Here is a 72,089-nt window from a genome sequence, read left to right as displayed (position 1 = left end):
CCTTAAATCAGAGAGAAATGTCACACAAAATAGTTAATAAATAACATTTCCCACATGTGTACTTTATATCAGCACAATTTTGGAACCAATTTTTTTTTTTGTTAGGGAGCTATAAGGGTTAAAAGTTGACCAGTGATTTCTCATTTTTCCAACAAAATTTACAAAACCATTTTTTTAGGGACCACATCACATTTGAAGTCACTTTGAGGTGTCTTTATGACAGAAAATACCCAAAAGTGACACCATTCTAAAGACTGCACCCTTCAAGGTGCTCAAAACCACATTCAAGAAGTTTATTAACCCTTCAGGTGCTTCACAGGAATTTTTGGAATGAGGAAGAAAAAAATGAACATTTAACTTTTTTCACAAAAATATAACCAATTTTTTTTATTTTCGCAGGGGTAACAGGAAAAAATGGACCCCATAATTTGTTGTGCACTTTCCCCTGGGCACGCAGATACCCCATATGTGGGGAAAAAACACTGTTTGGGCGCACGGCAGGGTTCAGAAGGGAAGGAGCGCCATTTGACTTTTTGAATGTAAAATTTGCTTGAATAATTAGCTGATGCCATGTTGCATTTGGAGAGCCCCTGATTTGCCTAAACAGTGGAAACCCCCCACAAGTGACACCATTTTGGAAACTAGACCCCTCAGCGAACTTATCTAGATGTGTGGTGAGCACCTTGAACCCCCAGGTGCTTCACAGAAGTTTATAACATTGAGCCGTAAAAGTAAAATTTTCACATTTTTCCCACAAAGATGTTTTTCAGCCCCCACTTTTGCATTTTCATAAGGGTAACAGGAGAATTTGCACCATGCAGATTGTTGTCCAATTTCTCCTGAGTAAGCAGATACCCCATATGTGGGGGAAAACCACTGTTTGGGCGCACAGCAGGGTTCGGAAGGGAAGGAGCGCCATTTGACTTTTTGATTGTAAAATTTGCTTGAATAATTAGCGGACGCCATGTTGCGTTTGGGGAGCCCCTGCTGTACCTAAACAGTGGAAACCCCCAATAAGTGACACCAGTTTGGCAACTAGACCCCTCAGGGAACGTATCTAGATGTGTGGTGAGCACCCTGAACCCCCAAATCCTATACAGAAGTTTATAACATGGAGCCGTAAAAATAAAAAAAATCTAACTTTTTCCACAAAAATGATGTTTTAGCCCCAATTTTTTTATTTTCACAAGGGTAAGAGGAGAAAATGGACCCCAAAAACTTTTGTGCAATTTCTCCTGAGTACGCCAATACCCCATATGTGGGGAAAATACAGTGTTTGGGCGCACGGCAGAGTTCAGAAGGGAAGGAACACTGTGTGACTTTTTGAACGCAAAATTGTCTTGAATCGAGAGCGGACGCCATGTCGCATTTGGAGAGCCGCTGATGTGCCTAAATAGTGGAAATTCCCCCACAAGTGACCTCATTTTGGAAACTACACCCCTCAAGGATTTTATCAAGGGGTATAGTGAACATTTTGAATGCAGAGGTACGACACAGAATTTGATAACATTAGGTCATCATATTGAATAAGTTGTCATTAGTCTTGAGCACAAGTGCTCGCTACTTGAGTTTGCATCGGGTGCTCGGGTATGCACCATGTATCGCGTGTGCTCGAGTGACATGCTTGAGACCCCACCCGCATGTTTCACGGTTATTAGACACCAAAAAAAAACATGCGGCGATCGCTCGTGCATGGCCGGCAATCGCCGCAAGGTTTTTTTTGGCCGCGAAGCATATGGGGCGGAGACTAGAGCACTCGCGATACTCAATGCATACCCGATCACACGATGCAAACTCAAGTAGCTGGCACTTGCGCTCAACACTAGTTGCCATATCGTCATCTTTTTTTTTTTTTTTTTTTTACTTTTGAAAAAAATCCCAACCCTAACCCTAGCCCTAGCACAACCCTAACCCTAACCCAAGAGTTTATTTTTTATGCCGTTCCTTGTGATTAGACGACTTTATCCTTCAGGTCGGTGCGATTACAGCGATACCAGAATCATAACGGGTTTTTATGATTCACAGCTGTCACACACTAAAAGACGCATTTTTTAGTAAAATCTAGTTTTTGCATCGCCATATTTTGAGAGCTATAATTTTTCCATATTTTGACGGACAGAGTCATGTGATGGCTTGTTTTTTGCGGGACAGGTTGACGTTTTTATTGGTACCACTTTCAGGCACGTGACATTTTTTGATCGCTTTCTATTCCGATTTTTTGGAGGCAGAATAAACAAAAACCAACAATTCAGGAATTTTTTTTTTTTATTCTGTTCCGCGTGTGGTAAAATTGATAAGGCCGCTTTATTCTTCGGGTCAGTATGTTTACAGCGGTACCACATTTATATCGTTTTTCTATGTTTTGGCGCTTTTACATAATAAAAGCAATTTTATAGAAAAAATTATTTTTTTGCATCGCTTTATTCTGAAAGCTGTAACCTTTTTATTTTTTGGCTGATGGAGCTGTATGGCAGCTTGTTTTTTGCAGGATGAGATGACGTTTTCAGCGGTACCATTTTTATTTATATTCGTCTTTTTGATCGCATGTTATTCCATTTTTTGTTTGGCAGTATGATGATAAAGCATTGTTTTTTGCTTCGTTTTTTATTTTATTTTTTTACCGTGTTCACTAAAGGGGTTAACTAGTGGGACAATTTTATAGGTCAGGTCGTTCCAGAAGCGGCGATACCAAATATGTGCACTTTTATTGTTGTTTTTTTTTTTTTTTTTATAATAATAATATTTATTGATGGGTACATTATATTTTTATTTTTGCTGGATTATTTTTTTTATTTTTATTTTTTTTATATTTTTACAATTTTTTTTTTTCACTTTCTGACATTTTTTTTACTTTTTTACTTTGTCCCACTATGGGACTTTCACTTTTTTTTCTTCTGATCGCCTGTATAGCACAGGAATGGAGCACCATCCCTGTGCTATACAGGCTGTCACCGCTGCACAGGGAGAAGATCGTTTGGTCATGCACTGTGCATGACCAAACTATCTTACTGCTGTCTGGTGACCCGGATGTTGTCATGACGACATCGGGTCGTCATGGCAACATCCGCGAAGCCGCGGCAGACAGCGCTGGAGGCCGGAAGAGGAGGTGAGTATTGCGATCACCTCCCCTTGCCTCTGCAATGCTGCGATCGACTTCGATCGCAGCAATGCGGGGGTTAATGTGCCGGGAGTGGTGCGGGACCGCTCCCTGCACATAGTACCGGGTGTCAGTTGTGACAATCAGCTGACACCCGGCGGCAATCACGCCCGCACAGCCTGTGTGCGGGCGCGATCGCAATGACGTATTAATACGTATCAGGCTCTTAAACCCCAGGGCACAGATACATACTAATACGTCTTGGGCTTTAAAGGGGTTAAGTTCTGTTTTTCTATTGTATCAAATACTTATTTCATGCAATAAAATGCAAATTAATTATGCAAAAATCATAGAATGTGATTTTTCTGGATTTTTTTTAAGATTCTGTCTCTCAGAGTTGAAGTGTACCTACGATAAAAATGACAGACCTCTCCATTCTTTGTAGGTCAGAAAACTTGCAAAATCGGCAGTGTATCAAATACTTATTTTCCAAACCAAACTGTATATGTATAAGAACTTGCCTCTGTTGGTGTGATGTCACCCCCAGAAGAAGGCAGTACGCCAAAACGCACTTCGGGGCCTGGCACCATATCCGACTCGAGGTTATGACCTTTGTTATATAATGCTCTCTTGTCATCTGTTTGCTTAGTTCACCTGTTCCTGTTGGTTTAAATCATCTTGCATCTAACATATTTTTTTACATTTTATAAAGTAGTATATTTCCATCAGGATATATAAGATTTGCTATGTGTGGAACAGAGATGCAAACAACTTGATTTACGCTCTGTTACAAATCATATGTGGGATTGTGGCACCATCGTGTGGTCTCCCACTTTTTATATTTTTTTTAATGCATTATTTTTTGTAATGTTGTAATTAATAAACTTGCTTTATGTTTTTTTTACTATACATGGGTCTTGTGTACATTTTTTCATATTATTAAACATTGAGAGAACCAGATGAGAATCTAGTTGCATATGACAATAAAACATTGAGAGAAGTGGAATCTAGTCGGTGTGTAACCAGGGCCGGACTGGCCATCTGGCAATTCTGGCAAATGCCAGAAAGGCCTGTCTGGTCGTGGGCCACCTTGTCTGCTACATTGTTATGAGAATCTGTATCCTCAAGATGCCCATACAGTTAAAAGTTGTGACAAAGCACAAAGTCACTGGCTCCATCATTTACCCCAGCAGGCTGCGGGCGTCCACTCTGTTTGCGACCTGCCGGAGGCCAGCACCAAGCTTGGGATATCGGCGGTGCACTGACGTCACTGCATCGCACCGCCAGCATCCACTGTGAGAGTGAAGACACAGAAGCTGCAGAGGATGAGGTGTCTGGATTAGGTGAGTATAGGAATTTTTTTTATTTTTGGGGCGTTGTGGGGGACCATCACACTATATAGGGCACTGTGAGTTGGACCATCATAGTATTATTATTTTTTATTAGTATAGTGCCATTTATTCCATGGTGCTTTACATGTGAAAAGGGGTATACATAATAAAAAACAAGTACAATAATCTTAAACAATACAAGTGTAAGTACCAGGAGACTAGGTCACACATGGATATAGGAGACAGGTTGTGGATAACTTTGTATGCCATGGTTAGGGTTTTCAACTGGAGTCTCTGGGCAACGGTGAGCCAGTGTAGGTATTGACAGAGAGGAGAGGCCGGGGAACAGCGGAGGGACAGGTGGATTAGTCGGGCAGCAGAATTGAGGAGAGATTGGAGGGGTGCGAAAGTGGTAGAAGGGAGGCCATAGAGTAGTAGGTTGCAGTAGTCGAGACGGGAGATGAGGGCATGCACTAGTGTTTTTGCAAATTCTTGATTAAGGAATGTACGGATCCAGGAAATATTTTTAAGTTTGAGTCGGCAGGAAGTGGAAAGGGCTTGAATATGTGGTTTAAAGGAGAGGTCAGAGTCAATGGTTACCCCGAGGCAGCGAGCTTGCAGGACTGGGGAGAGTGGGCAGCCATTGACTTTGATGGATAGGTTTGTTGGGGGGGGGGGGAGATGATGAATTCAGTTTTATCCATGTTAAGTTTTAGAAATTGAGCAGAGAGAAAAGATGAAATAGCGGACAGAAATTGTGGGATTCTGGTTAGTAAGGATGTGATATCGGGTCCAGAGAAGTAGATCTGTGCGTCATAAGCACAGAGGAGATACTGAAAACCGTGGGACTCTGAGCAGTCCCAGGCCAATGATGGTACCCCCAACAGCCCCCCCATATAGTATGATGTTTCACCTCATAGCCTCCTATATAGTATGATGCTACCATCATACTATATAGGAGGCTATGAGGTGAAACATCATACTATATGGGGGGGCTGTTGGGGGATATATATAAGGGGCTGTGGGATGGACCACCATACTATATAGTGTACTGTTGGGGGGACCATCATACTACATAGGGGGCTCTTGGGAGGACCATCATACTATATGGTGGACTGTGAGGTGGACCGTCATAAAATATAGGGGGCTATGAGGTGACCAATCATACTATATGGGGGAGCTGTTGGGGGTACCATCATACTATACAGTATAGGGGCTATGAGGTGTTCCATCATAATATATAAGGAGCTGTGAGGTGTACCATCATACTATATGGGGAGGGTGTTGAGGGGACCATCATACTACTTAGGGGGCTGTTGGAGGGACCATCATACTACAGTATATGGGAGACTGTGAGGTGGACCCTCATGCTATATAGGGGGCTGTGATATGGACCATCATACCATATAGGGGGCTATGAGGTGAAACATACTATATGGGGGTTGTTGGGAGTACTATCATGCCATATAGAGGCTGTGAGGTGTACCATCATATTATATGGGGTGGGGTGTTGAAGGAAATATCGTACTATATAGGGGGCTGTGATGTGGACCATCATACTATAAAAGAGACTGTGGGGGAACCGTCATACAGTATTGGGGCTATGGGGGATCTTCAGAGTGTATGGGGGATCTATCATACTGTGTGGGGAGGCTGTGGGGTGACCATCTTACTGTGTAGTGTGATTGTGGTGGACATTATACTTTGTGGTGTGACTGGTGGATAATATACTGCGTGGGGGTCTATGGGGAACATTGTACTATGTTGGGTGCTGTGGTGACCATCATATTGTATGGGGGTTATTGGGTCCTAATACTATACAGGGGGCTCTGGTGGACATCACACTTGATATAGGGGCCTGTGGTAGACATTTTACTGTGCGGGGGTCTGTGGTGACAATCTTACTGTGTGGGGTGCTGTGGGGCATCCTACTTTCTGTAAGGTTTGTGGGGCAATCATACTTTGTGAGGGCATAATACTCCACGGGGGTCATGAAAGGGGTATCATAGTGAGTGAGACCACTTAGGGGCTCCAGTAGGGGCAAAATAATGGTCTTAAGTGCTGCAATACATTTCCTTCTCTGTTTCTTAAAATGTTGCTCTTCTTTGACTGTGACGTGATAGGACTTTTTCTATGGGGCACCTGTTAATTCTATGTATGCCCCTGCTCAGGAGCATTATTACAATGAAGGGGCACTGAGGGTCATTATTATAGGGAGGCACAAATGGGGGATTATCATTTTAGGGGAAGCAAGGAGTCATTATTATTATTAATATAAGAAAGCACAGGGGATATTTTTATTATTATAAGAGGTCAAGGGGGAGCATGATTGAAGGAGGCACAGGCGAATTATTATAAGGTATCACAAGTTGTGGTTTGTGTAGAGGTGGTAGAATGTAAGGAGGATCCTGGAAAATCAGTAAAGTGAAGATGTCTGTATGTTACATTTTGCAGGGACAAGTTATGGACGGATGAAAAGGTCACGGTGGTCTGGACTGAATGCAAAGCAAAAGGGAAAATGACAACAATCAGCGAGAACATCACTGATGAGAACCTGCACAATACATACATATATGGTCTGCAGAGCACTGGTGTAAAACTGATGTTACTATTATATGGTCACTGTGTGGTGGTAATATCAGTCTAAGTACAGTATTTTTGGTTAAACTAGTTGTCCAAGCTTGAAGTTAAAGTCTGCAGTGACTCTATGTGCTTGTGCCTGTGAGGATTCTCCGGTGCTGGCTGTGGGAGTTGGTGATCATGTGCAGTGTCGTAACTTGAACAGCATGGGGCCTAATGCAAAAGCTCTAATAGGGCCACCAATTATTGCAGGTCTTTAACAGCATTGGTCTTTTCATATAAGCCAAAGGGACTTTTGGGGCCCCCTAGGCTCCAGGGCCCGGGTGCGATTGCAACCCTTGCATCTACTAGTGTTACGTCCCTGATCATGTGACCGCAAGTATGCGATTTGCATACTTCCATTTTTGCATACTTGCGGTCACATGATGGCCGTTCCCTGCCGGCACCAGAGAATCCTCACAATGTGCGCTACGAGGATTCAGAAGTCTGAAAGTACATAGACTTTCACCTCAACCCCTTTAACAATCAGTATGGTGGTATTATCAATATTGTATATGCTGGTAATATTTGGTTATGGTTTGTTGGTATTTGTCTGCAATATTGCAATATTATTATTTTGATATTATGATTATTGAAAAGGGAATCTGTCACCACTTTGGAGTTATCAGACCTCTACTATGGCCATACAGGGTATAGAAAAGTAAATCTATACATACCTGTATTGCCCATAGTAGAGGTTTGATTGCAGAGAAAAGCGCTTTAACAATTCTATTTTGTACAGGCTTGGCGTCGGGAAGAAATCCCCGCATATGTGCTTATTATTCCCCCAAATCCCGCCTATATGCTTAATTATCATATCCCCCCACCCCTGTGTCGCAGAGTGCATCTTCTTACAGTCACCACTGTACTTACGAGAGCTTCAATCAGCAAGATATCTTGAGTAAACAGGATTTACTTCATACTGGTTAAACATGAGATACAATTCAGTGTCACACAGTCCATGTGCTGCTGACATAACACATTCAGGAAAAGAAAGAAAAACACTGGAAGTAAAAACAACCAACAATTGAGAGCTTTCCTCCCCCACATTACAGCAAGCATATAACTATACACACTATCGCCATCTACTGTCTGGTTAGTATAAAGTCCTCCTTTCACTTATAATAAGTCCTAATCTGTTGCATATGCCAACACCCTTTCTCAACAGTAAGGACTTATTCAATCAAACCCAACTTTTTTATTAGTCTCTGGTGTTTATCAGCATTCAACGCCTTCGTGAAGATGTCTGCTGTCATTTCTTCAGTAGGACAATACTCTAACTTCAAGACTCCTTGTTCCTGATGATCTCTCAAGAAATGATATTTCACATCAATATGCTTGGTTCTTGGATTGACTCTTTCCATCTGAGCAAGAACAAGACATCCTTGATTGTCCTCTTTCAGTTTTGTTGGTTCCAACTGTGGTTGTCCTAATTCTGTCAACAGTTGTCTTAACCACAGTACTTCTTGACTCGCATGTGCTGCGGCAACATATTCTGCTTCTGTTGAAGACAGTGTCACAATTGACTGTTTCTTACTTGTCCAACTTATTGGTCCACCTGAGAGAAAAAAAATATGTCCACTGGTAGATCTTCTGTCAGTTGGATCTCCAGCCCAATCTGCATCAACATATCCTGTTAAAATGCAATTATCACTTGTGGGTAATTTCAGCTTAACATTGCTAGTTCCTTTCAAATAACGCATTACTCTCTTCACGGCATTCCAATCAGCTTTATTTTGATACCTTTCTACTCAGGATTCCTACTGCTGCTGCGATGTCTGGTCTTGTAACGGTCGCTAGATACAGTAGTTTTCCTATTACTGTTCTGTATTCTTCATTATTTGGTAGCATATTTTTTTCACCGTTCATCTCTTTGAGCTAATTAGTTTCCATTGGAGACTTTACTGCTTTTGCATCCTTTAATCCAAATTTTTCTGTTATGTCTTGAATCATGTGATTTTGATTCAGTAGGAAACTTCCGTCTTCTTCTCTTTCTACCTGTATTTCTAGGTACTGTTTTACATTTCCCAAGTCTTTGATTTTGAAATGTTGCTTCAGGATTTTTAGAATGTTTACTTTATCCCTTTCTTGTTTAAAACAAATCAAAATGTCATCTACATATATGAGTACATAAATCCATCTATTAATCAGCCTTTTTGTGTACAAGCATGGATCAGCTTTGCTTCTTTGAAATTTTTCATTTGTAAGTACTTCCGTGATTTTGTCATTCCACGCTTTAGCTGCTTGCTTTAAACCATATATGCTTTTCTGTAGTTTGCAAACTTTGTTTGGATTTCTTTCATCTTTAAATCCTGGAGGTTGTTCCATGTAAATGTCTTCTGTTAAATCTCCATTCAAAAAAGCTGTCTTTACATCCAGATGTCTCAGTTCCATCTGTTTCATTGCTGCAACTGTAAGTAAAGTTCTTATTGTAGTGTGTTTGACAACTGGAGCAAATGTCTCATCATAGTCTTCTCCATATTTTTGAGAATACCCTTTAGCTACGAGTCTTGCTCGGTATCTTTCAGCTGTGCCATCTGTTTGGTATTTTACTTTAAAAATCCATTTACATCCTATGGCTTTTCTTTCTTCTGGTAAATCTGTTAGTGTCCATGTATTTGAATCATGCATGGATTTAATTTCTGTTTCTGTTGCTTCTATCCATTTATTAGCTTCTTCTTCAGGAAGTTTAGATATGTCTTCCCAAGAGGTAGGCTTATAGATTTTTCTTATGATTGTCTTGTATGAGAGACGTTTTGGTGGTTTTCCTTTGTTCTCTCTCATTGAACGTCTTGGTTCTGTGTCTGTTTGTAGTTGTGATTCTTCACTTTCAGTATTTTGTTCTTCATTAATTTCTACTTCTTTCTCATCAGATATTTCTTCAGTTATGTCACTATTGTTTTTCTCATTTTTTGTTTCAACTGAAATCATAATGTCTTCATTTAAATCTTCAATGAATGTCACACTGTTACTCACCGTAACTCTGTCTGTTTTGGGATCTAGGATTCTATATCCTTTGCAATTTTCACTATATCCTACGAATATTCCTTCCATGGATCTGTTTTGAAGTTTGGAACGTTTTTCTGTTGGAATGAATATAAAAACTTTACATCCAAAAACTTTTAAATGATTGACACTTGGTTTCATACCTTGCCACAGTTCCTATGGAGTTTTCGTCAGTTTTCTGGAAAAAAGTCGGTTCTGTAGATATGTAGCTGTCATTGCTGCCTCACCCCAATATTTCTCTGGTAGTTTGGAATCCGTCAGCATACATCTTATCATTTCTGTTAGAGTTCTGTTTTTCCTTTCTGCTACTCCATTTTGTTCAGGTGTGTATGGAACAGTTTTCTGGTGTTCTTTTCCATTTTGTCTTAAGTAGTCTTCTATTCTGTGACCTGTAAATTCACCTCCATTATCACTTCTGATGACAACTGGCTTCCTTTGAAATTTGTTACTTGATCTTGTTACATAGTCTACAAGTTTATCAAAAACTTCACTTTTGTTTTTAATTAAGTATGTGACTGTGTATCTTGAGTAGTCGTCTATAAAAGTCAACATGTATCTATTGCCTCCTGATGTAGTCACTTTCATGGGTCCACATATGTCAGTATGCACCAAATCAAGTGGTCTTTCGCTTTTCATCTCACTTTCTTTTGGAATAGATATCCTTGTGGCTTTGGATTTTATACATCATTCACATCTTACGGTAATTGAGCAATCTGATATCTCTAAATCTTTTGTCAATTCTTTTCTCTGTAGTTCCCTTATACTGTCAGAGTGTCTATGTCCTATACGTCTATGCCACATGTGAATACAGTTTTTGTGATCATGTGTACATACCTTCATCTGTTCCTTTGGTGTGTCAAAATGATATAATTGTTCATCTGCCTTGACTTTGGTTATCACTTTGTTTCCTGCAATAATTGCACACTCATTGTCTTTGAATTTTACTGTAAGTCCTTTTGCTGTTAAACGTTTCACAGATAATAATCCGCCTTCCAATTTTGGAACATACAACACATCCTGTACAAGTATCTTTGAATCTTGTCCGAACTTGTTTGAACAATTTAGCATACCTTGTCCGATACCTTCTGTGGTTATTTTGCTTCCATCTGCAAGATAAATGGCTTCTTTCTTATCTAAATCAAGATCAGTAAAGAAATTCTTGTCACTTGTCATATGACTCGTTGCTCCTGAATCAATAAACCAACCAAGTGATGATTTCTAGTCTGTTACTTTAAATGTGCCATTCCAATTATTCTCACATGAATCGGAAATTGTGTTTTTTACTTTCTGTGTATGCTTTTTATGTTGTAATTTTTGTTGTTCTGCTTTCCATATGGTACAGTCTTTCTTTAAATGACCTTTTTTCTTACATCTGAAGCATTCTCTTGTCTCTTTTTTATAGGGTTTTTTAAATTCTGTAGCTTTAAGAGCGTTTTCACTGTCCTTTTCAGTAGAAGAATCATTTCTTTGTTCTTTTCTTCTCTGATATTCATCTATTAGTCTTGTTTTCACAAAATCTAATGTAATGTCATTTTCTGGTCTCGTCTCAAGGGCATTTATCAATGCTGTATACGAATCTGGTAAACTGCACAATAATATAGCTGCTACATGACTTTCTTTAATGTCTTCACCAATAGATCTTAGCTGTGATATCACTTCCATCATTGAGAATATGTGCTTCCGTATGTTGTCATTTGAACTCAATCTCATACTGTAAAGCTTTCTTAGTAAAAATAACTTGTGATTCAAGCTAGGTCTTTCATACAGTTTTCTTAATTCTTCCCACATTCCTTTAGCTGTTTCTTCATTTCTTATATGTATTAATTGAGCATCATCCACTAATAAGCTAATGGTGGCTCTCGCTTGTCTATTCTTCTTATCCCATGTCTGATTATCTTGATCTGGTCTTTCTGTAACAATTACTTCCCATAAATCATCCTTAGATAACAACATCTCTACTTTGAATTTCCATAACTGATAATTTTCACTGTTCAGTTTAGCTACTGTGAATTTCAGTTTTGTGTTACTCATCATCTTTATATAGTCTTACTTGTTTAGAGAGTTGTACTGAAGATATTCTCCTGGTTTTTCTTGTTGATAGTTCCTGTATGTCCTGCCTGTGTTGAATTCTCTGTAATTATATCCAGCTCCTGGGATCATGAATTCCTCTGTCACTCTGTATCTGGATTTATTTCCTTCTGTTTACAGAGCTTATCTGTGTGCTCCGTTATCTGGGGTTATAAACCAGGATCCTCTTGTAGTGCGGGCCTGTAGTGTCGGGCTTTAGTGTCTGGGTTCCAGCCTGGGCCCATAACCTGTCGCAGAGTGCATCATCTTACAGTCACCACTGTACTTACGAGAGCTTCAATCAGCAAGATATCTTGAGTAAACAGTATTTACTTCATACTGGTTAAACATGAGATACAATTCAGTGTCACACAGTCCATGTGCTGCTGACATAACACATTCAGGAAAAGAAAGAAAAACACTGGAAGTAAAAACAACCAACAATCGAGAGCTTTCCTACCCCACATTACAGCAAGCATATAACTATACACACTATCGCCATCTACTGTCTGGTTAGTATAAAGTCCTCCTTTCACTTATAATAAGTCCTAATCTGTTGCATATGCCAACACCCTGCACATCACAGGGCCCTATAACAGGCCCTGTGACATGCACTGTGCTCCCTGACTTCTCGGGCATGCACAAAGTGCCCCTCACATAGTGTGCACTTTGCTTCATCCCGGCCCCGTCTCTCTGTGCGCTGCGCTGCAGGTTTCTATTGCGCAGGCGCTGGGGAGTCACTGTCAATTCCTGGCACCTGCGCAGTAGAACCCTGCAGCGCAGTGCACAGGCAGGGGATTTCTTGACGTTCCCCGAACGCCAAGCCTGTACAAAATAGAATTGATTAAAGCACTTTTCTCTGCAATCAAACCTCTACTATGGGCCATACAGGTATGTATAGATTTACTTTTCTATACCCTGTATGCCCATAGTAGAGGTCTGATAACTCCAAAGTGGTGACAGATTCCCTTTAATCTTATATAGAAATATTCTTGGTATTATTAGAAATATTGATCTTGTAGTAAATCTTGATTTCCTCCAAGCAGGATAATATTAGTAATATATTCCCATCTGGTGCACAGGGGCGGGGACAGCATGAGCCTGTGTGAGTTCAAATGCCAGGGCTGAATTTCAGTCCCAGTCCGGCCCTGTGTGTGACAATAAAACATTGAGAGAAGCGGATGAGAATCTAGTCGGTGTGTGACAATAGAACATTGAAAGAAGTGGATGAGGATCTAGTTGGTATGTTACAATAGAACATTGAGAGAAGAGGATGAGAATCTAGTTGGCACTTCACTTGACAATAGAACATTGAGAGAAGCGGATGAGAATCTAGTAGGCACACGACTGCAGGAAGGAATTGCAAATTGCATACTAACGGTTCTCATTCCATTGGCCATGACATTGGTCTGTGTACGCTGAAATGGGAGAGAGATTACTGCCTTCCACCTGACAGCGTCTTCGGTTCTTCTTTTGATTAGTCGGCTTGAGGCAATGTCATTGTTGCAGTGTGACAAAAATGTGACATTGCACCAGGCTAGCTAATCAAATGAAGAGCCACACGCTCCGTCAGATAAGAAGTGGTACACCATCTTTCATACCAGTGGCTACAGATCACTGCCATGTCTAATGGACTGGGACAAGTGAGTAAATTAGATTTTTGAGTTTTATAATAATTTATTATACTGTGCAATTCAGTATCTTTCCAGCAGGAAAACTGTAGTAGTGAACTTAGAAAGACTATTTTCTGCATAGGAAATCATACACACTATACTTTACATGATTTCTATGTACTTTTCTTAATTGATGTACCATTTTAAGTATTATATTTTATGTATTATTTATATTTAATAGAGTATATATAGTAAAGAAGGGGAAAGGGGCAAAACGTATTTTTAAGTACCACAGCCTTGGAGCTCTCACAGCATCAAGCTGTGCAGCTTCAAGGGAGTCCCTCCGCCTCATCTGTGACGCGCTGGAAACAGCGCGCACATGATGACGTGGCATCGAGTGCCAGGATGTCAGTACTGAAGTGGAGCTGCACCTGCAGGGGGCCTTGCAGGGAATCCTATGAGATGTAAGTATGAAAAACTTTTTTTTTTTAATAGAATTAATTAATGAACTGGGAGTGTGGGGTGGGCAGAGCATATGATGAACTGGGAGTGAGGGGTGAGGCGAGCACATGATGAACTGGGAGTGTGGGGTGGGAAGAGCATATAATGAACTGAGATTGTGGGGTGGGGAGAGTCAGAGCCGCCATCAGGGCATTACTGCCCTTACTGCTGTATGGGGCCCGGTGAACAGCAGTAAAGAGCCAGGGGCCTGGTCCGGGGCACCCCTCTTGTGTTTCTACTCACCGGACCCAGGGGTATCGCGTGCTGGTGTGCCGCCGCAGCCGCCGCCAGTGGCGTACATCTCGGTCTTGGAGCTCTCACAGCCAAACGATCGTGCAGCTTCAAGGGAGTCTCTCCGCCTCATCTGTGACACACTGGAAACGACGCATACGCAATGACTTCATTGCCGGCATCGAGCGCCAAGATATTAGTCCAGAAGTGTAGCTGCACCTGCAGGGGATCCTATGAGAGGTAAGCATGAAAAAAATGTTTTTTAAATAGAATTAATTAAATGGTCTTCGGGCGTGAGGAGAGTACATGATGAACTGGGAGTGTGGGGTGGGAAGAGCATATGATGACCTGGGATTGGGGGGTGGGGAGAGCACATGATTACCTGGGGGTGGGGAGAGCATATGATGAACTGTGGGTGGGGAGGGCATATGATGAACTGGGAGAGCATATGATGAATTGGGAGTTTGGCGAGCACATGATGAACTGGGAGTGGGCGGTGAGGAGAGCATATGATGAACTGGGAGTGGGCGGTGAGGAGAGCATATGATGAACTGGGAGTGGGAGGTGAGAAGAGCATATGATGAACTGGGAGCGGGGGTGGGGAGAGCTCATGATGAACTGGGAGTGGGGAGAGCAAATAATGAACTGAGGATGGGGAGAGCAAATAGCGAATGGGGGGTGGGAAGAGCAAATGAATTGGGAGTGGGGGATGGGGAGAGCAAATAATGAATTGAGGGTGGGGAGAGCACATGATAATGAATTGAGGGTGGGGACAACAAATAATGATGAATTGGGGGTGGGGAGAGCAAATTATGATGAAGTGGGGGTGAGAGAGAGGACATGACAAAATGAATTGGGGCGGAGGGGGGCATGTAAATATAATGAATCGGGAGAGTGGGGGGCGTTGAGGATGACGGAGTGTGACTGGTAATGAATTGGATGAAAGAGTACAGGTTCTAATTAATTTACATATTATGTGGTGAAAGTGGCTATATACAGTTAGTGGGGAAATGTATATTTTGAATGGTGGATAACATAATAAGTAATTATATATCAATGGTGCGTGCACATCTGTATTCAGCTGCGTAGTGCAGAAGTTGGGGAATGTGCTCTAGATAACTGTGTGTTATTTTATGCAGAGACGAGTCCTGGTTGGAAGAAGTGATGGCGGTTTGCGCTGGATAAAGGAGAAAAGCGAAGATGAAGGACTTCAACTAGAGACGTCACTGATGAGTCAGTGTGTTATCTGTACACTGACACTATATAATATATACAGAGCTCCTGTGTATAATGTCACTGGTGATCCCTGTTGTGATGAATGGCAGCAGAGAAATCCCGCAGAATCCCACTGCTGCCACCACTTGCGACGAATCCACACCTTGCCACCCACCTGATGTCACAATTACGTCAGATGGATCACGTGATACGGATCTGCCCTTTCACCAATGTGACGTTCCACACCCCCTCGGGGATGCGTAAGGTCAGATTGGTACACTTCTACACAGACACCCCCTGTCCACATGGGTATAGGAAGGCACCGGGAGTAAGAAGAGGTGGCCCACTCAGTCACTGACATGGCACCACACTCGCTCACACCCCCGACAGGCTGAGAAGTCCCTTCACTAGCCCCAGTGAAGCAGAACCTTGTTGGCCTGGTAGAGCTGCCACCAGTTTCAATTAGATATAAGTCCCCGGTCTGTTAATGGGGATTATATCGGGCCAGAAACCCGCCCCGGTAGCATGAGGATTAAGCTGAATAACGGATGTGTGGGTTCGTGGATCAAGATAAAAGAGCAGCCCAAGGGTAAATTATATATTTAATCGCCTTAAGGGCACACTAGACACTACACTATATATGTAAGGGTTATACATACATAATGGTCAGAGATGCAAACACAATAGTAGTGGTACAAAAGATATAAAGCAGTTATTAAGAGTCAATTACCAGTCAGATGAAAGGCCTGGCTTGCAGGGGGCTGCCACATGGGAGGCTTGTGGGGCCATCTCTCTTTGTTGCAGGACTTCTCCCACATGATGTATCCTCGTGACCTCCCAGGGAAAAAGACAATGGAGCCAAGGCTGCTGGGCTCATAACCCCTCCTGCCTCCTGGCTGATCCTAAATCTCCACCCCTGGCCTCTCTCAGCTAAAAACCCCAAAAACTAAAATGGGCTATACTTCCTTAATGGATGGTCCTAGGGAGCTGGTTCTGGGGTCATCAGATCCAGCCGGGCCCCTGCTGCACGTGGATACCAAGCACAGGGGCCTTAGGGGCTCCCTCAAGGCTGTGCTGTGTATCTCCCTTTCCCTACACACTGGACTGTGCTGAAAGCCAGGGTGACATTCATCCGGTTGGTGTGTTTCCAAAAATCTATTTGGTGTATCACTGGGATGTATCGTATTCCCATAACTCAGTGTTGAATTATAATTGTCTGATACAAAGAACGTGTGTGATGAAAGCCGGCCGGTGGGTGCAGCTCTCTGGCGCCCCCTTACCTCTCAGGTCAGTCAAGGTACTGCACCTAGAGAAAGTAGTGCCAGGAAGCTGCAACCAGCGCAGGGAACACGGTAGTGTGTTATCCCTTCAACGTCACTAAACCGTAACGTCACTACACAGCACAACTCGCTAGCGCCCTCTTAGCCTCAGGTCAGTCAAGGAACTGCACCTAGGATAAGCGGTCGCCAGGGAGACTGTCCTGTAACCTACTGGGTATCGGGGCCCTCTGTAGTGAGGGCGGTATATATATCTTCCTTGGCTTCCAGAGCACGTACAAACGTCTACCGCGGAGGCTTGTGTGCGCAATGGCTCCGGGACGCCGTGATATTTTTTTTTATTGGCCCATCCCACGCAACATGCGTGTACTATTCATGTTTCTATATCTTATGCCTCCATGCTTGTGACAGACAAAGAAACTAGTCCTATGGGACAAATGGTCAGGTACAGATAGACGAAGCACCCCCCCCCTGCTGGCTGTGTTTCCTCTCGAAGTCTTTGAAGCTCCTAGCATTCAAGTGTTAAGTAGGCCTCTTATCTTACAGGAGCCTGGATGGGGGGAAACTATCTAGTTGACGTTTTAACAGAAGGTCCCAAGGGTGGGGGCTGCTGAAGTGTGGCCATCCCTGGATATGATTTATCATTACCAAGATGGCGGCTACAGGTTCATCACACCTCCCCCTATACGAGGGCGCGAGGGGGTAGCACATTCCTGTGTTCCCCCGTGCGTCCTTCTGCACCCTCCCCTTGCCGGGATAACCCGTCAGCGTTACCGTGGTCACGGCCTCTTCTGTGGCGAATGGAGAAGTGGTACTGCTGGAGAGCGAGGCTCCAGCGTAGCAACCTGCCATTCGACCCAGAGACCGTGTGTAACCAGCTGAGGGGGTTGTGGTCCGTCTCCACGGTGAAATGGCTCCCGTACAAGTAGGGCTGCAGACGCTGCAGGGCCCATACAATTGCCAGGCATTCTTTTTCCACCGTGGAGTAAGCCACCTCCCGGGGCAGTAGCTTCCTGCTCAGGTACAAGACAGGATGTTCCTGGCCTGTCGTGTTGACCTGACTTAGCACAGCACCGAGGCCAAAGTCACTGGCGTCGGTCTGTACCACAAACGGCCGGTCGAAGTCGGCAGCTTGCAGTACAGGGGAGCTACTTAGGGCGGCCTTGAGTGCCCCGAAAGCTGTCTCGCAGGCGACTGTCCAGTCGACTGCGACGGGCAGCTTCTTCTTGGTGAGGTCCGTCAGGGGCTTGGCCAGGGTGCTATAGTGTGGGACGAACCTCCTATAGTACCCGGCGGTCCCCAAGAAGGACATCACCTGCTTTTTGGTCCTAGGAGTGGGCCAGGATGCGATGGCATCCACTTTCCCCGGTTCTGGCTTCAGAACCCCCCCGCCTACCCGGTGACCCAGGTAGAGGACCTCACTCATGCCCAGCTGGCACTTTTCCGGCTTGATGGTCAAGCCTGCCCGGTGGATCCGACCGAGCACCTGCCGCAGGTGCTCTAGGTGATCCTCCCAAGTGGGACTGAAGACTGCAATATCGTCCAAGTACGCAGCCGCGTACCCTTCAAGTCCCTCAAGCAGCGTATTGACCATCCGCTGAAAAGTGGCAGGGGCATTCTTCATGCCGAATGGCATCACTGTGGACTCGTACAGTCCAAAAGGGGTGATAAAGGCAGAGCGTTCCCTTGCCGCGGGGGTCAGAGGAATCTGCCAGTACCCCCGGCTCAGATCCATGATGGTCAGGTACTTAGCCCCGGCCATCCGATCGAGCAGGTCATCGATGCGTGGTATGGGGAACGCATCGGTGGCCGTTACAGCGTTGAGCCCCCGGTAGTCCACGCAGAACCGTGTAGTTCGGTCCTTCTTTGGTACGAGGACTACAGGCGAGGCCCACGCGCTGCTGGATGCCTGGATCACCCCCAGCTTCAGCATCTCGTCTATCTCTTGGCGCATGTTTCCCTGCACCTCGAAAGAGACCCGATATGCTGAACGCCGGATCGGCGGGTGATCGCCAGTGTCCACGTCGTGGACAGCCATCTCAGTCCTTCCGGGCAGGCTGCTGAACAGCCCCCGGAAGGGGTGCAGGGTGGTCCCCAGCTGGGACCGTTGGTCCTCCGTGAGCTGGTGGCCAACCCCCACATCCTCGATGGACCCACCCGCCTTGGCTTGGGTGAGCAGATCCAGGAGGGTTTCTACCTCTCCTTCCTCGGGAAGGTTGCACACTGGGTGGGCAGTCGCTTCCCGCTCATGATGAGCCTTCATCATGTTCACGTGGAAGGCCTTCCTCCTTCCACGGGCGTGATCCAGGGTGACCAGATAGGTGACGGCATTGAGTTTCTGGTGCACGAAGTAGGGACCTTCCCAGGCTGCCTGAAGCTTGTTCTGTGGTACGGGGACCAGTACCCACACCTTTTGACCCACCTGGTAGGTCCTCTCACAAGCATTCTGGTCGTACCACCGCTTCTGGTCGGCCTGGGCCTGGGCCATATTGTCCTGCACCAGCTTTGCCAAGGCCATCATCCTGTCCCGGTGGCGCACGACATACTCGATGACCGACACCTCGGGGGTGGCCAAATCCCCTTCCCATGCTTCCTTCACCAGAGCCAGGGGGCCCCGTACCCGTCGCCCGTACAGGAGCTCAAAGGGGGAGAACCCCGTTGAGGCCTGCGGAACCTCCCGGTAAGCAAATAGGAGGTGTGGGAGGTAACGCTCCCAGTCTCTCCCGTGGGAGTCGACCAACATCTTAAGCATCTGCTTTAAGGTGCCATTGAACCGCTCACACAGGCCATTAGTCTGTGGGTGATACGGGCTGGCCACCAGATGTTGCACCTGCATTTGCTTACAGAGGGACTCCATCAGCCGCGACATGAACTGGGTCCCTCGGTCGGTGAGCATTTCTTGGGGGAAACCCACTCTGGAGAAGATCTCCAGTAAGGCGGTAGCCACCTTGTCGGCCCGAATGGACGACAAAGCTACCGCTTCCGGGTACCGGGTGGCATAGTCCACTACCGTGAGTATGAAGCATTTCCCGGAGTGGCTGGGAGTGGACAGAGGTCCAATAAGATCCACAGCGACCCTCGAGAAAGGCTCTTCGATGATTGGCAGAGTTACCAGTGGGGCTTTGGGGCGCGGCCCCGCCTTCCCCACCCTCTGACAGGTGTCACACGAACGGCAGTAGGCACCCACCGCGGCTCCCATCCCAGGCCAGTAGAAATGCTGAGCTATCCTGGCCTTGGTTTTAGCGATCCCTAGGTGTCCGGCCATCGGAATCTCGTGTGCGATCCGCAACAATTCCGCCCTGAACGGATAGGGTACCACTAACTGTCGGTCCCTGGGCCACGCCTCCGGTGAACCCTGCTGGACCGTTACCCGGTACAGCCGTCCCTGGTCCCAGACCACACGCTCGCAGTCTGACTCCATGGGAGGCTGTGCCGCCTGTTCCTTGAGAGCTTTCAGGCTGTCGTCTGCTTCCAACGCAGCCTGAAATTCCTGACTTGATGTGGCCAGAATCGACGAAACTGCCACATCCTCCGTCAGCCCCTCCGGGCATGTCACCTGGCCGCTGTCTGACCCGGCAGACACTTGGTCAGAAGTGGGGAAGCCGTCGGACCTCTGCAAGGCTCCTTGGGCTCCGGCGCTCCCACTCCTGGTGACAGCGGCTATGACCGCTGTGACCGTGGGTAGTGCCCGCTTCCCCTCTGTTTCTGACCAAGCCGCCCGATCAGGCAGGCTTCCTAGGCCTTTGGACATCTCGGATGTGGGGAACTCCTGCCCTGGGGTCTTACCTGGCGGCTCCTCTCTTGGGACACCCCCACCCCCCATGGCCTGTTCCTCCCCCTGCAGTGGGCCTATACTCAGCAGCCTGGATACCCCTGGGAGCCCTACACTGCCGGTAGCTGCCCCCCTCTCCATCCCTGAGCTTCCCTCTACAGAATCCTGCCCGCCCCCTCCCTCACCGGAGGACAAGAGGTCACGGCACGCCGGCTGAGCACCTCTGCGGGCATCCCCACACTCCCCACCTGCTTTCACTAACCCTGTTTGTGTTGTGTCTGTGCAGGTGTTACCCTCAGGTTTCACTCCCTCCTCCTCAGCAGGACACACACTACATACAACATGGTTGGCATTAGCAGCAGACAAATCAATACACTCTTGGGGGGCCGAACTTGGGGGTTCAGAGGGTACATACTGCGATACTAGACGCCCCAAGTCGGTCCCTAATAAAACATTTGCGGGAATATTTGGCGTTACTCCCACCTCCCGCATCCCCCTTCCGGCACCCCAGTCCAAATACACCATGGCAACGGGAAGTGCCGGCTCCACGCCTCCAACCCCGGAGACGGAAAGAGTCTTTCCTGGTACCAAGTCCTGGGGGGACACCACCTCAGGCCGTACCAGTGTTCGTTCAGCGCCCGTGTCCCGCAGTCCCATGACCGCAGAACGGCCTATGGTGACGGGTTGGATGTTGTCCAGGGACCTACCACCACCCCCTCCCACACACAAAACATTGGGCGCTCTCTGGGACTGGGATGGGGTCTTTTGGCGCTGGGGACACTCAGCCCTAAAGTGTCCTGGTTTGTTGCATAGATGACAACGTCTTACGTCTGGTCCTTGCCTGGAGAGGGCAACAGGGGGATACACCCCTTGTGTTCTAGGGGCCGGGGAAACGGGGGCATGACTGGGCTTACCCCCTCTCCAGGTGCTGCTGGCAGACTTCTTCAGCTCAGGCGCCCTGTTATTGGCATACTCGTCTGCCAGGGCGGCTGTAGCAGAAGCCCCTGTTGGTTTTCGGTCACGGAGGAACTGTCGGAGGTCCTCTGGGCAGTTCCACAAGAACTGCTCCGTGACGAACAGTTCCTGGACCTCCTGGCGGGTAGTAAGCGCTAGACCCGAGGTCCAGTGCTCTGCGGCTCTCAACAGCGCCCGCATATGATCGGTCCAGGTGTCCTTGGGGCCACGCAGCAGGCTCCGGAACTTCTGGCGGTACGACTCGGGAGTGAGGTTGTACTGCCGGATCAGGGCCCGCTTGATGCAGTCGTAGTTCTGTACCTCCCCGGCAGGTAAGTCCCCCAAGGCATCCAGGGACTTACCCCTCAAACGGGGGGTCAGGTATCTGGCCCACTGATCCCGGGCCAGATGGTGCTGAAGACAGGTCCGTTCAAATGCCACCAGAAAGGAGTCCAGGTCCCCATCCTTCTCCAGTAGAGGGAAGTCCTCAGCTCGGACTTTGGACGACTTGGTCTCCTGATGGGTTGGTTGCTCTAGCGGAAGCCCCCGCTGGGCCAGGTCCAGTTGGTGCTGGCGCTCCGCAGCTCGCTCTGCACGCTCCGCAACCTCCCGGCGCTCTGCAGCTTCACGCTCCGCAGCCTCCCGGCGCTCTGCAGCTTCACGCTCCGCAGCCTCCCGGCGCTCTGCAGCTTCACGCTCCGCAGCCCGCTCCGCAGCCCGCTCCGCAGCCCGCTCTGCACGCTCCTCCTCCGCTGCCTTCTCTGATGCTGCCAGGAGGGTTTTGTAGACGGCATCGCCATGAGACTGGAGACTTGCCATAGCCGCTTGTAAAAGGGCTTGTGATCTGGACAGGCTGGGCTGGGTAGGTGGTGGGCAGCCCACTGCGGGACCGGATACTGGGGACTGGCTCCCTGAGGTGCCCGGGCTGGACTCCTCCTCGCCATGAGTAACAATGTCCTCCCCTCCTGCCACACGGACCGTAGCATTAGCCTCCTGCAGGGTCTTGCTCCTGGTGCCGTCTGCCATCTTGGTAACCGACACCGCTGCAACCCTGAGTTTGCACACACCTTGTTATACTTTTAGCCTGACCGTCTAACGTTGGGCTGACCTTAAGACTCCAGCAGTGGAAGTTACCACTGGCAGTCTTTAGTGCCTGGGAGTAGGGGTCCCACAACACTATTATTCTGCAATCCCACCGCTCTGCCACCAATGTGATGAAAGCCGGCCGGTGGGTGCAGCTCTCTGGCGCCCCCTTACCTCTCAGGTCAGTCAAGGTACTGCACCTAGAGAAAGTAGTGCCAGGAAGCTGCAACCAGCGCAGGGAACACGGTAGTGTGTTATCCCTTCAACGTCACTAAACCGTAACGTCACTACACAGCACAACTCGCTAGCGCCCTCTTAGCCTCAGGTCAGTCAAGGAACTGCACCTAGGATAAGCGGTCGCCAGGGAGACTGTCCTGTAACCTACTGGGTATCGGGGCCCTCTGTAGTGAGGGCGGTATATATATCTTCCTTGGCTTCCAGAGCACGTACAAACGTCTACCGCGGAGGCTTGTGTGCGCAATGGCTCCGGGACGCCGTGATATTTTTTTTTATTGGCCCATCCCACGCAACATGCGTGTACTATTCATGTTTCTATATCTTATGCCTCCATGCTTGTGACAGACAAAGAAACTAGTCCTATGGGACAAATGGTCAGGTACAGATAGACGAAGCACCCCCCCCCTGCTGGCTGTGTTTCCTCTCGAAGTCTTTGAAGCTCCTAGCATTCAAGTGTTAAGTAGGCCTCTTATCTTACAGGAGCCTGGATGGGGGGAAACTATCTAGTTGACGTTTTAACAGAAGGTCCCAAGGGTGGGGGCTGCTGAAGTGTGGCCATCCCTGGATATGATTTATCATTACCAAGATGGCGGCTACAGGTTCATCACAACGTGCCGCATGGCTTGGAAGCCACAGGGGGCCTTCCTGTGGCAGCTCAAATATGCTGGTGGGGGGTTTTGTCACTCACTGTGTCTCTCAGCCCCCTCCCTTCTTGCTGCTGAAGTGTCCAGTTACAGCTGACACTGTAGACCTTTATAATTCCCCGCGTAACAGGGCACAATGATTGACATGGGATTATATCTTGAATATTCTTCACACCTGTATTACCTGTACACTGACACTATATACAAAGCTCCTGTGTATAATGTCACCGGTGATCCCAGTATTACCTGTACACCGACACTATACACTGTATACTATGTACAGAGCTGCTGTGTATAATGGCACTTATGTAATATTAGTATTGTGTTTTATTATTAATGATCCATATATCCGTATTGTAGTATTCGGTCACTGTGTAGTGGCAATATGTGGTTTGGTCATGGTGTGGAGGTATTTGTTCCTTGTATGTGGTATTAATCGGTCACTATTAGGTGGTAATATGTACTCCAGTCATAGTGTGGCAGTATTTGTTCCTTGTATTTAGTATTATTCGGTCACTATGTGGTGGTAATATGTGGTCTAGTCATGGTGTGGCGGTAATTGTTCCTTGTTTGTGATATTATTCAGTCACTATGCAGTGGTAATATGTGGTCTGGTTATAGTGTGGTGGTATTTGTCCCTGTATGTGGTATTATTTTGTCACTATGTTGTGGTAATATGTAGTCCAGCCATGGTGTGGCGGTATTTGTTCCTTGTATGTGGTATTATTCAGTCACTATGTGGTGGTAATATGTGGTCCGGTTATGGTGTGGCGGTATTTGTCCCTGTATGTGGTAATATTTGGTCACTATGTGGTGGTAATATGTGGTCCGGCCATGGTGTGACGGTATTTGTCCCTTGTATGTGATGATATTGGTCATTTTAAAAAAATTATGTGACACATTCCCTTAAAGAAAAATAAATAAAAATATACCTAAAAAGAGTACTGGATATTTTAAGAAATGTTTAATAGGTTAGACTAGAGTAGGGCCCTACCAGAAGAGCCTACCTTGTCGTGGTGGTGGCTTAAATATCTACTGGCCAAAACAAAAGCTAATGGCTGTGTATTTGATATTGTGCTCGATGGGAACCGTTATTGTGTGATTGGTGAGGATGTGGTGCAGAAGTGGAGTTTTTCCAAGAGTGGGACTGTGGAAGCTTCGAGGGGTAGAGGCAGAGCTATGGTGGAGCCTGAGCGGAGTCTCAAGAGGGCCCGAAATTTTTGCCAGTGTGGGGCCCTGAAATTCCTGTTGGCAGCCCTGATATTTCAGACATCATAATATTCACCGTCGTTTCCACAGACTCTTTCACGTCTGTCACATGCTCGTTGTTAACCTGCTCTCACCAGTGGCCCGACATGCCAGATCTGGTGTTTATTTGACAAGTGAGGCTACATAGTGCTAGGCTTTAAGCAGGCGTTCCACTCCAGGACATCAAGCCCTTTTAACATGCTCATGGAGCCTGGTTTCTGACAGCTTTGGTCAGAAACGTGTTCACCAGTAGCTCACTGATGGTTATTCTGTAGAGCTCTGGCAATGCTCCTCCTGTTGCTCCACACAAATGAGCAGATACCAGACTGGCTGCTTGGTTGATGCCAATCAATCACCCTGACCAGCCATCCCCTGAAAACCATTCCCTATTTTGGGTTGAGCTCTCTAGTGCACCCTAAGTCTCTGCCGTTGCTCCCGTCTGCAGCCAACACCCAAACTTAGCAGCTCTGCCAAAGTCGAAAACAGGAGCCCTGAGCTCACTGATTGACTGCAGAGCTGTTGTGACGACAGCTCTGCACACAATAACATACACCAGGAGTAGTGGTGGAGACACAGCGCTCACACCAAGGAGGCCGCGTAAAGCATAGTTTATTTTTTTAAACAAATTGCACATGGGAGGATGGAGGTTCTGAAATAGGAAAATCCCATTAATTTTTTTCAGCAGTGTATATTCCTTGTATACTTACTTTCCTCACTGTACATAACAAGGTCGGACACAGACAGAAGAGAAGAACTGTATAGGGGCACTTAGTGTGCCAATAGATGGAGGTAGCCCAAAAGCTATTGGGTTACAAAGGTTGCTTCGCCTCTAGTACATAATGTACTCTTGCTACACTGTCCCCACAGTGAAGTATATACAGTATCTACAGTGAGCACAGAATGCATAGAATTTTCAGAAAAATGTGGATTTTTGACTACCCATACCCCCTTTTAGCACAGACCCAATCTGTACATGAGCACAAAATTTTATTTAAAAAAAAAAACTTCAAATATTGAAAACTCTGGATTAAATTTAAATCATTTTAAAATCTTAAAGGGATTTTTATTTAGTTTGGTGTAATTAAGAAGCATTTGCGTACTGCAGCCAAAGTACAAACTAAAGTAGTGGCTGCCATGTTGCTGTAGCCTTGCAGCTGACTCAATTGACCACTAGAGGGAGCAATATACACACACTTCCTCGTGTGTTGCAGAAAAGCTGAACTGTCAGGTAACCAGTATGGTTACCAGGGGGTCTCCGGGTTATCGTGGGGTGTTAAACACAAAATCTGTCATTTTATTGAAGCTCTAGGAGGGACAGCAATCCAACCCAGTTATAGCCCCTCTCAACTGAGCGTGCCAAAGATCACATGACACCTCCCAGAATCCTCTGCACCAACTGTTACTTCCGTGTTCTAATCTCACATCTACTGGAGCAAAGGACTGAGCTGAATGATAACAAAAGGTACAGAAACCTGTAGTATAGTGTATAGTGATATGTAATAACTTGTACTGTAGTGTATAGTGATATGTAATAACCTGTAGTATAGTGTATAGTGATATGTAATAGCCTGTACTGTAGTGTATAGTGATATGTAATAACCTGTAGTATAGTGTATAGTGATATGTAATAACCTGTACTGTAGTGTATAGTGATATGTAATAACCTGTAGTATAGTGTATAGTGATATGTAATAGCCTGTACTGTAGTGTATAGTGATATGTAATAACCTGTAGTATAGTAATATGTAATAACCTGTAGTATAGTGTATAGTGATATGTAATAACCTGTACTGTAGTGTATAGTGATATGTAATAAGTTGTACTGTAGTGTATACTGATATGTAATAACCTGTAGTATAGTGTATAGTGATATGTAATAACCTGTACTGTAGTGTATAGTGATATGTAATAACCTGTACTGTAGTGTATAGTGATATGTAATAACCTGTAGTATAGTGTATAGTGATATGTAATAACCTGTACTGTAGTGTATAGTGATATGTAATAACCTGTAGTATAGTGTATAGTGATATGTAATAGCCTGTACTGTAGTGTATAGTGATATGTAATAACCTGTAGTATAGTAATATGTAATAACCTGTAGTATAGTGTATAGTGATATGTAATAACCTGTACTGTAGTGTATAGTGATATGTAATAAGTTGTACTGTAGTGTATACTGATATGTAATAACCTGTAGTATAGTGTATAGTGATATGTAATAACCTGTACTGTAGTGTATAGTGATATGTAATAGCCTGTACTGTAGTGTATAGTGATATGTAATAACCTGTAATATAGTGTATAGTGATATGTAATAACCTGTAATATAGTGTATAGTGATATGTAATAACCTGTAATGTAGTGTATAGTGATATGTAATAACCTGTACTGTAGTGTATAGTGATATGTAATAACCTGTAGTATAGTAATATGTAATAACCTGTAGTATAGTGTATAGTGATATGTAATAACTTATACTGTAGTGTATAGTGATATGTAATAACCTGTAGTATAGTGTATAGTGATATGTAATAACCTGTACTGTAGTGTATAGTGATATGTAATAACCTGTAGTATAGTAATATGTAATAACCTGTAGTATAGTGTATAGTGATATGTAATAACTTGTACTGTAGTGTATAGTGATATGTAATAACCTGTACTGTATTGTATAGTGATATGTAATAACCTGTACTGTATTGTATAGTGATATGTAATAACTTGTACTGTAGTGTATAGTGATATGTAATAACCTGTAGTATAGTGTCTAGTGATATGTAATAACCTGTACTGTAGTGTATAGTGATATGTAATAACCTGTAGTATAGTGTATAGTGATATGTAATAACCTGTACTGTAGTGTATAGTGATATGTAATAACCTGTAGTATAGTGTATAGTGATATGTAATAGCCTGTACTGTAGTGTATAGTGATATGTAATAACCTGTAGTATAGTGTATAGTGATATGTAATAGCCTGTACTGTAGTGTATAGTGATATGTAATAACCTGTAGTATAGTGTATAGTGATATGTAATAACCTGTACTGTAGTGTATATTGATATGTAATAACCTGTAGTATAGTGTATAGTGATATGTAATAGCCTGTACTGTAGTGTATAGTGATATGTAATAACCTGTAGTATAGTGTATAGTAATATGTAATAGCCTGTACTGTAGTGTATAGTGATATGTAATAACCTGTACTGTAGTGTATAGTGATATGTAATAACCTGTACTGTAGTGTATAGTGATATGTAATAGCCTGTACTGTAGTGTATAGTGATATGTAATAACCTGTAATATAGTGATATGTAATAACCTGTAATGTAGTGTATAGTGATATGTAATAACCTGTACTGTAGTGTATAGTGATATGTAATAACCTGTAGTATAGTAATATGTAATAACCTGTAGTATAGTGTATAGTGATATGTAATAACTTATACTGTAGTGTATAGTGATATGTAATAACCTGTAGTATAGTGTATAGTGATATGTAATAACCTGTACTGTAGTGTATAGTGATATGTAATAACCTGTAGTATAGTAATATGTAATAACCTGTAGTATAGTGTATAGTGATATGTAATAACTTGTACTGTAGTGTATAGTGATATGTAATAACCTGTACTGTATTGTATAGTGATATGTAATAACCTGTACTGTATTGTATAGTGATATGTAATAACTTGTACTGTAGTGTATAGTGATATGTAATAACCTGTAGTATAGTGTATAGTGATATGTAATAACCTGTACTGTAGTGTATAGTGATATGTAATAGCCTGTACTGTAGTGTATAGTGATATGTAACAACCTGTACTGTATTGTATAGTGATATGTAATAACCTGTACTGTAGTGTATAGTGATATGTAATAACCTGTAATATAGTGTCTAGTGATATGTAATAACCTGTACTGTAGTGTATAGTGATATGTAATAACCTGTAGTATAGTGTATAGTGATATGTAATAACCTGTAGTATAGTGTATAGTGATATGTAATAGCCTGTACTGTAGTGTATAGTGATATGTAATAACCTGTAGTATAGTGTATAGTGATATGTAATAGCCTGTACTGTAGTGTATAGTGATATGTAATAACCTGTAGTATAGTGTATAGTGATATGTAATAACCTGTACTGTAGTGTATATTGATATGTAATAACCTGTAGTATAGTGTATAGTGATATGTAATAGCCTGTACTGTAGTGTATAGTGATATGTAATAACCTGTAGTATAGTGTATAGTAATATGTAATAGCCTGTACTGTAGTGTATAGTGATATGTAATAACCTGTACTGTATGTAATATGTAATAACCTGTAGTATAGTGTATAGTGATATGTAATAAACCTGTACTGTAGTGTATATTAATATGTAATAGCCTTGTACTGTAGTGTATAGTGATATGTATTAACCTGTAGGTGATAGGTGGTAGCCTTGTCACTGTAGTGTATAGTGATATGAATAACCTGTGTATGTAATATGTAATAACTGTAGTATAGTGTATAGTGATAGTGTATAGTGATATGTAATAGCCTGTACTGTAGTGTATAGTGATATGTAATAACCTGTAGTATAGTAATATGTAATAACCTGTAGTATAGTAATATGTAATAACCTGTAGTATAGTGTATAGTGATATGTAATAGCCTGTACTGTAGTGTATAGTGATATGTAATAGCCTGTACTGTAGTGTATAGTGATATGTAATAACCTGTAGTATAGTGATATGTAATAACCTGTACTGTAGTGTATAGTGATATGTAATAACCTGTACTGTAGTGTATAGTGATATGTAATAACCTGTAGTATAGTGTATAGTGATATGTAATAGCCTGTACTGTAGTGTATAGTGATATGTAATAACTTGTACTGTAGTGTATAGTGATATGTAATAACCTGTAGTATAGTGTATAGTGATATGTAATAGCCTGTACTGTAGTGTATAGTGATATGTAATAACCTGTACTGTAGTGTATAGTGATATGTAATAGCCTGTACTGTAGTGTATAGTGATATGTAATAACCTGTACTGTAGTGTATAGTGATATGTAATAGCCTGTACTGTAGTGTATAGTGATATGTAATAACCTGTAGTATAGTAATATGTAATAACCTGTAGTATAGTGTATAGTGATATGTAATAACCTGTACTGTAGTGTATAGTAATATGTAATAAGTTGTACTGTAGTGTATACTGATATGCAATAACCTGTAGTATAGTGTATAGTGATATGTAATAACCTGTACTGTAGTGTATAGTGATATGTAATAACCTGTACTGTAGTGTATAGTGATATGTAATAGCCTGTACTGTAGTGTATAGTGATATGTAATAACCTGTAATATAGTGTATAGTGATATGTAATAACCTGTAATGTAGTGTATAGTGATATGTAATAACCTGTACTGTAGTGTATAGTGATATGTAATAACCTGTAGTATAGTAATATGTAATAACCTGTAGTATAGTGTATAGTGATATGTAATAACTTATACTGTAGTGTATAGTGATATGTAATAACCTGTAGTATAGTGTATAGTGATATGTAATAACCTGTACTGTAGTGTATAGTGATATGTAATAACCTGTAGTATAGTAATATGTAATAACCTGTAGTATAGTGTATAGTGATATGTAATAACTTGTACTGTAGTGTATAGTGATATGTAATAACCTGTACTGTATTGTATAGTGATATGTAATAACCTGTACTGTATTGTATAGTGATATGTAATAACTTGTACTGTAGTGTATAGTGATATGTAATAACCTGTAGTATAGTAATATGTAATAACCTGTAGTATAGTGTATAGTGATATGTAATAGCCTGTACTGTAGTGTATAGTGATATGTAATAGCCTGTACTGTAGTGTATAGTGATATGTAATAACCTGTAGTATAGTGATATGTAATAACCTGTAGTATAGTGTATAGTGATATGTAATAGCCTGTACTGTAGTGTATAGTGATATGTAATAGCCTGTACTGTAGTGTATAGTGATATGTAATAACCTGTAGTATAGTGATATGTAATAACCTGTACTGTAGTGTATAGTGATATGTAATAACCTGTACTGTAGTGTATAGTGATATGTAATAACCTGTAGTATAGTAATATGTAATAACCTGTAGTATAGTGTATAGTGATATGTAATAGCCTGTACTGTAGTGTATAGTGATATGTAATAACCTGTAGTATAGTGTATAGTGATATGTAATAGCCTGTACTGTAGTGTATAGTGATATGTAATAACCTGTAGTATAGTGTATAGTGATATGTAATAACCTGTACTGTAGTGTATATTGATATGTAATAACCTGTAGTATAGTGTATAGTGATATGTAATAGCCTGTACTGTAGTGTATAGTGATATGTAATAACCTGTAGTATAGTGTATAGTAATATGTAATAGCCTGTACTGTAGTGTATAGTGATATGTAATAACCTGTACTGTAGTGTATAGTGATATGTAATAACCTGTAGTATAGTGTATAGTGATATGTAATAACCTGTACTGTAGTGTATATTAATATGTAATAGCCTGTACTGTAGTGTATAGTGATATGTAATAACTTGTACTGTAGTGTATAGTGATATGTAATAACCTGTAGTATAGTAATATGTAATAACCTGTAGTATAGTGTATAGTGATATGTAATAACCTGTACTGTAGTGTATAGTGATATGTAATAACCTGTAGTATAGTAATATGTAATAACCTGTAGTATAGTAATATGTAATAACCTGTAGTATAGTGTATAGTGATATGTAATAGCCTGTACTGTAGTGTATAGTGATATGTAATAGCCTGTACTGTAGTGTATAGTGATATGTAATAACCTGTAGTATAGTGATATGTAATAACCTGTACTGTAGTGTATAGTGATATGTAATAACCTGTACTGTAGTGTATAGTGATATGTAATAACCTGTAGTATAGTAATATGTAATAACCTGTAGTATAGTGTATAGTGATATGTAATAACCTGTACTGTAGTGTATAGTGATATGTAATAGCCTGTACTGTAGTGTATAGTGATATGTAATAACCTGTAGTATAGTAATATGTAATAACCTGTAGTATAGTGTATAGTGATATGTAATAGCCTGTACTGTAGTGTATAGTGATATGTAATAACTTGTACTGTAGTGTATACTGATATGTAATAACCTGTAGTATAGTGATATGTAATAACCTGTACTGTAGTGTATAGTGATATGTAATAACCTGTACTGTAGTGTATAGTGATATGTAATAGCCTGTACTGTAGTGTATAGTGATATGTAATAACCTGTAATATAGTGTATAGTGATATGTAATAACCTGTAATGTAGTGTATAGTGATGTAATAACCTGTACTGTAGTGTATAGTGATATGTAATAACCTGTAGTATAGTAATATGTAATAACCTGTAGTATAGTGTATAGTGATATGTAATAACTTGTACTGTAGTGTATAGTGATATGTAATAGCCTGTACTGTAGTGTATAGTGATATGTAATAACTTGTACTGTAGTGTATACTGATATGTAATAACCTGTAGTATAGTGATATGTAATAACCTGTACTGTAGTGTATAGTGATATGTAATAACCTGTAATGTAGTGTATAGTGATATGTAATAACCTGTACTGTAGTGTATAGTGATATGTAATAACCTGTAGTATAGTAATATGTAATAGCCTGTAGTATAGTGTATAGTGATATGTAATAACTTGTACTGTAGTGTATAGTGATATGTAATAACCTGTAGTATAGTGTATAGTGATATGTAATAACCTGTACTGTAGTGTATAGTGATATGTAATAACCTGTAGTATAGTGTATAGTGATATGTAATAACTTGTACTGTAGTGTATAGTGATATGTAATAACCTGTAGTATAGTGTATAGTGATATGTAATAACCTGTACTGTATTGTATAGTGATATGTAATAACCTGTACTGTATTGTATAGTGATATGTAATAACTTGTACTGTAGTGTATAGTGATATGTAATAACCTGTAGTATAGTGTATAGTGATATGTAATAACCTGTACTGTAGTGTATAGTGATATGTAATAGCCTGTACTGTAGTGTATAGTGATATGTAATAACCTGTACTGTATTGTATAGTGATATGTAATAACCTGTACTGTAGTGTATAGTGATATGTAATAACCTGTAGTATAGTGTATAGTGATATGTAATAGCCTGTACTGTAGTGTATAGTGATATGTAATAACCTGTAGTATAGTGTATAGTGATATGTAATAGCCTGTACTGTAGTGTATAGTGATATGTAATAGCCTGTACTGTAGTGTATAGTGATATGTAATAACCTGTAGTATAGTGTATAGTGATATGTAATAACCTGTACTGTAGGGTATAGTGATATACAATAACCTGTAGTATAGTGTATAGTGATATGTAATAGCCTGTACTGTAGTGTATAGTGATATGTAATAACCTGTAGTATAGTGTATAGTAATATGTAATAGCCTGTACTGTAGTGTATAGTGATATGTAATAACCTGTACTGTAGTGTATAGTGATATGTAATAACCTGTAGTATAGTGTATAGTAATATGTAATAACCTGTACTGTAGTGTATAGTGATATGTAATAACCTGTAGTATAGTGTATAGTGATATGTAATAACCTGTACTGTAGTGTATATTAATATGTAATAGCCTGTACTGTAGTGTATAGTGATATGTAATAACCTGTACTGTAGTGTATACTGATTTGTAATAACCTGTAGTATAGTGTATAGTGATATGTAATAACCTGTACTGTAGTATATAGTGATATGTAATAACCTGTAGTATAGTGTATAGTGATATGTAATAACCTGTACTGTAGTGTATAGTGATATGTAATAACCTGTAGTATAGTGTATAGTGATATGTAATAACCTGTAATATAGTGTATATTAATATGTAATAGCCTGTACTGTAGTGTATAGTGATATGTAATAACCTGTACTGTAGTGTATAGTGATATGTAATAACCTGTAGTATAGTGTATAGTGATATGTAATAACCTGTACTGTATTGTATAGTGATATGTAATAACCTGTAATATAGTGTCTAGTGATATGTAATAACCTGTACTGTATTGTATAGTGATATGTAATAACCTGTACTGTAGTGTATAGTGATATGTAATAACCTGTAGTATAGTGTATAGTGATATGTAATAACCTGTACTGTATTGTATAGTGATATGTAATAACCTGTACTGTAGTGTATAGTGATATGTAATAACCTGTAGTATAGTGTATAGTGATATGTAATAACCTGTACTGTAGTATATAGTGATATGTAATAACCTGTAGTATAGTGTATAGTGATATGTAATAACCTGTACTGTAGTGTATAGTGATATGTAATAACCTGTAGTATAGTGTATAGTGATATGTAATAACCTGTACTGTAGTGTATAGTGATATGTAATAACCTGTAGTATAGTGTATAGTGATATGTAATAACCTGTAATATAGTGTATATTAATATGTAATAGCCTGTACTGTAGTGTATAGTGATATGTAATAACCTGTACTGTAGTGTATAGTGATATGTAATAACTTGTACTGTAGTGTATAGTGATATGTAATAACCTGTAATATAGTGTATAGTGATATGTAATAACCTGTAATGTAGTGTATAGTGATATGTAATAACTTGTAATATAGTGTATATTAATATGTAATAACCTGTAGTACAGTAATATGGATAACCTGTAATATAGTGTATAGTAATATGTAATAGCCTGTAATATAGTGTATACTGCTGTGTAATATAGTGTATACAGCTGTGTAATGTACACTGCTGTGTAGTAACCTGTAATGTAGTGTATAGTGATATGTAATAACATGTAATATAGTGTATAGTGATATGTAATAACCTTTAATATAGTGTATAGTAATATGTAATAGCCTGTAATATAGTGTATACTGCTGTGTAATATAGTGTATACAGCTGTGTAATATAGTGTATAATGTACACTGCTGTGTAGTAACCTGTAATGTAGTGTATTGTGATATGTAATAACCTGTAATGTAGTGTATTGTAATGTGTAATAACCTGTAATATAGTGTATAGTGATATGTAATAACCTGTAATGTAGTGTATTGTAATATGTAATAACCTGTAGTATAGTGTATAGTGATATGTAATAACTTGTACTGTAGTGTATAGTGATATGTAATAACCTGTAGTATAGTGATATGTAATAACCTGTAATGTAGTGTATAGTGATATGTAATAACTTGTACTGTAGTGTATAGTGATATGTAATAACCTGTAGTATAGTGATATGTAATAACCTGTAGTATAGTGTATAGTGATATGTAATAACTTGTACTGTAGTGTATAGTAATATGTAATAACCTGTAGTATAGTGATATGTAATAACCTGTAGTATAGTAATATGTAATAACCTGTAATGTAGTGTACACTGCTGTGTAAAAACCTGTAATATAGTGTATACTGCTGTGTAATATAGTGTATAATATACACTACTGTGTAATAACCTGTAGTATAGTGTATAGTAATATGTAATAACCTGTATGGTAGTGTATAGTAATATGTAATAACCTGTAATATAGTGTATAATGTACACTGCTGTGTAATAACCTGTAGTATAGTGTATAGTAATATGTAATAACCTGTAGTAAAGTAATATATAATATAGTGTATACTGCTGTGTAATATAGTGTATAATGTACACTGCTGTGTAATAACCTGTAGTATAGTGTATAGTAATATGTAATAGCCTGTAGTAAAGTAATATATAATATAGTGTATACTGCTGTGTAATATAGTGTATAATGTACACTGCTGTGTAATAACCTGTAGTATAGTAATATGTAATAACCTGTACTGTAGTGTATAGTGATATGTAATAACCTGTAATATAGTGTACAGTCTACACTGCTGTGTAATAACCTATAAATCAGTGTATAATGTAGACTGCTACGTAATAACCTAAATAATGACCTATAATACACTCCGCTATGTATTAACCTGTAAGTAATGTGCTGTAAACTATATGCTTCTGTGCAATATTCCCTACTATGGTATCCAGTACAGTATATGCCACTGTGTAATAATAACCCATATTACAAAAAGGGAGAACATTGAGTTAGAGCTATCAATAAAAATAGCTTTATTTAATTCGTTAAAAGTTATATTGCACAGTACATAACATAAATACTTAGAAGAGAAATGACAGCATATCAGTGCAGAAACCCCGTATACGGGCTAGGAGAAATACTCCAAATACACAAGATCAACCTGAAACGTGTGTGTGATTATTTATATATATATTCTCAATGTGGAGGAAAAAGGACAGTCATATGTAATCCAAATCGATCACAGCTACATCACTGGACTCTATGAGAGGGTATACAGTTATATGAAAAAGTTTGGGCACCCCTATTAATCTTAAGCTTAATGTTTTATAAAAATTGGTGTTTTTGCAACAGCTATTTCAGTTTGATATATGTAATAACTGTTGGACACAGTAATGTTTCTGCCTTGAAATGAGGTTTATTGTACTAACAGAAAATGTGCAATCTGCATTCAAACAAAATTTGACAGGTGCATAAGTATGGGCACCCTTATCATTTTCTTGCTTTAAATACTCCTACCTACTTTTGACTGACTTACTAAAGCACTTTTTTGGGTTTTGTAACCTCATTGAGCTTTGAACTTCATAGCCAGGTGTATGCAATCATGAGAAAAGCTACTTAAAGTGGCCACTTGCAAGTTGTTTGAATCTCCTCTGAAGAGTGGCATCATGGGCTCCTCAAAACAACTGTCAAAGGATCTGAAAACAAAGATTATTCAACATAGTTGTTCAGGGGAAGGATACTAAAAGCTGTCTCAGAGATTTAACCTGTCAGTTTCCACTGTGAGGAACATAGTAAGGAAATGGAAGAACACAGGGACAGTTCTTGTTAAGGCCAGAAGTGGCAGGCCAAGAAAAACATCAGAAAGGCAGAGAAGAAGAATGGTGAGATCAGTCAAGGACAATCCTCAGACCACCTCCAGAGAGCTGCAGCATCAACTTGCTGCAGATGGTATCACTGTGCATCGGTCAACTATACAACGCACTTTGCACAAGGAGAAGCTGTATGGGAGAGTGATGCGAAAGAAGCCGTTTCTGCAAGCACGCCACAAACAGAGTCGGCTGAGGTATGCAAAAGCACATTTGGAGAAACCAATTTCTTTTTGGAAGAAGGTCCTGTGGACTGATGAAACCAATATTGAGTTGTTTGGTCATACAAAAAGGTGTTATGCATGGCGGCAAAAAAACACAGAATTCCAAGAAAAACACTTGCTACCCACAGTAAAATTTGGTGGAGTTTCCATCATGCTTTGGGGCTGTGTGGCCAATGCGTCTTGTTAAAGTTGAAGGACGCATGGATTCCACTCAGTATCAGCAGATTCTTGACAATAATGTTCAAGAATCAGTGACAAACTTGAAGTTACGCAGGGGATGGATCTTTCAGCAAGACAATGATCCAAAACACCGCTCCAAATCTACTCAGGCATTCATGCAGAGGAACAATTACAATGTTCTGGAATGGCCATCCCAGTCCCCAGACCTGAATATCATTGAACATCTGTGGGATCATTTGAAGAGGGCTGTCCATGCTCGGCGACCATCAAACTTAACTGAACTGGAATTGTTTTGTAAAGAGGAATGGTCAAAAATAACTTCATCCAGGATCCAGGAAATCATTAAAAGCTACAGGAAGCGACTAGAGGCTGTTATTTTTGCAAAAGGAGGATCTACTAAATATTAATGTCACTTTTCTGGTGAGGTGCCCATACTTTTGCACCTGTCAAATTTTGTTTGAATGCAGATTGCACATTTTCTGTTAGTACAATAAACCTCCTTTCAAGGCAGAAACATTACTGTGTCCAACGGTTATTACATATATCAAACTGAAATAGCTGTTGCAAAAACACCAATTTTTATAAAACATTAAGCTTAAGATTAATAGGGGTGCCCAAACTTTTTCATATAACTGTATATGTCTGGCTATTGGTGATATATTCAATCCATATAGGCCTAAAATAGTTTGTAACAATGTCCCATACTACCACCACCTATATCTCCAGCATAGACACCCACTCCCATTATAGTATATGCACAGTGGCATGAGAATGATTAACCATAGGTCCTGGTGTCATATATGATCACATCAGTGCAAATAACTCCACCAGGAGTCAGACAAGTGTCAGCAGGATAGAAGGTTACTAATTGCCCATGATCTTGTGCAGTGATAGGTCTCCAGCCCAGACCCCAAACGCATGCTTTCGCGGTAGTGCTTCCTCAGGGGGCGTAGAATATATGTGGTATGACAAATAGGTTATGGTATATAGTATTTGCTGCTGTGTTCTATACATGTTATAGGCTGTATATACCTATGGTGCAGTGTAACAACACTGTTCTACATATTTTCAAAAGTTGTCCGGTTCAGATATGAAATGAGCTATTTCCCAATGATTTTGACCTCCTGAATTGAAATCTGACAATGACAATTTTTAGTTGGCTCTTGTTTCAGAGTTTTCTGCAGTGGTCTGGTATTCACCGTGTGTAATTTTAACCCATCAAATAGGCCAGTACCCTGTGTATTACATAATATGGTAAATAGATTCTAGTATATAGTATACGCTGCTGTGTAATAACATGTCATATGTCATATACACGCCTCAACATAGCAACTACAACACCAAGAATGAAAAGTCTTGAAAATATGGAAATTACAGGATGGATAGACATGTAACTGATATGCAAATGATGAAAATATTCAAAACATCTTGATTTATTCAGTCTGGAGTATGAGCGCCACACACAGAGATACACACACTTACACATCTCGACATCATATCAGTGAGATTATTAAAGTGAACTTGGCAGCACGATGTTGTAATGTAGCATAAATCGAAGGAGTGCTGAAGTTTCTTTGATTTTTGCTAGTAATATATTACTTCAGAGCACCCATTTATTTGACAGTGAAGCGATCCCTTACTTCATTGATCGTAATGTAGCATAAAGACATGGCTGTAATACTGATTACATTGATACCTTTTAGTGAATAAATCCACTTTGTTGTTCTTCTGTAATCAGCCTTTGAAGTTTTCTCCTAATGAGATTTTGGTGCACAGGGGCGGACTGTACGCTGGGTCTTCTCCTCCTGCCCCGGCCCCTCTGCCTTCCTCCGCTGTTTTAATGATCGGTCACTGATTTCTCATCAGTCGCCTGCCTCCTGTTAGAGATCCTGCTCTCATACTCAGTGCTGAATAATGATATTTTGCATATCAAGAACGTGTCTATTCATTCTGCGATTTTCATACTTCCACTACTTTTCCTGCTTGGTGTTGCAGGTTCATTGATCATAAGTTTATATAGTATGTTTAACGAGTCTGCAGTACACCTTATAGTATATACTCTGTGTAATAACCCATCAGTATATGGTATATGTCAGCATTTATTATATATGTGCTATCTAATATGATCAATATGTTCATGGATATTGTATATGCGGTTATGCCATATACGACTACATTTCCGTATAACCCATGATATGCTGTATACTTATGTTTCACTGTGTAATCATCCTCAATATGCCATATAGTATATGCTGCTGTGTTATAACATATAATGTACGTGCTATGTAGTATTGAATAGTTAGTGATATATACGGTATCCCAGAGGCAAATGTCAAATATTTCCCCAGTATTCATACAATTAAAATCCTTCATCTTTATTGATATCTTTGAAAAATAGATCTGCACATCCAAGCTTGAGGCTGAATTCAGATTTACAGTCCATATTCGGTCCAGGCGTGCTTCACCTGACCCATACTGCAAATAATGTATCTCAAATTTGTAATACTGAGGAGTACATAATGATAAAAGCTCGTTATTTATACATGGAAATATTATTTTATCTTCTAACAATTATTCAGAGCTTAAAGGACATCTGTCAGTACGATCAACCCTCCTAAACCATCTATATGGGCATGTAGGTGCAAGGAAGCTGAATATTACCATACCTTGATATCTGTGATCCGATGTCTTATTCCAGAGAAACCATCATTTTTCTTTGTATGTAAATGAGCTGGGGGTATTCCCATCTCCAAGATCCTATCCCAATATGTAGTAGGTGTAATAATAATATTAGCAAATACCTCCAATTAGAAATATAGTATAGTTTTTCTGATTCACTATGCCACTTACCTCATGTGCAAGCACTGCAGGAAATTAGCTATCCATGGTTACGGCCACTGATATAATGACAGTTAGTTAGCTAGTTGCTAGTGGTTGTAACCATGGATACCTAAGGTCCTGCGATGCCTGCACATGGGGAAAGAGACATAGCGAATCAGAAAAACTATACTACATTTCTAATTGTAGGTATTTGCTGATATTATTATTATTGGATCTTGGAGATGTGAATACTCCTTTAAAGGGAATCTTTCAGCAGGTTTTTGCTATGTAATTTGAGAGCAGCATGACGGAGGGGCTGAGACCCTGATTCCAGCAATGACTATATTTAAAAACAGTAAGAACCAATCACATGTGAACAACCACATAATGTGTATAATTAATTTAGGAAACACCTGTTGCACTAAGCATTACTATAGACATCATGAGGTTATCTTCAATATATATATACATCATATAATTTATAGCATTTAACCCATTAGATTGTTTGGTGATTAGCAGCAGAATCAAATATAATTTTCACATTAATAATTTTTTGAGTATACAGACAGGACAGCCAGGATCACAGAGGATTCTTTTTGTGAGGTAAAACATTTCACTGTCTGTTTTTAAACAATGTTTTACTTCAAAGAAAGAATCATCTGTGATCCCCTCCTGTAATGTCTGTATACTCTTTTGCTCCCCTCCCCTGCCCAGGAGCTGTGGTATGATCAGACCATGTCCCTGTACGGTCAGACACAACCATTACACAGTACACAGCAGGGGCACATTTATAAGATTATCTCGGCACAGGAACACTTTATTTGAATACATTTAATTGTGGAAGTTATTATTATTATTCCAAGATCTATTGATTAAAAATAACTTTAGTTCATGGGAAAACCCCTTTAAGCCTTTTTTAGCTTTGCAATAGTTGCTTGGCTCAGTACCAGTCACTAAAGGACCCTTTAAAAGCAGCCCATCTAGTATGGGGCCATGTTCACATTGTTTGTAGTTAGCTTAATTTGGACAATCTATGTTTAACCAACTGAGTATATCATATGTTTTATTGCCATCATTATAGCATTGCTTTGGTGCAAATGCTGCATGGATGAATGATGCTACACTTTGGGCCATTTTCACCATTAGTTTTCTATTTATGATACATAATAAATTATAATATTTATGACACATTACAGTTTATTACAGATTGTGGACTGGGGTTGTCAGACTCCATTTTACATGTTATTATATATTATTAATTTTGGATACCCAGAGATATCCAACTCGTCCATTTGTATCATTGGAACTTCTAAATTGGGTCTTTATATACTCTAAGGTGTACTATTGTTGTACACCATTGTGGTTTAATGGATAATTTACCACCCGTATAGTTTACAGTCTTGTACTTACCGTATATACTCGAGTATAAGCCGACCCGAGCATAAGCCAAGGTACCTAATTTTACCACAAAAAACTGGGAAAACTTATTGACTCAAGTAAAAGCCTAGGTTGGGAAATGCAGCAGCTACTGGTAAATTTCCCCATCCTGTTATGCGTTGCTCCCTCATCCCCAATCCTGGTATGCGTTGCTCCCTCATCCCCAATCCTGGTATGCGTTGCTCCCTCATCCCCAATCCTGGTATGCGTTGCTCCCTCATCCCCAATCCAGGTATGCATGGCCCCCTCATCTCCAATCCTGGTATGCATGGCCCTCTCATCCCCAATCCTGGTATGCATGGTCCCCTTCATCCCCAATCCTGTTATGCATGGCCTCCTCATCCCCCAATCCTGCTATGTATGGCACCCCTCATCCCCCAGTCCTGGCAAGTTATGGCACCCCTCATCCCCCAATTCTGGTATGTATGGTCCCATCACTGCACACATAAAAAAAATAAACACTTATACTCACCTTCCTTCCTCACCTCTACTCCAGCACTGCGTTTTGTTCTGCTGCTGCAGCTCATGTCAGCATCTGAGCAGCGCATGGCGTCACAGCCATGCGCTCTCAGACGCTGATGTGAGCTGCCGGCTTATTCACTCCTCTCCACGCCGGGACTATGTGCATGGAGAAGAGTGAATGTGCATTCTCTTTAGTAGCGGGCACAGAGGAGCGCTGAGCTGCAGCTCATGCTGACCGTACCCGCTGCTAAAGGGAAATGAATATTCCCTCTTCTCCACTCCCATGGGCGTGCAGAAGAGTGAATATGCATTCTCTTTAGTAGCGGGCACTGTCAGCAGGAACTACGGCTCAGCGATCCTCTGTGCCCGGTTCTAAAGATAGAATAGGACAGACATTTATAGGACATTTCATAACTTTCCCAAATTCTTTTGAAAAAATATTCCCCACAAACTGCATTGAACTACATTGTACCCAATTTATTATTTATTTTAGGAGTTGGAGTCGGTCCATTTTATACCGACTCCGACTCCACAGCCCTGGTTGCTAACCAAAAATGCATTATAAAAAGACTAATATTATCAAAATTACTACTATAAAAGGCCAAAACCATACGGCTACAAAATGTCCACTGCCATCACCAATACACAGCGAATACATATTGTAATATGACCATTAGTGATGAGCGAGTATGTTTTGCTAACCCTTTCGCCGAGAATACTCGGGCGAGCACCGAGTATTTACAGCGTGCTCAGTGATATGTTTGAATCACTCCCGTGTCCATGATTTGCGACTGTTTGACAGCTTTAATACATGTGAGGAATGTCTGCTTCTTACACATTCCTCACATAACCAGACAATGTGAACTGAGGTCTAAGATGGCAGACATACAAGAAACAGAGATATGTTCACACTAGCAAAAAAGAAGCAAGACAAAAATATATCTCATACCCTACCATAATTATATATAAATGTAAAGCAAAGTTGCATAATAAATATAGGGTACTTAGTGAACTATTTTTGATCAAAAAAAGTATACAAGCCGTCCACCAGTGGCAAGGTGACCCTAAATTGGGACGGTACCTATACTGCCTATATTAAAAACCTTACTGTATATCAAAGTTGAAGTAATGCATATAAAAGGGTAGACAAATAGGACCGGGTCCCAACTCCAGACCACCTAGGCCCGTGGTAAGCTACATATATACCAATCAGCTCAACAAAGGGCATGCCACACCCTTAAATTGCACAGAATGCAAACAAGTCAAAAAACCAGACAATGTGAACTGAGGTCTAAGATGGCAGACATACAAGAAACAGAGGCATGTTCACACTAGCAAAAAAGAAGCAAGACAAAAATATATCTCATACCCTACCATAATTATATATAAATGTAAAGCAAAGTTGCATAATAAATATAGGGTACTTAGTGAACTATTTTTGATCAAAAAAAGTATACAAGCCGTCCCACCAGCGGCAAGGTGACCCTAAATTGGGACGGTACCTATACTGCCTATATTAAAAACCTTACTGTATATCAAAGTTGAAGTAATGCATATAAAAGGGTAGACAAATAGGACCGGGTCCCAACTCCAGACCACCTAGGCCCGTGGTAAGCTACATATATACCAATCAGCTCAACAAAGGGCATGCCACACCCTTAAATTGCACAGAATGCAAACAAGTCAAAAAACCAGACAATGTGAACTGAGGTCTAAGATGGCAGACATACAAGAAACAGAGGCATGTTCACACTAGCAAAAAAGAAGCAAGACAAAAATATATCTCATACCCTACCATAATTATATATAAATGTAAAGCAAAGTTGCATAATAAATATAGGGTACTTAGTGAACTATTTTTGATCAAAAAAAGTATACAAGCCGTCCCACCAGCGGCAAGGTGACCCTAAATTGGGACGGTACCTATACTGCCTATATTAAAAACCTTACTGTATATCAAAGTTGAAGTAATGCATATAAAAGGGTAGACAAATAGGACCGGGTCCCAACTCCAGACCACCTAGGCCCGTGGTAAGCTACATATATACCAGTCAGCTCAACAAAGGGCATGCCACACCCTTAAATTGCACAGAATGCAAACAAGTCAAAAAACCAGACAATGTGAACTGAGGTCTAAGATGGCAGACATACAAGAAACAGAGGCATGTTCACACTAGCAAAAAAGAAGCAAGACAAAAATATATCTCATACCCTACCATAATTATATATAAATGTAAAGCAAAGTTGCATAATAAATATAGGGTACTTAGTGAACTATTTTTGATCAAAAAAAGTATACAAGCCGTCCCACCAGCGGCAAGGTGACCCTAAATTGGGACGGTACCTATACTGCCTATATTAAAAACCTTACTGTATATCAAAGTTGAAGTAATGCATATAAAAGGGTAGACAAATAGGACCGGGTCCCAACTCCAGACTGAGTTGGCTAGACTGAGGCAGTGACCCAAGCAAGTACAACATAAACAGCTTTTATTTCAGCAAATCACGGGTTAACAGAAAGTCCTCCGGTTCGCAGCTGGGTTAACAGAAGTCTATACACAATGGTTGCCGTGGGCAACAGCCGCGCCAGGCCGCTCAGAGCCCGACGGGTGCAGAGCCTTCCCAGACGTGGGTTCAGCTATACACAGTCCTGCCGAGTTTCCCTGCTATCCTACTAGCAGGTCCCAACACTGAACAACACTAATCCTTAGTGCAGGGTTTTTAGGACCTGTGGCAAGAGTCACTGGAAAACCCGGGTTGGAGGGAGGAGGCCGCCCCACTGCCTCCTGTGACCTCCTCCAAGAAATGAAGGCCCAGTCTGGTTTTACTAATCTGCCTTAGCCAGATAGCCTGACAAGGTCAATGCTCACCTTCATTCCTGCATTGCAGCCGCAGGTGAGTTTGTGACTGCAATGCACTCCAATGGGTTTAATAGGACTCTGTACACATTCTGGGGAATATATAACGTCCCTCGTATACGATCCCGGTCACTGCCTCCCAAACGCTACTGAAAAGAACAATATTACCACCTTACAGTAATCGTATATTTATTGGTAGATACTAGTCCTGCAGGACATACACACACTCTATCTATTCCCAGCCTACAAAAAAAATCCTCATTCTGCGTGCACCTGTGGCGTGGAACAGTAAACCCAATATTTAAAAAATTTTCATTACCATGATTACTCCCTTCCTCCAAAAATTAAAGCGTCTCATAGAAAGTATTAATGTCCCATACTGTGCTACATAGAAAAGCCCCATATTCTTTTCTATGATGGTCCCCACTTCCCCCCATATACAGTACAGACCAAAAGTTTGGACACACCTTCTCATTTAAAGATTTTCTTGACTATGAAAATTGTACATTCACACTGAAGGCATCAAAACTATGAATTAACACATGTGGAATTATATACTTAACAAAAAAGTGTGAAACAACTGAAAATATGTCTTATATTCTAGGTTCTTCAAAGTAGCCACCTTTTGCTTTGATGACTGCTTTGCACACTCTTGGCATTCTCTTGATGAGCTTCAAGAGGTAGGCACTGGAAATGGTCTTCCAACAATCTTGAAGGAGTTCCCAGAGATGCTTAGCAATTGTTGGCCCATTTGCCTTCACTGTTAGAACCTTGCTCTTAGGTTTTTTCCTTTGCTGGTCACATGACCTTGTTGGCCTATTTAATCCTGCTCCGCCCTTCTGGCTTTGCTGGACTTCATTGTATAACTACTTTCTAGCTAGCCTGTGCTCTGTATCTAACTCTGTTAGTTTGCTTGGTCTGCGGACCTCAGTGTTCTATATATTTTGTTTGTCTGTCTGCTACTATTTCTGTTAGGAGGTGTCCCATTTTCCTCCCAGTCCTTAGTACTTGTAGGGATTCCTTCCCCACATCTATAGGTCTCCGTACAGACTAGCTTAGGACTTTAGCAGGTCTGATCGCAGGATCAGGTCCCCTGTTACATCGTAGGGATAAAGCGGAGTTCTATCGTAGGGACAGATCTCCTCTCTTTCCTTAGCTCTGGTAGCAGAACATAACAGTAAGTCCAGCCTGCAAATTCTCTAAGGAAAGATTTTTCTGTTCCATCATGGTGTCGGTTCAGGATTTGGCTCATCGCCTGCAGGGACTCTCTCTGGAGGTGGCCGAGCTCCGTCAGCACGTGAGTAACTGTCCTGGAGCACATTTCTTGGAGCCTAAGGTATGTTTGCCGGATTTATTTTTTGGTGAACACCGAGAATTTTTTTCATTTAAAAATGCTTGCTTATTGTATTTTCGTTTGAGACCCAAGTCCTCTGGGGATGAATCCCAGCGCATAGGGTTCATAATGTCACTTTTGCGCAAAGAGCCTCAGGAGTGGGCCTTTTCTTTGCAACCTAGTGATACATGCTTCAGATCAGTGGATAGTTTTTTTTCTGCTTTGGGACTATTATATGATGATACTGACCGTGTCGCATCAGCTGAGACTGAGTTGAGACGTTTGAAACAGGGATCAGGTAATGTGGAAAAATATTGTACTCATTTCCGTCGTTGGTCTACTCAAACAGGGTGGAACGATTCTGCTCTGAAAAGTCTATTTCTTGCTGGGCTCAATGAAAGGGTTAAAGACCTGCTAATTGCTTATCCTACACCTGAAGATTTGCAACAGGCTATGCAATTAGCTATACGGGTGGATAGGAGACTGCGTGCAAGGGTTAATGAGAGCAAATCCTCTGCTATGTCAGTTTCTGGTTATGAGAATGTGTGTACTAACAGTGGTGAACCGATGGAGATTGGATCGGTGGCACCTCGCTCTCAAGAAAAGGACCGTAGATTTTTTGAAGGCTTGTGTTTCTATTGCGGAAAATCTGGTCATTTGATTAAAGGCTGTGAGCTTCGTATGAAGAAAGAAAAAAAAATGGTCAGTCATGCCCGTATTGCCTGTTTAAATTCCAAGGGTGTATTTTTAGCTGCTTCCACGATTGCTCAGGAAAAATTAATGGAATTTCGGGTGTTTGTTGATTGTGGGTCTACTCTGAATGTAATTGATGGGGGATTCTTGGAAAGACTCAATTTAAAACCCGAACCTTTATCATCCCCCATTGCTGTGGTTTCTGTGGATGGTTCCCCTTTGAAGAATATTACTCTCAAGGTCTGTGAATTTCCTCTCATTATTAATGGTGTTCACCATGAGAAATTGGATTTGGTAGTTTTGAATAACTTGCCTTCTCCAGTAATATTGGGATTGCCCTGGTTAAAATTTCACAATCCTGTACTGGATTGGTCTACCAGTGAAATTAAATCCTGGAGCCATAAATGTTATGACAAGTGTTGTAACGGGCGTATTGCAGCTTTGGATAGGGGAGAATTGCCTGTTCCTATTCAGGATTTTTGGAGAGTTTTTTCTGAGAAGGAATCGCAGGTTTTGCCTCCCCATAGAGACTATGATTGTTCTATTGAATTTGTCCCTGGAGCGACTCTTCCTAAAAGTCGTTTATTTAACCTTACTATTCCTGAGAGGAAGGCTTTGGAGGAATACATACAGACAAGTTTGGCCGCCGGTCACATTAGGCCCTCTAAGTCTCCTGTGGCAGTTGGATTTTTTTTTGTAAAAAAAAAAAGGACGGCGGTTTACGTCCTTGTCTGGATTTTCGTGAGATTAACAAAATTACTGTACGCAATCCTTACCCACTGCCATTGATTCCTGATCTGTTTAACCAGTTAATGGGGGCCAAGTGGTTCTCTAAAATTGACCTTAAGGGGGCATACAATCTGTTGCGCATGAAGGAGGGTGACGAATGGAAGACTGCTTTTAACACTCCTGTGGGTCATTTTGAGAATCTGGTTATGCCTTTTGGTCTTACTAATGCTCCTGCATTTTTTCAGAATCTTATTAATGACATCCTTAGACCTTTGATCGGCAAAAATGTGGTTGTGTATTTGGATGACATTTTGATTTATTCGCCGGATCTGGAGTCTCATTGGCGGAGCGTACGTGAGGTATTACAGTTGTTAATGGACAATTCGCTTTTTGCTAAGCTGGAGAAATGTGAGTTCGCTGTACAGAGAATTCGTTTTTTGGGTTACATTATCTCCAGCGAAGGTTTTGAGATGGACCCGGTTAAAGTTCAAGCTGTACAGGAATGGCCTAGGCCTATTGGTTTGAAATCGATACAGAGGTTTTTGGGTTTCGCCAATTATTACAGAAAATTCATAAAAAAAATTTTCTAGTATTGTCAAACCTCTGACCGATCTCACCAGGAAAGGTGCTGATGCGGTTCAGTGGTCTTCTGAGGCCATTGAAGCTTTTGTGTATCTCAAGGAGAGGTTCACCTCTGCTCCCATCCTTATGCAGCCTGATGTGACTAAGCCGTTTTTGGTTGAGGTTGATGCTTCCTCTGTGGGGGTTGGCGCAGTATTGTCTCAGGATAACGGGGATGGATTACATCCCTGTGCCTTTTTTTCAAAAAAATTTTCGGAGACTGAACTGAATTACGATATTGGTAATCGGGAATTATTGGCTATTAAACTCGCATTTGAACACTGGCGCCACTTCTTGGAAGGTGCGGAATTTCCCGTTCAGGTTCTTACGGATCATAAAAATCTGATATATCTTGATGCTGCCAAGCGCCTGAATGCCCGTCAGGCTAGGTGGGCACTGTTTTTCTCGCGGTTTAATTTCTCCGTTACTTACATCCCTTGTACTAAGAATGTTAAGGCGGATGCCTTGTCTCGCAGTTTTTCTCCCATAGTCGGTGTTGAGAAAGAGGAGAACATTTTACAAGAAGGTGTTGTGATAGCTGCTTTGGACTCCGTTTTGGAAGATGAGATTCTTAAAGCACAGGAGAATGCCCCATCTAACACTCCTCATGGGAGGTTGTTTGTGCCTGGGACCTTTAGGAGAGATTTGTTTGTTGAGTGTCACGAATCTCGGTTGGCAGGTCATCCCGGAATCTCTGAGACCAAGAGACTGGTGGGTCGCAGTTTTTGGTGGCCTGGATGGCAGAAGGAAGTCATTAAGTGGGTGCGTCAATGTACTATATGTGCTAGATCTAAGTCCTCACATACTCCTGCTGCGGGGTTGCTTTGTCCTTTGGAGGTTCCCAGTGCTCCTTGGACACATTTGGCTATGGACTTTATAACTGACCTTCCCCCCTCTGAGGGTTTTACTGTCATCTGGGTGGTCGTGGACCGTTTTAGCAAGATGTGTCACTTGGTTCCCTTCGTCAAACTGCCCTGCGCTAAAACTCTCGCTAAGGCCTTTGTCAAGGAAATTGTCAGACTTCATGGCGTTCCTACTGACATTGTTTCTGATAGGGGTCCTCAGTTCGTGGCTCGTTTTTGGCGTGCCTTTTGTGACAGGTTGGGAGTTCATTTGTCGTTCTCGTCCGGATATCATCCTGAATCTAATGGCCAGACAGAAAGGAAAAACCAGGATGTTGAGCAGTTCTTGCGTTGTTTTGTGGCAGACAATCAAGAGGGGTGGTCTGAGTTTCTGCCACTTGCTGAATTTGCTCTGAACAATCATACATCTTCTTCTGCTGGTTGTTCGCCTTTTTTTTGTTGTTCTGGGAGACATCCGTCGTTTGGGTCGTTCTCCAAGTTGGGATCTGCCGTGCCTGAGGAGGAGAATTTTTCCGGTGATTTGGAGAGAGTTTGGACGGATGTGCGTGGTAATCTTCAGGAGGCCAACAGAAAATCTAAAGACTACTTTGATAGGAAACGACAGGAGGTTTTGTTCGCTGTTGGTGACATGGTTTGGTTGTCCTCTAGGAATCTGCGGTTGAGGATTCCTTCTAAGAAATTGGGTCCCAAGTTTGTAGGGCCCTTTAAGGTGCTTCAGGTTGTCAACCAATCTGCTGTTAGGTTGGAGGTTCCTACCTCCTGGAGAATTAATCCGGTATTTCATGTCTCTCTGTTAAAAAAAGCTGTTGTGTCGGATGGTGACGCCTCTGCCTCTGTTCCTCCGGTGGTGGAGGACGGGGAATATGAAATTTCTCGCATCCTTAACTCTAGACGGTATAGAGGTAGTTTGCAGTATCTTGTGGCCTGGAAAGGTTTCGGACCCGAGGATAACTCTTGGGTGAGGTCAGATGATGTTTCCGCGTCCAGACTTATCAGAGCGTTTCACAGGAGATTTCCTGATAAGCCTGGTCCTAGGGGATCCGGAGGATCCTCTTAGAAGGGGGGGTACTGTTAGAACCTTGCTCTTAGGTTTTTTCCTTTGCTGGTCACATGACCTTGTTGGCCTATTTAATCCTGCTCCGCCCTTCTGGCTTTGCTGGACTTCATTGTATAACTACTTTCTAGCTAGCCTGTGCTCTGTATCTAACTCTGTTAGTTTGCTTGGTCTACGGACCTCTATGTTCTATATATTTTGTTTGTTCGTCTGTCTGCTACTATTTCTGTTAGGAGGTGTCCCATTTTCCTCCCAGTCCTTAGTACTTGTAGGGATTCCTTCCCCATATCTATAGGTCTCCGTACAGACTAGCTTAGGACTTTAGCAGGTCTGATCGCAGGATCAGGTCCCCTGTTACATCGTAGGGATAAAGCGGAGTTCTATCGTAGGGACAGATCTCCTCTCTTTCCTTAGCTCTGGTAGCAGAACATAACATTCACTCTGCGGTCCAGCTCACCCCAAACCATCTCGATTGGGTTCAGGTCTGGTGACTGTGGAGGCCAGGTCATCTGGCATAGCACCCCATCACTCTCTTCCTTGGTCAAATAGCCCTTACACAGCCTGGAGGTGTGTTTGGGGTCATCGTCCTGTTGAAAAATAAATGATGGTCCAACTAAACGCAAACCGGATGGAATAGCATGCCGCTGCAAGATGCTGTGGTAGCCATTCTGGTTCAGTATGCCTTCAATTTTGAATAAATCCCAAACAGTGTCACCAGCAAAGCACCCCCACACCATCACACCTCCTCCTCCATGCTTCACGGTGGGAACCAGGCATGTAGAGTCCATCCGTTCACCTATTCTGCGTCGCACAAAGACACGGTGGTTGGAACGAAAGATCTCAAATTTGGACTCATCAGACCAAAGCACAGATTTCCACTGGTCTAATGTCCATTCCTTGTGTTCTTTAGCCCAAACAAGTCTCTTCTGCTTGTTGCCTGTCCTTAGGAGTGGTTTCCTAGCAGCTATTTTACCATGAAGGCCTGCTGCACAAAGTCTCCTCTTAACAGTTGTTGAAGAGATGTGTCTGGTGCTAGAACTCTGTGTGGCATTGACCTGGTCTCTAATCTGAGCTGTTGTTAACCTGCGATTTCTGAGGCTGGTGACTCAGATAAACTTATCCTCAGAAGCAGAGGTGACTCTTGGTCTTCCTTTCCTGGGGCGATCCTCATGTGAGCCAGTTTCTTTGTAGCGCTTGATGGTTTTTGCAACTGCACTTGGGGACACTTTCAAAGTTTTCCCAATTTTTCGGACTGACTGACCTTCATTTCTTAAAGTAATGATGGCCACTCGTTTTTTCTTTACTTAGAATTTGTATTATGGCAAGAAAAAAGCAGCTAACAGTCTATTCAGTAGGACTATCAGCTGTGTATCCACCTTACTTCTGCACAACACAACTGATGGTCCCAACCCCATTTATAAGGCAAGAAATCCCACTTATTAAACCTGACAGGGCACACCTGTGAAGTGAAAACCATTTCCGGTGACTACCTCTTGAAGCTCATCAAGAGAATGCCAAGAGTGTGCAAAGCAGTCATCAAAGCTAAAGGTGGCTACTTTGAAGAACCTAGAATATAAGGCTATGTGCCCACGATGCAGAAATGCTCCGGATTTTTTCCTGAGTGTTTCTGCATCTGTCTAGCAGAAAAAAACGCATGCGGATTGTACATGCGTTTTCCTGCCAGGGACATGCGGAAGTGAAGCGTTCTTCACGTGCATTTCCGCATGCGGGTTGACAAGCGATTTTAGCATCACTTGGAAAGTGCTTGTCAACTTGGTCACACTATATAAATCCATGCAAACGGCATGGATTTATATACTGTGACCGAAAGAATGGTAAAAAATAAAAAAATAAATGTATACTTACCCTCTGATTGCCCCCGCAGTCTTGCTTCAAGCTCCGTCCTGGCTGCTGGCAGCGGTACACTGAAGGACCTGCCGACGTCAGCGTCGCGTGACCCTTCACATGACTATGACGTCAGCGCAGGTCCTTCAGTCCATCGCGAGCTGCCGGCAAGCACAGACAAGGAGACCGGGGGCCGCCAGAAGGTAAATATAATCTTTATTTTTTATTTTATTCTTTTTTTTTTTTACAGTTTTCTATGGTACCCACGTCCGGAGGAGAGTCTCCTCTCCTCTAGAACTGGGTACCATCAGCACATTAGAACGCGTGCATTCCGCATGTCCTTATCTAGTGAATCGGAATGCATGCGTTCTAATGCAAGTCAATGGCGGCGAAAGTGAAGCACTTCCGCAAAATAATCGGTAGTGTTGCGTTTTTTTCCGCAATGATAATCCGCAGCGGAAATTTCCGCAGCATGTGCAAAGCACATGCGGATTATCATTGGGGGACATGGCAGGCCTTCTACCTTGCGTTTTTAAGCGTTTCTGCAGCGTTTTTGCCGCTGCAGAAACGCTTAAAAAACGCATCGTGGGCACACAGCCTAAGACATATTTTCAGTTGTTTCACACTTTTTTGTTAAGTATATAATTCCACATGTGTTAATTCATAGTTTTGATGCCTTCAGTGTGAATGTACAATTTTCATAGTCATGAAAATACAGAAAAATCTTTAAATGAGAAGGTGTGTCCAAAGTTTTGGTCTGTACTGTATATATTCTTATATATTTTTTATCACATAAACTATATAAAAAAAACATATAAGTTTGGCATCACCATAATTTTGCTGACCTGAAGAATCATGTTACCAGGTCATTTATACAGGCACAATGAGCTCTGTAAATACAAAAAAAAAACAGTGGCAGAATTGCTTTTTTGTTTTTAATTTCTCCACACTTAAAGGGGTACTCCAGGGAGATAAAAAAAAATTGTACTCTTCCTGCATATTATATTTTATTATTATAGAAGCGCACTGACCATCTCATCTTTATAGTGTATGAGGGCAAGAAGAGTGCAAAAAAAAATTATCTCCCCGGAGTCCCCCTTTAAAGTTTGCTAGGAAATGTGGGAAAAATTCCATTTTACAATAAAAAATGATGGCATTCAAAATTACAACCTCCCCGCAAGAGAAGCCCTCATAAGCAGGTTTGTGGAGTCAGTATAAAATGGACAGACTCCGACTCCTAAAATATATAATAAATTGGGTTCAGTAGTACAATGTAGGATGTGCAGTAAATGTTTTCATAAGAATTTTGGAAATGTCCTATAAATGTCTGTTCTGTTCATGATCTAAGAATTTAGGCTTTTAGTTGAGATGAATCTGTGCTGCACTTTATGTACATGCTCAGTAGTGAGGCAGGGCTCTGGAGTTAGGAGTAGAGATGAGCGGTGTTCGACTAGAACTGTTCGCCAATCTCAAATTCGAGCTGTTTTGGGCGGTGTTCGAGTCGTTCGACGAACGCAAACGATTTGCAAAAAATTCGGCTGTTCGAGGTTATGTTCGATAACTGTTAGTGCACCAAAAGCGTAACTGGATTTTTTCACATCATGAAGGGATTGTCTGCCACTCACCGTAATGTCACAGCCATGGTGGTTGTGGCATTACAGTGGTTGCCCAATTCGATGGGAACAGTTCTCACAGTGAAACATGAAAAGCCGGCAATTCAGCAGCAGCATAGATCGGTACCCGACAATTTAGAACAGAAAGAATAGAGCATCACACACAGATTAGATAGATAGAAACATGTCAGTCACATATATAATAAGTACAGTGATAGTGTTGATTACTGTACTTGTCATTTAGTGTTAAAATAAAGGATTTATTATAAAAAAAAATTGGCGTGGGGTTCCCCGTAATTTTAGTATCTAGCGGAGGTTAAGCAGACAGCTGGGGCAGATGTTTGAAGCCTGGGAAGGGGGTAATACCCACGGAGCTTCCCAGGCTACTAATATCAGCCCCCAGCTGAATACCTAGCCTTTACAAGCTATTCAAATGGGGGACCCCCCCAAAAAATGACGTGGAGTCCCCTCTATTTTAATGGCTAGCAAAGGCTAGGCAGACAGCTGGGGACTGATATTAATAGCCCAGGAAGGGTGCCATGAATATTGGCCCCCTCCCAGGCTAGAAACATCAGCTGTCAGCCGCCCCAGAAATGGCGCATCCATAGGATGCGCCAATTCTGGCACTTAGCCTCGCTCTTTCCACTGCCCTGTAGCGGTGGCAGTGGGGTAATAGGGCTGGGGTTGATGTCAGCTTATAATGCCAACTGACATCAATCCCAGGTTAGTAATGGAGAGGCGTCTATAAGACACCCCCATTACTAACCCCATAGTCAAAGTTAAAAAAAAAACACAAACACCCAGAATAAAGTCCTTTAATTAAAAAAATTGTGTGTTTATTTCAATGTTCTAAATTAAACCATACTTACCATCACGCCCATTCCAGCTGAAGCCAATGTCTTCTGCAATAAAATTAAAATAATAAACCAACCCCATCCTTACCTTTCCATGGTTCCCAAGACGGCTCCAGCTCTGCTACATTCACATGACAGGCTGGATCGCAGCCGAAAGCTACCATCCAGCTTTCCATGCCGCAGACACTGAGATGCGCAGGCATGCTTGTGCTCCTCAGTGTCTGGCTGTGACGGCATCCAGATGAGCCGAGTTCATGTACAATGAACTCGGCACACCTCATGCACGTCACTGACAGCGTGGGAAAATTCTCCTGCGCATGCGGTGAGCGTGTGAGAATTCTCCTGCGCTCACGGCAAGCGCAGGAGAATTTTCCCACGCTATCAGTGAAGTGCATGAGGTGAGCTGAGTTCATTGGACATGAACTCGGCTCATCTGTATGCCATCACAGCCAGACACTGAGGAGCGCAAGCATGCCTGCGCTTCTCAGTGTCTGCGGCATGGCAAGCTGGATGGCAGCTTTCGGCTGCGATCCAGCCTGTCATGTGAATGTAGCAGAGCTGGAGCCGTCCTGGGAACCATGGAAAGGTAAGGATGAGGTTGGTTTATTATTTTACCTTTATTGCAGAAGACATTGGCTTCAGCTGGAATGGGCGTGATGGTAAGGCTATGTGCCCACGATGCAGAAATACAGCAGAAAATTTCTGCAGCATTTCTGCATCTCCCTGGCAGAAAAAACGCATGCAGATTGTGCATGCGTTTTTCCTGCAGAATGCATGCGGATTCACATGAGTATCCACATACGTTAACGCATGTGTTTCCGCATGCGGACTGACAAGCACTTTCCAGGCGATAGCATCACTTGGAAAGTGCTTGACAGCTAGGTCACACTATATAAATCCATGCAAACGGCATGGATTTATACAGTGTGACCGTAAAAATAAAAAAAATAAAGCTATACTCACCCCCGATGCCCCGGCGTGTGCTGCAGCGCTCGTCCTGGCTTCTTCTGGGTTGCCGGCACATCGCGAGACGACCTGCGATCACATGACCGCGACGTCATCTCAGGTCCTGGAAGGAGAAGCGCTGCCGGCAAGCAGAGAGAAGCCGCCGGACAGGTGAATATAAACTTTATTTTTTATTTTATTCTTTTTTTACAGGTACAATGGTACCCAGGTCTGGATGAGAGTCTCCTCTCCTCCAGAACTGGGTACCATCCGCACATAGAGACGCATAGAAGCCGCTTGTACAAATGTACAGACACGGATTCTATGCGTCTCAATGCAAGTCAATGGCGGCGCTTCCGCAAAATTAATGAACATGCTGCGGATTTATTTGCGCTGCAGAAATGCTGCGGAAAAATCCGCAGCATGTGCATTGACATTGCGGAATGCCATTGGGGAGCATGGGGTGCGGATTACCATGCGTTTTTGATGCGTTTCCGCAGCATAAACGCATGAAAAACGCATCGTGTGCACGCAGCCTTAGTATGGTTTAATTTAGAACAATAAAGAATTGTGTCTTTATTTCAATTAAAGGACTTTATTCTGGGTGTTTGTGTTTTTTTTAACTTTGACTATGGGGTTAGTAATGGGGGTGTCTTATAGACGCCTCTCCATTACTAACCTGGGCTTGATGTCAGCTGGCATTATAAGCTGACATCAACCCCAGCCCTATTATCCCACTGCCACCGCTACAGGGCAGTGGGAAGAGTGAGGCTAAGTGCCAGAATTGGCACATCCTATGGATGCACCATTTCTGGGGCGGCTGACGGCTGGTGTTTCTAGCCTGGGAGGGGGCCAATATTCATGGCTCCCTTCCTGGGCTATTAATATCAGTCCCCAGCTGTCTGCCTAGCCTTTGCTAGCCATTAAAATAGAGGGGACTCCACGTCATTTTTTGGGGGGGTCCCCCATTTGAATAGCTTGTAAAGGCTAGGTATTCAGCTGGGGGCTGATATTAGTAGCCTGGGAAGCTCCGTGGGTATTACCCCCTTCCCAGGCTTCAAACATCTGCCCCAGCCGTCTGCTTAACCTCCGCTAGAGACTAAAATTACGGGGAACCCCACGCCAATTTTTTTTAAATAAATCCTTTATTTTAACACTAAATGACAAGTACAGTAATCAACACTATCACTGTACTTCTTATATATGTGACTGACATGTTTCTATCTATCTAATCTATGTGTGATGCTCTATTCTTTCTGTTCTAAATTGTCGGTTACCGATGCTGAATTGCCGGCCGGCTTTTTTAAAGAGAGTGTCTTCTGAGCAGTTTGTCAGCTTTTGGACACCTTTGAAGGTGTTTTCTATGTGTTTCTATGTGTTTTTATTTGCCTGCCAATCGTTTTAACGGTGTTCGACAGTGTTCTAAGGTGTTCGACGAACCGTTCCACGAACATCCCGTTGTTCGACGAACCGAACCCGAACACTACGGGGGTGGCTCAACACTAGTTAGGAGTCGGAGGTTTGGCTTTTGATTCCACAGCCATGCTCATAAGGCTACGTCAATGGAAAAAATAAAAAAAATATGGAGAGAGGGAAATAAAAAGGAAAATTGGCAGTGTCTGGAAAGGGTTATCGCAATGCTTTGTTTTGTCAGTCCGTTCATGTGTACTGAAGTTTCATGTATAATATTGAGACTTTTCCTAAACAGTACTTCAGCCAATAAATGTGTCAATGAAGCGTATACAGGTGATCTTGTCCGTCACTATATAGTAATTTGCAATTTACTGTGCAGTGTACGTTTCTGTGTGATAGCCCTCTACATGCAATATGCCACTGTATAAGGTACCTGTTGTGTAATAATTGGCCCTGGCCACCAGGACTTGCTGCCGGCATATTGGATAGATGCTGCAGCACACTGCTATGTGCATGAAGCTGGGCGGTCACCCTCATCGTTGGTGTGCGTCCTTCCTCCCTGCACTGGTTCATCGCTTGCATTTCTATCTACACAGCTTTGGCTAATGTGATGCCTATGGTGAGACCATAAGGAGTATAAAAACTGTTGAGACTCAGTAATAAAAATGACGCTCTGGAAGGGTTTGAAGGGCTTCTCTGGAATTTATAGAACATTGCAGAAGGGTGGGTAATATTCAAAAATATAAAAGTAAGCTTTCTTTACTATTTTATTCTCCTGCTGCTTCCCCCAAGGTCCCTGCCAGTCTTACAGTGGTGACAACCTTTACATAATTTATGTTACCTCTGCAACAATCACTGGCCTGAGCGGTGATGTTTGCAAATTCATCACATGACTGCTGTGGCCAGTGATTGGCTGCTGTGGCCAGTGATTGGCTGCTGTGGCCAGTGATTGGCTGCTGTGAATGATCAATGGGACATAATGGCCACATGACAAGGTGGGACCACCAGAGATGTGGTGGGTACAATTGGTAAATTATTGCTTTATTTTAGAACCTACTCAACTCATCTTAATTATTTTTTTTTAATTCTGGAAAACTCCTTTAAAAGGAATATTCTCACAATCCCTAATATTTAACTTACTGATTGTTTGGGTCTGACCTTTGGGAGCAATCCCCCGAAAAGGGTTTTGCCTCCCCTGAACAGGAATATGCAGTGCTTTGCAAATGCAATATAAAGCAATCAAAATGTCTTATATATTCCAAATTAGTATCAATAAATATGTCAGCTCGCCAAAAACAAGCTTTCACCCAGCTTGAAAAATAACAACATTAGGCCACGTTCAATATTTGGTCAGTATTTTACCTCTGTATTTATAAGCCAAAACCAGGAGTGGGTGATAAATCCAGAAGTGGTGACGTGTTTCTATTATACTTTTCCTCTGATTGTTCCTCACCTGGTTTTAGCTTATAAATACAATCAGAGGAAAAGTATACTAGAAACACGTCACCACTTCTGTATTTATCACCCACTCCTGGTTTTGGCTTACAAATACTGGGGGAAAATACTGATCGTGTGAATGTGGCCTTACAGAGCTCAGAAATTTGTATCACAATCAAAAAAAAGTTTTTAAAAATATGTAAAAGAAGCAAAAATGTCAATAAATGGTAAACTGCGTAAAGTCCAAAAAATATAAATGTCAGAATTGCTGTTTTTTTCTTTGCATACTTCTGCAAAAATATGCAATAAAAAGTCATGGGAAATCAATGAATTAAGATGTTACCTCAGAATTGAGAATTTTGACAATGACTGATCAATTTTGGCCGAGAAAGAAGCAGATTTTTCTGATAAGATATATTACAAAGTTGCTTATTTTCATGTGTACTATTGATTTATGAAATAAAGATTAAAACAACGGTTACACTTTAAAGAGTTGTTCCCTTCTTATCATCCATTTAACAGATAGGTGATAACTTGCTGATCGATGTCTGCTCTCTCCAATCCGGAGAACAGCGCTCTGAAGTCACTGCCTCACTTATAGTGGTGGTTGTGCATGTGCCTCACCGTTCCATTGTCTATGGGACTGCTGAGCATAGTTGAGTGCTATCCAGCTACGTCTGGCAGACCCTAGAACATTGGAATGTTGGAACAAATGTACCATCCATAGCTCCATTTGAACAGGGCATTGCATAGAGACCCATTCTCAGGTTTGGTGGGGGTATCGGTAATTAGCAAGTTTTCATCTTTCAATTGGATAGGTGATAAAAATCCAAGATGGGATAGCACAAGTCCAGATATGGGCTGAATATGTAGATTGGTATTCTGCGACTTCATAGTAACCTGGAATTTATACATTTTATGCTAGTAGATTTTTTTTTACTGTTAGTATCCAGTGTACATAGTATGTGTTAGTAGAGAAGAAGGTAATATACTTGCTGACTTCATACTTTTTTTTACTTTTTAGTAAATCTTTTCTGTTGTCTCCTTCATGATGGTGACAACTGTGACCAGAATGGAGGTCACAAGTGAGGTAACAGAAGTTATATTAAATATCACCTTGGAAATCATCCATCTGCTGACCGGAGAGGTGAGGGTTTCCGGCAAAAAGTCACATGTGCACATAACTATTAACAAAACAAAGTAGTAGGAGAAGACCCACGGCACTCAAATGGACAGACAGTTAAAAAGGTTTTCTAACAAACAAAAGTTCATTTTAATCAATAGATTTTGTAATAATAATTATTTCTACTATTGGATGTGTTTTAAATAAAATGTTCCTGTGCTGAGATAATCTTATAAATGTGCCCCTGCTGTGTACTGTGTAATGGCTGTGTCTGACCGAGTATGGAACATGGTCTGATCATACCACATCTCCTGGGAAGGGGAGGACGCAAAACAGTATACAGACAGGACAGTAAACAATGTTTTACTTCAAAGAAAGAATCATTTGCGATCACCTGCTATAATGTCTGTATACTTTTTTTTCTTCCCCCTCCTTCCCCCTGCACAGGAGCTGTGGTATGATCAGACCGTGTTCCTGTACGGTCAGACACGGCCATTACACAGTACACAGCAGGGGAACATTTATAAGATTATCTCAGCACAGGAACATTTTATTTAAACACATCCAGTTGTGGAAGTTATTATTATTCCAAGATCTATTGATTAAAATGAAATTTTGTTCTTGGGAAAACCCTTTAAGGTTAGAATTTTAGCATTAGCAGTCCGCCTATGCACGTACAAAACATTTTAGGATACCATCTGTGACCAAGGTCTGGGATAGATCGAAACATTGGCTAACCTTATTTTTACCATATGTTGGCTTGCCAATAGAATATTAACCTTAAAGGGGTATTCCCATCTCCAAGATCCTATTCTAATATATAGTAGGTGTAATAATAGTAATATTAGCAAATACCTCCAATTAGAAATGTAGTATAGTATTTTTGATTCACTATATCTCTTTTCTCAAATGCAGGCATTGCAGGACCTTTGGTATCCATGGTTACGTCCACTGATAAAGTCACAGTTAGTTAGCTAGTTGCCAGTGGCCGTAACCATGGATACCTAAGGTCCTGCGATGCCCAAACAGGAGGAAAGAGACATAGCGAATCAAAAATACTGTACTACATTTCTAATTGGAAGTATTTGCTAATATTATTATTATTATACCTACTACATATTGGGATAGGATCTTGGAGATGAGAATACCCCTTTAACTGCTTGTCCACTTGAGTACCGTAGTTTTTCTCTTATTGTCTGGAGGGTCGATACCTACTACTGAGCCTCGCTATTTGAAAGTTATGACTGTCGACCAGAGTTAAATTTTTTTTAACAATATAGAGTAGAGACATGACTGGAAAGCTGAGAGATTCTGGGAATGTATATAGTGATGTTCTACATAGTCTTTCTACATACACAGGATTACACAGTAGTGAGAAAGGCATCTGAAGAGTGTGTGACCTCCAGCAACTATCCTAATATATCAAGAGGATGGCGCATGGCACAGAAGCCCATCATAGAGAAGCCTCTGCCTCCTTCACTGATCAATGTTAAGAACAATGAGCAGAAGATCCTAGACCTCACCAACAAGATCATTGAGCTGCTGACTGGAGAGGTGAGCGCTGCTGGGAGTACTGGGACATTATACAGTAACACAAGAGATAATGTATCCAAATAATGATTCTTTTATTATGTATCAGGTTCCTATAAGATGTCAGGATGTTTCTGTCCATTTCTCCATGGAGGAGTGGGAGTATTTAGAAGGACACAAGGATCTCTACAAAGACATCATGATGGAGGATCACAAGCCACTCACAATATTAGGTACGCATACCCTACTTCACCTAACCATCTGTTTTTTTCGTAGGCTTGTTCCACAAAACGCTTCTCAACGTGGGAGAACTTTATGTAAATATGCATGAAAGTGAGGGTTTCTTGAGTGTTCCTAAGTGATTAAGTACACGGTTTAAGAGCTTACCTTGACTTGAGACGCCAAAGTTGAGAGGTAGGAGTATGAAGTTGTTTTTACCTAGTGTCAAAAACACAGCCTAGGAGAGGTATCACTATAAAAACCTAAGAGTTAATTCATGCAGTGGGAAAAAAAAATATTTAGTCAGCCACCAATTGTTCAAGTTCTCCCACTTAAAAAGATGAGAGAGGCCTGTAATTGACATCATAGGTAGACCTCAATATGAGAGACAAAATGAGAAAACAAATCCTGAAAATCACATTGTCTGATTTGGAAAGAATTTTTTTTTCAAATTTTGGTGGAAAATAAGTATTTGGTCACCTACAAAAGTTTGTCTCAATACTTTGTTATATATCCTTTGTTGACAATAACAGAGGTCAAACGTTTTCTGTAAGTCTTCACAAGGTTGGCACACACTGTTGCTGGTATGTTGGCCCATTCCTCCATGCAGATCTCCTCTAGAGCAGTGATGTTTTGGGGCTGTCGCTGGGTAACACGGACTTTCAACTCCCTCCAAAGGTTTTCTATAGGGTTTAGATCTGGAGACTGGCTAGGCCACTCCAGGACCTTGAAATGCTTCTTACGAAGCCACTCCTTCGTTGCCCTGGCGGTGTGCTTGGGATCATTGTCATGCTGAAAGACCCAGCCACATTTCATCTTCAATGCCCTTGCTGATGGAAGGAGGTTTGCACTCAAAATCTCACGATACATGGCCCCATTCATTCTTTCATGTACACGGATCAGTCGTCCTGGTCCCTTGGCAGAGAAACAGCCCCAAAGCATGATGTTGCCACCTCCATGCTTCACAGTAGGTATGGTGTTGTTGGGATGCAACTCAGCATTCTTTCTCCTCCAAACTTGACGAGTTGTGTTTCTACCAAACAGTTCTACTTTGGTTTCATCTGATCATATGACATTCTCCCAATACTCTTCTGGATCATCCAAATGCTCTCTAGCAAACTTCAGACAGGCCCAGACCTATAATGGCTTAAGCAAGGGGACAAGTCTGGCACTACAGGATCTGAGTCACTGGCGGCGTAGTGTGTTACTGATGGTAGCCTGTGTAACTTTGGTCCCAGCTCTCTGCAGGTCATTCACTAGGTCCCCCCGTGTGGTTCTGGGATTTTTGCTCACCGTTCTTGAGATCATTTTGACCACACGGGGTAAGATCTTGTGTGGATCCCCAAATCGAGGGAGATTATCAGTGGTCTTGTATGTTTTCCATTTTCTAATTATTGCTCCCACAGTTGATTTCTTCACACCAAGCTGCTTGCCTATTGCAGATTCAGTCTTCCCAGCCTGGTGCAGGGCTACAATAGTGACTACGGCATCTAGATGGTTAACAGAGTGTGGGGGCTCCCTCTAAAACCCCATCAGCACCCTGAGATCACGATTGTGTGGTCCTGATGTTTGCCTTGGCAATTCACAGCCAAATAACGGCCTTAGAGTCTGCCGGCTATAGTGGCCTGTTCAGATGCTAGCAATATTTAGGTGGTAAAAATATCATTTTTCTTTCCTGTCATGCAACTTTGCATTCATTACAGAAAAGCACCTGAAGGGTTAATGAACTACCTGACAGCAGTTTTGAATATGATGAGGAGGGCTGTTTTTAAAATGGTATCACTTTTGGGGGTTTTCCAATATTTAGCCCCCCCCCCCAAAGTCTCTTCAAAATTGAGTAGGCCCCTAAAATAGTAAGAATTGTAAATTTCCTGGAAAAAAATGAAAAATGACTGCTACAATTTTAAAGCTTCTAACATCCTAAAAAAAATAAAAGAACATTTTACAGATGGTGCTGATGTAAAGCAGAGATGAGGGAAATGTTATTTATTAACTGTTTTGTGTGGTATGACTATCTGGATTAAAGGGATCGTCATTCAAAAGTTTGAAAATTGCTAATCTTTAGAATTTTTTTTACAAATTTATGATATGTTTTGCGTTTATTCATAATAAAAAAAATATCGATGTGTCACAAAAACATTCTCAGAATCATTGGGATATGTTGAAGCATTCCAGAGTTATTTCCACATAAAGTGACACTTCAGATTTGAAAAATGTGGCGGTCACTAATGGGGTTAAGAAACCGGTCTATGGAATCTTGTGCCTATACATGGCCTGTAAACATGTAAGCCCTTCCAAGTGACTCTAAGTAATGTATGATCTATGCAACCTAAGGATTGCGTGTTCTACATCGACCAGTACTAGAAAGCTTTCTCTTTTATTTATCCCGCTCGCTGAACACTGTAAAAAAAAATAAATGCCATAATTGCTTTTTTTTTTCCTCTCAAAAAACTGTAATAAAAAGTGATCAAAAAGTCATATGCCTCAGAAAATGGTACCAGTGAAAACTGCAGCTTGTCACAAAAAAAAAATATATGAACCCTTATTTAGCTTTGTGGACATAAAGATGTCAAGCCCTTCGCGCACTCTGTCATATATGTATGGCACGCCTAGTATGCGCATGTATCAAGCAGGCAAAGTAGCTCTGCCTGCTCCATACAGGGTAGATGGCAGTTGTAATGCATAGCCAGCAATTTCCTATAACAGTAATACCATTGATCGCTGCTTTTTAACTACTTGAATGCTGCTGTCAATCACTGAGAATGACATCTAAATAGTGCGATCCCTGGTGTGCATGTGCATCAGCGCCCATCTGCATCGGTGACGCGACAGCAGGGGAACAATGAGTCTCTATGGTAGCCAGGGGCAGGGCCGGCTCCAGGTTTTCGTGGGCCCCGGACGAAGGCGTCTCAGTGGGCCCCTTTAACCCATTTCTGGCCTGGGGCGTATTAGTACGCCCCAGGCCATCACCCCCGGTTCAGTGAGGGCTCCGGTGGTGAGCCCGCACTGAACCGAGCATATGTCAGCTGATTATTACAGCTGACATGTGCCCACAACAGCCGCGGGTGGAATCGCGATCCACCCGCGACTGTTAACCAGTTAAATGCCGCTGTCAATCTCTGACAGCGGCACTTAACATCGCCGCGCCGGAAGCGCGTCACTTACCTTGCCCATCGGTGACCCCGTCACGTGATTACGGGTCACTGATGGGTGGGCATGACAACCCTGGGTCTGCAGCAGACCCCAGTGGTTGTCATGTAAAGATTGCTATGAGCGCCACCTAGTGGTCGGCGCTCATAGCACAGGAGCATTTCTGCTACATAGAAGTGATCTGCTCATCACCTCTATGTAAATAGAAAATTAGCGTGCACACTGTCAAATAGAGTTGAGGTGCAGATGCAATGGACTGGAAATGTCCTCAAATCACGTAAAAATTAATTCATCGCACACTCATAGGAAGTTTTTCTTTTTAGTGCCAATTTATTTATACAAATGAAATGTAGAAAAAATAACAGTGGTGAAGGCGACAATAGGTAGACGTTTCGGCCACACTGGCCTTATTCATTAAGTCGCTATTGTATCAAGTTTATTTTAGCAGGAAGGCACCATAGAAGGTAGAGAACAGTTCCAGTCAGAAGCTTCGTAATGACCTGGAGAATAATGATTGCAGGTCAGTTTTAGCATCCAGTGAACGTGGAAAGAAAAAAAAAACAAAAAACAACTGTTGAATTGCATTTTTTTGCAATTTCACCGCACTTGGAATTTTTTTCCCGTTTTCCAGTACACGATATGGTAAAACTAGTAATGGCGTTTAAAAAACGAAAATGCAAAAACGGAAAATGCTCCGGTCATGAAGGGGTTAACACATACCACAATTCATGATGCACAGATACGGCAGAGAAATATAGGTATAGTACAATGCCAAAAATTTCACTTACTTCTTCCATTACATGAGTGATATCTATTGTAAATTCTACAATAGCTCAGAAACCGGCGAATCCTCGCAGCGCACAATGCATGCCCTGGGGGGGTTACAGAAGTTTTCATTTTAGACCGGACAGTTTAGTCTTCCATACAGTATTATGGGCACTACATAGTCATCCATACAGTATAATGAGCTGCATATAATGCTCCACACAGAATAATGGGCCTCATATAATGCTCCATACAGAATAATGGGCCCCATATAATGCTCAATTCATAATAATGGACCCCATATAATGCTCCATACAGAGGAATGGACCCCATATAATGCTCCATACAGAGAAATGGACCCCATATAATGCTCCATACAGAATAGGCCCCATATAATGCTCCATACAGAAGAATAGACTTCATATATTGCTCCATACAGAAAAATAGGCCCTGTATAATGCTCCATACAGAACAATGGACCCAATATAATGCCCCATACAGAATAATGGACCCCATATACTGCTCCCTACAGATTGGGCCCTATATAATGCTCCATACAGAATAATGGGCCCCATATAATGCTCCATACAGAATAATGGGCCCCATATAATGCTCCATACAGAATAATGGGCCCCATATAATGCTCCATACAGAAAAATGGGCCTCATATAGTGCTCCATACAGAATAATGGGCCTCATATAATGCTCCATACAGAATGGGCCCCATATAATGCTTCATACAGCGCAATAGGCCCCATATAATGCTCCATACAGAATAATGGACCCCATATAATGCTCCATACAGAATACTGGGCCTGATATAATGCTCCATAAGGAATGAGGTCAGACAAGTCGAAATGTGTCCGGAAGTATACAAATCGTATAGCTGTGGTCACATGGCCACCCGCTCCGGCTAACCCTCACAGCACGCAATGCAAGTGATGTGAGGATTCACAAGTCTGGAGTCATATAGAGTGACTGTAGACTTATAACCTAAGGTCGGAAAACCCCTTTAAGGCTTTCAAATCTCAAAATGACGACAAAAGAGAAGAACAAATTATTTTTTTTATAGTGTATTTATTGTATTAAAATAAGAAAACATAAATAAAACTTTATAAATTTAATATGTCCTTAATTGGGCTGACTGACATAATAAGGTTAACACTTTCTTTATGCAGCCTATGAAAAGAGTAAAAAGTCAAAAACACAGCAAATTACTGATTTTTTTTTTCTGTTTTTCCCCATAAAGATAACAAGTTACATGTACCCCAAAATGGTACAATTGACAACTACAACTAATGCCATAATAAAAAGCAAACCCTCATACAGCTATGCAGGTGGAAACATGGAAATATAACCCCAAAACATGGCAACGGGACTGCGGCGAAAAAAGACGTTTGTTCATTAAAGCTAAATAAGGCCTGGCCTATAAGGGTTAAAATATATAGTATTAGAAGTTATGGGTGCTAAGTCTTGGATATGGGACTTTGGTCCAACAATTTTATTCTGATTACCATACACGGATGTATGGAAAGGAATTTTGCACTTTATACTGTATGTACCAATTAGCATCCGTCTTTGGGGACTTTGGCCTGACTCTAGATCAACACATTAGGACCCTGAATTATTAAAGCGTTTTCACCAGATTTTGATAAGTCGACATTGTGCAAAAATGTGACTTTTTGTGCTTTCACGTCAGTTTCACACAGCTCAACCAAAATGGGTGAGATGGAGGCGTGACTTCACAGCTCGTTCATGGTGTCAGTTTATGACGAGCTATGGCACACTTTGCGCCAGAGATCTTACTACCGTCCCTGACTGGAGTAAAATTTGTGTCAAGATGCACGCTACTTTTCAGACGCATTCATGCACCTCTTATTGAATGAGGAGCATTTAACTCCAAAATGCCCTCCTTCCCCCATCGAGATCAGCATGAACTATGCCAGTCCTGATGTATTGGGGTCTAGACTTTAAGGGTTTGCTTGTAGAACCAGTGTCTTGTTTTTTTTGTGTGTTTTTTTTCAACTTTATTTATAAAACACTAAAGCATTAAACACAAGGAGAATTAAAAAAAACGAATTTATATTTTACAGGTTGCATTCATGACAACACATCATCACATGAAGACGGTTCTTGTTTCACTAGCCAACCAAATGACTTTATTTGGAGCCATTTAAGAAATGAGATGAAGAGTTCCACAAAAAATATAACTAAAGTTTCATGTGATGGAAGAACTTTAAGATACATCAGCAATTATGCACCCACAAATCCAGCACAAAATCCATTTACTGTGGAAGAACCTGTCTCGTGTATTGAAGGAACCCTTATAGACACTATTGTTTCTTCATCCTTAGATCATAAACAAAAGTATCCTTCTGCGAACATTATGGATGAATCAGTCTCATGTAATGGAGGGACCCTGGGAGACATGAATGTCTCTTCACCCACCGATGAGAAACAATATCCTACAAATATTATGGAGGAATCGGTACCATATAATGAAGGAGCTCTCAGAGACATTGTTTCTTCAGCGACAGATGATACACAATATCCTACATATAATATGGATGAATCAGATTCATGTAAAGGCGGAACTCTCCAAGACGTTTCTTCACCCACAGATAGTATACAATATCCTTCTACACATATTATGGATGAATCAGTCCCATATAATGAAGAAACTCTCAGAGATATTGTTTTTTCACCCACGGGTGATACACAATATGCACCTACACATATTATGAAGGGACCAGTCTTATGTGATGAAGAAAACATGACTGATTCTGATATTTATATACCTTCTGATAATACACAACTATGTCCTTCTTTTCATGTAAAAGAGGAACCCATGTCAGATGATGATTTCATAGCATCCAACAGTTATACACCCACAGACTATTTACATTATCACTCTGCTGATATTAAGGAGGAACTAATCTCATCTAATGAAGAAAACTTCACAGACTTCAACATTTATACACCGTCAGATCATAAACAACAATATCCACCTCCTCAAATTAAGGAGGAACAGGCCTCGTGCAATGACCCCAACAGTTATACACCCACCAATCAATATGCCTTTATTAAAGAGGAACCAGACTCCTATGATGGTGCAAACATCACCCATCCTCAGAGTTATACACCCAGAGTCCATGAACATTATACATTTACTCATATTAAAGAGGAACCAGTGTCATGTGAAGTCGGAAACATTACATACCCCAACCGTTATGTACCCACATATGCACGACAATATCCATCTGCACATATTAAAGTTGAACCAATGTTATCTGATGTAAGAGACTGCACACACCTGAACCATTACCGTACACAATATCAATCTTCACATATTAAGGAGGAACCAGTGTCATGTCGAGGCAATACCAAATGTCAATTTGCTCAACCGGGTGAAGAAACAATTTCCAGTCAATTGGGATACCTTAAAGAGACTGATTTGTACAACTCTACAGAAAAATGTCCACCTACTTGTTTGAAGGATACATGTGCTGACCAACATTCATCATCTTTAGTTCACACAGATGTAAAACCGGGAGACTCCTCAACCCCCACGAAGGTTATAGTACTAGCTCACTTAGTGGACATAAATGAAACTAAACCAGGTAGCACAAGTATATTCAGATATCGTTCTAGGTCATTAAAAATTCCTGAAGCAGGAAAGACATTTGGTGATATTTCCAATCTTACAAAATATTCAAGGGCTCACTCCAAAAAGAAGACCCTCCAATGTTCAGAATGTGGACAGTATTTTTTAAGGAAGCTACAACTTGAAGCCCACCTAAGAATGCACACTATGCAGAAGTCGTTTCAATGTTCAGAATGTGGAAAATACTTTTACGATGGTAAACTACTGAATCGAAAGAAACACCCTGGAGAAGCCAAATTTCAGTGTCCTGTTTGTAGGGAACGTTGTGACACTAAACCAACTCTTCTTACCGATGAGAAAAATCAAAAAGGAGAGAAACCATTCCAGTGTCTTGAATGCGGCAAAAGTTTTAGCATCTACTATCAATTGTATGTTCATAAAAAGACTCATACAGAAGACTTTTAGTATCGGTGATCTTCTGAAAGAATGGTCAAACCTAAGCTGGACGTTCCACACGGGTATTAAACCATGTGAATGTTCAGAGTGTGAGAAAGATTTCAGAAATAATTATCTAGAAATTTCTCAACAGTCATCTTGCAGAAGACCACTTGTTACCGCCTGAAATCAGGGAAGGATCCAAGGTCGAAAGAACCTAAGAGGAAGATGTTTTCGGCTACGTGTGCTTCTATCCACAACAGAAGCCACAACGCTCTGCTGGATCTGTCATATGTTGGTGTGATATCTATTGTTTTCATGGGAAAAATACCTCTTTCCATTTTGAAATGTAGGACTGTGTGTAGGGGGGACTACATATATTAAAACTGCACTGTGACCACTGGTATCCGAAAATGACCCTGTTGTGATCAGTAAATACTTCATACAAAGCTTAGTTTTGAACTAATGAATTGTTCATTATATAGATTTCTTCTTTACAATATGGTATTGAATAACTTCATATTGTATTTTTTTCAAGTATATCTACTCCTCCTTTCCTTTTAGCACAGAGTTACCAGGTTACTATTCTAATTTGTGGAATTTAGTGTTTATACTAAACCCTTATGGGAAATACAACTTTATTGGAAATATACGATTTGATTTTGCCAAAATTGTCTTCAATTTAATCAGAATTTGGTAGCTTACAAATGTTTAAGCCAATAATAATAGGGCCTCATGGTTGCACCTGGTGTCTAGGGTGCGATGTTTCTGGCATTGCGTTTCCACCAGATATGCTATATTCATCAAAACTTCTTTGAGACAGCTGTCCAAAATTACAGTGAAAAATTATGTTTAGAACTGTAGTCCTCTTATCAGAAGGAAGCCAAAATGAATGGGATATACATGTACGGTCGCTCGAAGTGCTGTTGCGTGTGGCTGAGATCCATGTTCACTAGCTGGGACGAATTTGCTAAGTTGGCTGCAGTGTAGCTTTTGTCTGCATTCAGCAGCACAGTGCATGGCTTTATCCTAAGAAAATTCAAAATGAATCACAGAAAAAGCTGATCCATATTCAGGTGATCTCTTTGAGGAGGTGGTCTTTTGGAGGTATAGACAATGATAGTTCACTTTTCTACAACTTTACAGGGTGCCACTAAAGATAAAGCTTTGCTAAATCCTTTCACCAACTAGGTTTGCGGAAAATAAAAATATAATGAAAGTAACGTTTACTTCTAGACCTAAATATGGCACATTCTCTCAAGGGAAGAAGGACCATTGATGAAGCATCTTTTTTTTCTCATTGTTAGTAATATTTCATTAGTCATTAATTTTTAGCCAATTTACATATCTTACCTATTTGGAAAAAATGTGCAACAAAGACTTTAGAAGACTGTGATCACCACCGCTGTAAAGATTCTTCTAACTGTATAGAATACTGTGATTGGCTCCACAGCTATAGCCATATATATATATATAGCCAGATATTATTCACTACAAAACATAGAATATAGATCAGAAGGTGAAAGATATTTTTAGATTTCATTTGAAAAAAATTAACTCATTTAAGAAATTGAGAGCAGAAACACTTCCCAGAAAAGTTGGAACAGTGTTTCCAAAAGCCTGCAAAAGTAGGTGGTACTAATGAAAAAAGGCTGGATGGACAACTTTCAACTACGTCACATGATTGTGTATAAAATTAGCATGTCGAAGTGGCAGAATCTCTAGGAATCCAATATGATCAGAGGTTCACCATTCAGAACAACTGCGTCTAAAAATTATGGAACAATTTCAGGAAAATGTTCCTCAATGTAAAATTGCAAAGAATATCTCACCATCCACAGTATAAATAATGTCATCAAAAGACTGAGATTCTGAAGGAATCCGTGTGCACAAGAGATAAAGCCGACAGTCAACATTAGATGCTCATGATCTACGATATGTGTTACTGCCATCAATTTCTAAATGAAATGATTTTTTTAAATAAAATGGAAAAATCTCTTACTTTCATCTTCTGATCTGTGTTCTATGTTCTACTGTGAATAAAATATAGCTATAAGAGATCTCCAAATCATTGCATTATTGTACAAGTTACACAGCATCCCAACTTTTATTTTGGAATTGGGCCATAAGTTATATTTAATAATTATGCACACAGTGTACATGCTTATTAGGCAAGTGAGTATTTTGACCATGTCATCCTTTTTATGCATATTTTTTAATCCAAGCTGTGTAAACTTGAATTCTTATTGGATGAAGCATATCACGTGATATGTATTTGTGTAATAAGGGAGATTGTGGCCAAAGGATATTACCACCCTTTATCACGGTGTGCAGTGTTATTAGGCAGCTTGTCTTCATCAGATAAAATTATTTAACTGACTCTAAAAGTAAAAAACTGTTACAAGTCTCAGGCTATGTGCCCACGATGCAGAAATGCTCCGGATTTTTTCCTGAGCGTTTCTGCATCTCCCTGGCCGAAAAAACGCATGCGGATTGTACATGCGGATAGTACATGCGGATTGTACATGCGTTTTCTTGCCAGGGACATGCGGATGTGAAGCGTTCTTCTCATGCATTTCCACATGTGGGTTGACAAGCGCTTTCCAAGCGATTTTAGCATCACTTGGAAAGTGCTTGTCAACTTGGTCACACTATATAAATCCATGCAACCGGCATGAATTTATATAGTGTGACCGTAAAAGAATGGTAAAAAATAAAAAATCTATACTTACCTTCCGATGGCCCCCGGTGTCTTGCTTCCCTCCTTCCTGGCTGCCAGCACATCGTGGTACACTGCACTGAAGGACCTGCCGACGTCAGCGTCACGTGACCCATCACATGACTATGACGTCAGCGCAGGTCCTTCAGTCCATCGCGATCTGCCGGCATGGGAGGATGAGCGCATCCGGGTCTGTCAGAAGGTAAGTATAACATTTATTTTTTATTTTATTCTTTTTTTTTTTTTTTACAGTTTCTATGGT

At 41.4% G+C, this 72,089-nt stretch overlaps 1 protein-coding gene across 2 annotated transcripts; it reads left to right on the top strand.

Moving 5' to 3' along the window:
• The first annotated feature begins 26,098 nt into the window (after positions 1 to 26,098).
• LOC141273060 (uncharacterized) lies at positions 26,099 to 71,009 on the top strand. 2 transcript variants are annotated; one of them, XM_073684398.1, is made up of 5 exons: positions 26,100 to 26,357; positions 59,307 to 59,429; positions 60,765 to 60,959; positions 61,045 to 61,168; positions 67,163 to 71,009. In XM_073684398.1, exons 2-5 carry the CDS (start codon positions 59,331 to 59,333, stop codon positions 69,136 to 69,138), a joined length of 2,394 nt encoding a protein of 797 aa, XP_073540499.1. In that variant the 5' UTR covers positions 26,100 to 26,357; positions 59,307 to 59,330; the 3' UTR covers positions 69,139 to 71,009. The 2 variants fall into 2 exon arrangements, with proteins under 2 accessions (XP_073540500.1, XP_073540499.1); XM_073684399.1 differs by lacking the exon at positions 59,307 to 59,429 and having other exon boundaries at positions 26,099 to 26,357.
• The last annotated feature ends 1,080 nt before the right edge of the window (positions 71,010 to 72,089 follow it).

The sequence above is a fragment of the Phyllobates terribilis genome, unplaced genomic scaffold (genome assembly GCF_046119375.1).
Source record: "Phyllobates terribilis strain yellow unplaced genomic scaffold, ASM4611937v1 Scaffold_5__5_contigs__length_657084704, whole genome shotgun sequence".
NCBI lineage: Eukaryota > Metazoa > Chordata > Amphibia > Anura > Dendrobatidae > Phyllobates > Phyllobates terribilis.
The sequence above is the reverse complement of the archived record's forward strand: the minus strand, read 5'-3'. Positions and strand labels throughout refer to the sequence as shown.

Coding starts and splice junctions, on each gene's coding strand:
- LOC141273060 (XM_073684398.1), top strand. CDS start 59,331: ATGATGGTGACAACTGTGACCAGAATGGAGGTCACAAGTGAGGTAACA. Junction 59,430..60,764: donor TCCATCTGCTGACCGGAGAG/GTGAGGGTTTCC, acceptor CTACATACACAG/GATTACACAGTAGTGAGAAA. Junction 60,960..61,044: donor TTGAGCTGCTGACTGGAGAG/GTGAGCGCTGCT, acceptor ATTATGTATCAG/GTTCCTATAAGATGTCAGGA.